At 49.0% G+C, this 70,525-nt stretch overlaps 4 protein-coding genes across 6 annotated transcripts in view; 3 read left to right on the top strand and 1 right to left on the bottom strand.

Moving 5' to 3' along the window:
- Positions 1-26,513: 26,513 nt before the first annotated feature.
- LOC100279765 (uncharacterized) lies at positions 26,514-51,346 on the bottom strand. Of its 3 annotated transcripts, none has more exons than XM_020551500.2 (10): positions 51,114-51,346; positions 50,938-51,000; positions 47,882-48,604; positions 47,697-47,804; positions 46,793-46,933; positions 46,543-46,716; positions 46,253-46,457; positions 45,929-46,155; positions 45,733-45,812; positions 26,514-26,943 (listed from the first exon to the last, which is right to left on the bottom strand). In XM_020551500.2, the coding sequence occupies exons 3-10, from the start codon at positions 48,272-48,274 to the stop codon at positions 26,772-26,774; spliced, it is 1,500 nt and encodes a 499-aa protein (XP_020407089.1). In that variant the 5' UTR covers positions 48,275-48,604; positions 50,938-51,000; positions 51,114-51,346; the 3' UTR covers positions 26,514-26,771. The 3 variants fall into 3 exon arrangements, with proteins under 3 accessions (XP_020407089.1, XP_020407090.1, NP_001304769.1); NM_001317840.1 differs by having other exon boundaries at positions 26,516-26,943; positions 47,882-48,301; positions 51,114-51,290; XM_020551501.2 differs by having other exon boundaries at positions 47,882-51,000.
- A 178-nt stretch (positions 51,347-51,524) lies between these two features.
- Positions 51,525-59,903, top strand: LOC100274273 (50S ribosomal protein L24-like). The gene is made up of 5 exons (NM_001148637.1): positions 51,525-51,766; positions 51,865-51,960; positions 52,724-52,827; positions 52,907-53,043; positions 59,617-59,903. The coding sequence occupies exons 1-5, from the start codon at positions 51,707-51,709 to the stop codon at positions 59,697-59,699; spliced, it is 480 nt and encodes a 159-aa protein (NP_001142109.1). The 5' UTR covers positions 51,525-51,706; the 3' UTR covers positions 59,700-59,903.
- Positions 59,904-65,060: 5,157 nt separating this feature from the next.
- Positions 65,061-66,738, top strand: LOC100381976 (Pentatricopeptide repeat-containing protein). The gene is made up of 6 exons (NM_001174747.1): positions 65,061-65,320; positions 65,425-65,475; positions 65,607-65,717; positions 65,822-65,971; positions 66,046-66,121; positions 66,234-66,738. The coding sequence occupies exons 1-6, from the start codon at positions 65,210-65,212 to the stop codon at positions 66,473-66,475; spliced, it is 741 nt and encodes a 246-aa protein (NP_001168218.1). The 5' UTR covers positions 65,061-65,209; the 3' UTR covers positions 66,476-66,738.
- Positions 66,739-69,314: 2,576 nt separating this feature from the next.
- The window catches only part of LOC103654325 (pentatricopeptide repeat-containing protein At1g52620), a 3,736-nt gene continuing 2,525 nt past the window's right edge, over positions 69,315-70,525 (top strand). The window contains exon 1 of the mRNA XM_035967483.1: positions 69,315-70,525. This exon is cut by the window's right edge and continues 1,549 nt beyond it. Coding sequence (XP_035823376.1) covers positions 69,441-70,525 — 1,085 coding nt within the window. The 5' untranslated portion in view covers positions 69,315-69,440.

Here is a 70,525-nt window from a genome sequence, read left to right as displayed (position 1 = left end):
TCTTGGCTTCCCTCTTGAAGCCAAGCCCATCCTTAATTGAGGGGTGTCTACCAATCGTGTAGGCATCCCTAGCAAATTTCAGTTTATCAAAATCACTTTTGCTAGCCTTAAGTTGGGCATTAAGACTAGCCATTTCATCATTTAATTTTGTAATAGAAGCTATGTGTTCACTACAAGCATCAATATCAAAATCTTTACATCTATTGCAAATAACAACATTTTCTACACAAGTTGTTGATTTACTAGCTATTTCTAACTTAGCATTCAAATTATCATTAATGCTCCTTAAGCTAGAAATTGTCTCATGGCAAGAAGATAATTCACAAGAAAGCATTTCATTTCTCTTAACTTCTATGGCATGAGATTTTTGTGCTTCTACAAATTTGTCATGTTCTTCATACAACAAGTCCTCTTGTTTTTCTAAAAGCCTATTCTTATCATTCAAGGCATCAATCAATTCATTAATTTTATCTACCTTGGTTCTATGTAGGCCCTTAAATAAACATGAATAATCTATTTCATTCTCATCACTAGATCCGTCCTCACTTGAAGAAGCATAAGTAGAGTTTCGAGTACATACCTTCTTCTCCCTTGCCATAAGGCATGTGTGACGCTCGTTGGGGAAGAGGGATGACTTGTTGAAGGCGGTGGCGGCGAGTCCTTCATTGTCGGAGTCGGACGAGGAGCAATCCGAATCCCACTCCTTGCCAAGATGTGCCTCGCCCTTTGCCTTCTTATAGTTCTTCTTCTTCTCCCTCTTGTTCCCTTGATCCTGATCACTATCATTGTCGGGACAGTTAGCAATAAAATGACCAATCTTACCGCATTTGAAGCATGAGCGCTTCCCCTTGGCTTTGGTCTTGCTTGGCTGTCCCTTGCGACCCTTAAGCGTCGTCTTGAAGCGCTTGATGATGAGGGCCATTTCTTCATCGTTTAGCCCTGTCGCCTCAACTTGCGCTACCTTGCTAGGTAACGCCTCCTTGCTCCTTGTTGCCTTGAGAGCAATGGGTTGAGGCTCATGGATTGGACCGTTTAACGCGTCGTCCACGTACCTCGCCTCCTTGATCATCATTCGCCCGCTTACAAATTTTCCAAGGACTTCTTCGGGCGACATTTTGGTGTACCTGGGATTCTCACGAATATTATTCACCAAATGAGGATCAAGAACGGTAAAGGACCTTAGCATCAGTCGGACGACGTCGTGGTCCGTCCATCGTGTGCTTCCGTAGCTCCTTATTTTGTTGATAAGGGTCTTGAGCCGGTTGTATGTTTGGGTTGGCTCCTCGCCCCTTATCATCGCGAATCGTCCAAGCTCGCCCTCCACCAACTCCATCTTAGTGAGCAAGGTGACGTCGTTCTCCTCATGAGAAATCTTGAGGGTGTCCCAGATCTGCTTGGCATTGTCCAAGCCGCTCACTTTATGGTACTCGTCCCTGCACAAGGAGGCTAACAACACAGTAGTGGCTTGTGCATTTCTATGAATTTGTTCATTAATAAAAATAGGGCTATCCGAGCTATCGAACTTCATTCCACTTTCCACAATCTCCCATATGCTCGGATGAAGAGAGAACAGGTGACTACGCATTTTGTGGCTCCAAAATCCGTAGTCCTCTCCATCAAAGTGAGGAGGTTTGCCAAGTGGAATGGAGAGCAAATGAGTATTTGTACTTTGCGGAATACGAGAGTAGTCAAAAGAAAAGTTTGAATTGACCGGTTTCCTTCTTTCGTAGTCGTTGTGGTCGTCGTCCTTGTGGGAAGAAGTAGACTCATCGCCGTCGTCGTAGTAGACGATCTCCTTGATGCGCCTCGTCTTCTTCTTCTTCCCATCTTTCCGTCTATGGCCCGAGCCCGAGTCGGTAGGCTTGTCATCCTTCGGCTCGTTGACGAAAGACTCCTTCTCTTTGTCGTTGATCACGATTCCCTTCCCCTTAGGATCCATCTCTTCGGGCGATTAGTCCCTTTGTGAAGAGAATGGCTCTGATACCAATTGAGAGCATCTAGAGGGGGGGGGGGGTGAATAGGTGATCCTGTAAAACTTGAAAACTTAAGCCACAAAAACTTGATTAAGCGTTAGCACAGTAAATGCCAAGTGGCTAGAGAGGAGTCTCAACAAAAATAACCACAAGAAATCAATCACAGAGATGGCACGGTGGTTATCCCGTGGTTCGACCAAGACCAACGCTTGCCTACTCCACGTTGTGGCGTCCCAACGGACGAGGGTTGCAATCAACCCCTCTCAAGCGGTCCAAAGACCCACTTGAATACCACAGTGTTTTGCTTGCTTTTCTCAATCCCGTTTGCGAGGAATCTCCACAACTTGGAGCCTCTCGCCCTTACACTTGAAGTTCACAAAGAAGCACGGAGCAAGGAAGGGATTAGCAACGCACACAAGACACAAAAATCAGAGTGACACCACGCACACAAGTCGCAACAAGAGCTCGCAACACAACCCAATGAGTTTACAACTCCATTAGAGCTCTATATGCTATCACAAAGAAACAAATGCGCGGAATCGATGTCTTGGTGCTTAGGAATGTTGTAGGAATGCTTGGTATGCTCCTCCATGCGCCTAGGGGTCCCTTTTATAGCCCCAAGGCAGCTAGGAGCCATTGAGAGCAATCTAGGAAGGCTAATCTTGTCTTCTGTCGACTGGCGCACCGGACAGTCCGGTGCACACCGGACACTGTCCGGTGCCCGATTTCCTTCCAAAAATGGCGCAGTCGACCGTTGGCAGCCTGAGAGCCGTTGGCGCACCGGACATGTCCGGTGCACACCGGACAGTCCGGTGCCCCCTTCTAGCCGTTGGCTCGGCCACGTGTCCCGCGCAGATTGCGCGGCCGACCGTTGGCCTGGCCGACCGTTGGCCCGGCCAACCGTTGGCTCACCGGACAGTCTGGTGCACACCGGACAGTCCGGTGAATTATAGCCGTACGTCGCTGGTGAATTCCCGAGAGCGGCCACTTCGCTCGAGCCAGCCTGGCGCACCGGACACTGTCCGGTGCACCACCAGACAGTCTGGTGCCCCCAGACTCAGCAGAGTCTTGGCTGCTCGAGCCAAGACATTTCCAATTGGATTTTTCCTGTTTCCAGCACTTAGACACAATACATTAGTCCATAAAACAATGTACTAAGTCTGAGAAACATACCTTTATCCTTGATTTGTACTTTGTCCACCTTTTTACACTTAGGCACTTGTGTTGGACACTAAATCACCAAAATACTTAGAAATGGCCCAAGGGCATATTTCCCTTTCAGGTGGCCGCGACTGAACGAGACCTCGGGTATCAGTCACCCGAGGGGGTCCTGAAGGATGTCATCACCGGAGACTCTAACTCCGGTGGCGACATCTAGTCGAGCCACCGGGGGGACCCCGTACTCCCCGGTCTGCGGGGCCAAAGCCTGCCTTCCCCCGGAAACCCTTATGGACTCACCACAGGTCTAGTCTTTTGATAAGTCAGTGCAGAAATGGCTACAGCGTAAGGACGTGGACTCTATCAGCAAACGCAGATGGGAACCCTGGGTCGGGACCTAGCCCTATGGCGAGTACTGAACCAAGGAGGGTTCCGTAAACGGTCCCCCAGTCGGGAGGAACCCTTCAAGGTGACGGAAATGTGCTAACCCGGGGGTAACCACCTTGCTATAGCTGGAGCACCACTTCCTAACCTCTGGAGCATCTCTGTAAGTTCTATCCATAGGAGCAAGCCTGAGGTGTTGAGTTTTTCTCCCTTTTGTAACTAGGTTGCGCATACGTGTACGCCAGTCCGGTGAGGTCTGCCCTCATAAACTCGGCATGTTGGCCTGCACCCATGCATGTCGAGTTATAAAGGGAAGATTTACCCCCTCAGATGTGCTCCTATGACAGTCTTATCCTCCTACCTCCATGGTTTTATCCTGCAGTTCCTGGATATTATTTTTATCTAACCCACCCATACAGTTCCTATCTGTCCTGGCATGAAGACATCTGAATTGAGTAGTCAGGCCTGCAGTTTAGGACCCCTCTATGAAAGCAGGGGGTCCGGTAGCCTGGGAACCGGTTCTAAAGAACAGGAGCTCGTTCCATGGGGTGGTCCGGAGCAGTGTGGCCGCTTAGCCTGGTTCCGTACCCAAAAGCCTGCACACTCCACCACTCTATGATGGGCACCCTAGTATTTGGAGATATAGTCCTGTGGGTCCGACAACCTAGGGTCCGGCTCTAGAGAATGGACACTTGTCTCCTGGGGTGGTCCGGAGCCGTGTAGCCGCTCAGCCTGGTCCCGTACCGTGAGCCTGCACGCTCCACCACTCTGCGATGGGTGCCCTAGTACCTAGAACCACCATCCAGAGGGTCCGGACACACAACTTAGTTTCCCAGACTAAAACCTGCAGGTCCCGAGCATGTATCAAAGGATGGCTAATGACAGACGATGAGACCTATGGGTGTACTACTAACGCTCCCTAGCTAAAGATGTGTCCAGGTCCGGGTCCCAGTGGAGGCTGCCTCCTGGGGGCCGTTCCCAGCTCTGTTAGGTATGCTGGCATCTAGTCTCGACACGTTGAGCCTACATCCCACGGGGGCCAGGTACCAAAGAGGACTCGGTAATACCACACACAACAGGGACAAGTGGTACACAGATAAGTGCTAATACTACTTGATAAATAGTACTCAAAAGTATCTTACAAAAATCAAATTTATTACATCCGCCTCCAAGCGGAGTCCTAGCTCCATCTCTACTCTACAGGTATGGACTACTCTGCACCAGCAGGGTTGCGTTGGAAGCTAGCTCCGAGCGGCTTGCCAGCAGCGGCGACCACCTCTGCACCAGCGGTGGCGACCACCTCAGCATGTGCGCCATGGCGAGGATGCCCTCGCCCCCGTCCTCGTACGGGGGTGAGGACAAGACCATCCAAGCACGCAACCGCCACCTCCACGACGTACGACGTTGGAGCAGCATGGCCTGCGGTGGCCGGCGGCGCAAGGGGCGCTGCGGATGCGGCGGACCTGCGCACGGCGTGACCATTGCCCGTACGGAGGTTGGACAGCCACGCTCTACTTGACGGCGGGAGGCAGCGTTGGAGGCGGCGCTGAAGCCATCAAAGCCAAAGAGATGGAGTCGCAGCACGACTCGCTTCCCACCCCAAAGAGTTGGGGGCGCAGCCGTGGCTCAGCCCGCTGTCCACCTTCACGAGGCTGGTGATCATCCTTCCCCTCGAATGCTGGAGGAAGAAGCGGGAAGGAACGTCGCCTCCACGGACATCCCGCGGAGGTAGGCGATGATGGCCGCCTGAAGGATAAAGTAGGGCGCAACGTGTAGAGGCTGGAGGCCAAGCCCCTCCAACAGCAGCACGAAGAAAGACGGGATCGGCAGCGCCAATCCACTAGGGATTTGGAGATGAAGAACACAAACTCTCCGGCGGCGAGTCGCCGTGAGGAGAAACACCGACACGGATCCTTCTGGCAAACGCTAGCACACTCCATCCGAGCGGGTTGCGCACCAAGTTGAGTGCCACCTCGGACTGGAGGCGCTCGGGTGGGTCTAGCAAGGCCATGGCAGCTACGATGACATAAGAGCACGGAGAACTCGAGGGCAAAAGGGCGCTGATGAGAATGGCTACCACGCTTGGGGGAGCCCCTTTTTAAAGAATGATTCCCCCACTGACGCCCCGAAGCGCCGCAGAAGACCTCGCCCGACGTGCGCCAAGGTGACCCAGTCTCTAGCATGGGGGCCCAGGCCCACGAGTCATACTCTTCGAGCGTCGGCCTCCGTGTGCGGAGAAGGCGAACCGTCGAGTGAGGAGCACGCCACCGCCCGAGGTAAATGCGCCTCTTCGTCTCCGCCGAAAGCAGCGGACCAGTCCGCCGCGTGAGGAGCACGCCACCACCCACGGTAAATGCGCCTCTTCGTCTCCGCCGAAGGCAGCGGACCAGTCTGCCGCGTGAAGAGCATGCTACCGCCTACGGTAGTGCGCCTCTTCATCTCCACCGAAAGCAGCGGACCAGTCTCTAGCATGGGGGCCCGGGGCCACGAGTCATCCTCCATGGGTGCTGGCTCCTTGGTGCAGAGAAGCCGAGCCACCGCTCGCGCCAGTACCACGCCTCCTCGGGGCCGCCGCAGAAGACGAAGAAGTTAAAACCAATGGAGCGGTATCGAGGCACCCCGCGCATGGCCCAGCAAAGCCATTAAGTGCGGAGGTCACGGGCCAGTCAGCCGTGGGGACAGGCGTGGCAGTTAGCGTGTTCACAGGCGGGCTAGCAGTAATTTCGTCAGCAAGCGCATAGAAGCAGCGCACCAATCGACAATCCAGCTTTGGCCCCACCTACAGGCTCGTATCCTCCCCTAATGCGGGCCCGGGGGCCACTGTCAGTACCCTGGAAAAGGGGTACCCGTTACTACAGTATGTAGGTGCGATGTCCATACAACTATCTTTAGTCGCGTGGCGAACAAACACCTGACCCCACCACGAGGACGGCTCCAGGGTCGTCACGTGGCCAGGAAAGACGATATACCCCAAGGTGGCTATAGTGGGTCCAGACCCCCACGGGAAAGAGTCGGACCCCTGGATGCACAGACCGGACTTCCTGGCGGGGTTCAAAACCTCCACAAGTACAAATCAGACCCCTGGGACGAGTCCCGGACCCCTCAGGAGGGGCCCGGGCCACTCTCAGAAGGGTCCTAAGATGCCAAGGAGAAGAATACCTAGACCCTAATCAAGGCCAGGCAGGGGTCCGGTGCTGACACGTGTCTGGACCAGGCCACGAGCGCTCCCACTCCCCGCTCAGGCGGAGGCCCGATGCTGCCACGCGGCATATCGCCTGTGACGTAAGCCAGCGGGCAGAGCCTGACGTAAGGCCTCTGGGCCGCGCGGTCTCTGCATTTATTGCGGAGAAGACGCGCCGCCTATTGTTGGGGACTTGTTCTCAAATGCTAGGAATTAAGAACAAGGCAACATAAAAAGTGTTAAGTGTTAAAGTCCTTCGTCCTTCGAAGCATTATGTCCCTTCGGGAAATAATGAGTTTCGGACGAAGGTCATAAGAGACATACCTTCGTAAACATAACAAGTAATGACGAAGGATTCATATAAAGCATGAAATATAATATAAGCATCATCATAGAATCATTTCTATTTTATTAACATGGAAAAATAGAAATGATTTCAAATTACAAATGTACCTTCGGTCCTGAGAGAAGATAAAAAGTACAAGCGTGACGCAAAAGCAAATGCCAAGTCAGCCTGAACAGTACGGGAGTACTGTTCATCTATTTATAGACGCGGGACGCAGCCCACGTAAAATTACATTTATGTCCATTACATTTGTCAATGACTTATGGAAACCTGACAAGGTCCACGTAGTCTTTTCATCTTTAAGTCGGTTCCCCTCTCTGCTATCGCGACGAAGCTTCCCTGCGCACAGCTTCGGCTGTGCACCATTCTTCGTGGAGCTTGGTAATCAGCCCGTCCTTCGTCTGGTTCAGGCTTCGTCCTGACCGCACTTCATGTTCGTAATTCTGAGTCCGAAGGTACCTGTTCACATAATCCACTTGGAAAACATTGTCAAATCATGTTTTTGAGGACCTTCGGAGGACGAAGGCCCCCAACAGTAGCCCCTCGCAATATTAATTTGTTTGAAATAATAAATTCAGATTGCGATATGAACGAAGGCTTTATGCCGAAGGTCCGAAAAAACACCTTCCCTTTGCTAGAATAGCAACATTCAATGACAAGTGGGGTCTTTCAACTTTCAACGCATCAAGCGTATAAATACGGCCATACCGCAAACTTATTTTGCACGCTTTCTGGCCAACCACTCTTGCTCACTCATTTTTTAGCTCTTGTGCACTGTGATCTGCTAAGCTTTTAGCTTTGAAGCTTCGGCTTTGAAAACAGTTTTTTAGTGTTTCCGAAGATGTCTGAAGCTGCTAAGAAGGCTGCTGCTGAAATGAAGCTGAGTCTTGATGAAGAGAAGAACTTAGGGTTTCTTATAGCAATGTCGAAGACCAACACAGAAAAGATCACCAGGGAAATTCTGGAAGGGCTGTCTGAAGATACTGGTGACAGTGAAAGTTATGATGTGGACAGCGGTGGCGAAGACTCCGAAGATCGCCCCTGGCGACCAAGCCATTCAGTTTATGGTAAATCAACTATCAAAGAGAATCATCTTGTTAATATGAGAGGAAGGTATTTCCGGGATCTGTCCATTGTGAGGGCGGACGAAGGGGAAAAGACTTGTCCACACCCTGAAGAAAATGAAGTTGTGGTGTACCGAAGCTTTTTGAAAGCCGGATTGCGATTCCCCTTGAGCAGCTTCGTCGTGGAGGTGTTGAAAATCTTCGAAGTCTATCTTCATCAACTTACTCCAGAGGCTATTATAAGGCTAAATATCTTCGTGTGGGCCACGAGAAGCCAAGGTCTGAAGCCTGACGCAAGAAGCTTCTGTAATGTTCATGAATTATTATATGAAACAAAACCTTGGGGCAAAGAACAGTACCATAACAACTTTGGCTGCTACAGCTTCGTCTCTCGGTCCGGGGCAAGCTGTCCCGTACCAACCTTTCGGAAGAGATGGCCCGGGGATTGGATGACAGAATGGTTTTATGTGAAGAATGACTTATCAGCACGAGAAGACATCAAAGGTATAATTATGCGTCCTATTTGGCAAAGCTTCGGCCTACGGAGGCCGAAGGTTGAAATGAACGAAGCCGCCGAAGAGTGCCAAAGAGCCTTCGGCGTTGTCTGCTCTTTTATAGGAACAAGGGACTTAGTACAAGAGCATATTGCCTTCAGGGTGTGGCCGCTTGCGGAGAAATGGGAAATGCCACAAGAAATCGTTAAAAAGGCCGACGAAGGTGGACTCGTCAGGTTTAAGTACACTTTTAAATTTGAAGATAAATTTATTGAGCCAGACGATGAGTGGTTGAAAAGCATTGACAATTTAAGTGATGAGCTGCTTGGGACATACTCGAAGGCCGAAGATACTGCAATGTCAGCAGCCTTCGGAGGCCGAAAAAAGAAAAGGCTGAATCGGGTATTTGATGCCATCGGGTTTGTCTACCCTGACTATTGCTACCCCATTCGAAGGCAGAAGAGAAAAAATACAACCTCTGCAAAAGAAGAAACTGCAGCTGCTCCTAGCGAGCCAGAACCGAAAAGGAAGAAGATAAAGGTTCTTACTTATCGACCGCGTTATATTGAACCAGCTTCGGTGCCTGAGTTTACCGGAGAGACTTCTTCGGCCACCGAAGCTGAAAAACCAGCCGAGCCAACTTTGCTGCCAGAAGTCACAGAAACAGCCGAAATACCAACGAAGACAAAATTGGAGCAATCAAAAATTTTGTTATCAGAAACGAAAGAGAAGGCCGAAGCGCCATTCACAGAAAAAATGGAAGAGGTAAAGGAAGCAACCGAGGACTCCAAAACATCAGAAGTTTTGAGTCCTGTGGCAAACATTGAAACAGTAAGTAATCAAAAAGTGCCAGCAGTGACTCCGAAAAGAAGGAGAATGGCTAATGTGCTAGATGTGCTGGAAACGATCAAATCTTCAAGCACCCCTCCGAAGAAGGCTGCCGTCACTCCTGAAACAACAGTCGAAGCTTCGGGTTCTAAAGCTCCAGAGCAAGATACTGAAGCCGAAGCTGGGCCCTCAGAGCCCTCAAAGGCAAAGACCTTGGAAAGTGAGGCAGAAAAAATAACAAAGCCAACTTTTGCTGAAGGAACTGGTGTTGTTACCCCCGAAGCATCCAAAATTCGTGATTATATTTTTCGTCATGCTTCGGGGAAAAAATTAACAGAAAAAGAAGAACAAGAGGCCCAACACTATGCCCAAAAGTTGAAATATCCAAAGGGGGCGTTGATATTTAATGGCAGTGGAGAAGAAGATTTCTTGTATTGCCTCCCCGACAGCAAGGAAATTTCTGTCTGTCGGGAGATGAGCAGAAGCTTCGGATTTCCAACTTTAGAAGACGGACTTTCGGTGCTGTCAAAGAACGATCTGGCTGACAGCCTAGCTTACAACAGTTTAAAGGTGCGACAAATGGAATTCTTATATTTTTGTTGAATTCAAAATTTTTCGTTTGTTTAAAACTATTAACACAGACATATTCCTGTCTGCAGGGCCTGATACTCAGCAATGCCCTCAGAGCACAGAAAGATGCTGAGGACGAAGGATGTACTATGGCCCTGAGCAACCTTCGTTCCGAAGTAATTGAACTGAGGAACGAAGGTCTCGAAAAAGACAAAATATTGCATTCCTTAATAAATAAAATAAAAGAAGACGAAGCTATTTTCAAAGGTCAGGCCGAAGCTCAGAAGTGTGAAATTGAAAACCTTCGTAAACAATTAGCCAGAGCTAAAGAGGAATGCATACTTGAAGAAACAAGGCGAGAACTCAGCGACCAATGGGCAAATCATTTAGAAGAAACTGTTAAAGAGCTTCGGTCAGCCAAGAAGAAATGCTTCGACAAATCTATAGAGTGTGTCAAGAAAATAAAAACTAGCTTCGCCAGCGTTGGCGCATTTTCGCAAGAAGAAAACTTTATAAGAGGTAACCCCGAAGGTCCCCTGGAATGGATCAATCATGAGGCGGAGGCCTTCGAGGAAATCCTGAGTAGCCGCGGTGACATCTGCGCTTTTTCTGGTGCCAGAGGGATTGCCACTATTTTGGAGGGGAAAGGATGTGAACATGTAAAGATTTTATCGCAGTCCGAAGCCACCTTGTCCACTGAAGATATAAAAGATCCTTCAGCCGAAGCTAGCGCGGTTGGGGGAAAATTTTTCACCGACATCTGGGACAACGGTGGTAGAAAAATGGCCCAAGAAATCATTCAGAAAAGCGAGAAAGGGATTCATGAGGCTAGAAAAGTAGCCGAGGCTGCTGAGAAAAACGCAGAGCCCGAAGGGCAAATAGGTACTAGCGAATAGTTTTCATTGCATTATAACTTTTAATTTTATAGTTCGTTCGCGATCTGTAATAATGATGTAATAGTATCCCGTCCTCACTCAGATCCTACTAAAGCATCTTCGGGCCCTCAGCCTAAAGATGACGACGAAATTAAAAAGATGGCCGAAGCTATCATGGATCAGGTTGTCGATCGACTGCTGAACGAAGCTGCAGAGATAGTACTTAGAGAAGACTAAGTGCTATTGCAAAAAACATTTGATATATGATTTGTGTAATATTCTGTAATCCTGTATGTAATATACTTGTTTTATGATTCAATTCTTTACGATGCATGAAACTTTAAACACGTACCATTTTTGAGTCTTCGACGAAAAAACACCTTCCCTTCTTTTCATGCTTCGTGAAGAAGAATTTATCATTTATCACGACAATATCCATAGTGTTCTGATAAGAAATATCCAAGCTTCGTAAAAATAATCTCCGAAGCTATACCTCGAAAATCAATATTGTTTCTCCCTGTAACTTGGCATGATTTGCCCTTTTTCAAAGCATTTTCCGAAGATCGATAACATGCCCCCTTCTTGTGCCACATGCAGCATGATGTATGATGATTATGCTATGCAAAATGATGTGATGATGTTATGTTATGCAAAATGATATTTTGTGCCGAAGATACGCACATTCCTGCAATGGGGCACAATCTTTTGTATCAATACTGACTTTTTCATTATAAGCCTCCCTTAGGAGCTTCTTCGCCTTTTACTTCAGCGGAATCAGCGTTTATTTTTCGCTGTAAGTTCTGCATCCCCTTAGGAACGTCTTTGGAACTTCTTCGCCTTTTACTTAGGCGGTATAAGCTCTGCATTCCCTTAGGAACGTCTTTGGAGCTTCTTCGCCTTTTACTTAGGCGGTATCAGCGTTGACTTTTCGCTGTATGCTCTGCATTCCTTTTGGAACGACTTTGGAGCAGAAAACTTACACTGCGCTCCCTTCGGAACGACTTTTTATGACTTCGTCAGACTTACTCTGCGTTCCTTAGAACGACTTTTTGTTGCTTCGAAGGATTTTCGATAGTCCGAAGGTCCTTTTTATTATCACAAACCTGTGAAGAAAACATATTTTTCTTGTAGGAATCAACGAAACTAATTACATGAAACCTAAACAATGTCCTTTATTACAAAAAATAAAACTGAATGAAAAAGATTGCTATTAAGGTAGGATATTTATCAATAGATGTGTTTTGACTCTGGCACGGTGCTGTTGACCGTGCGAGCTTCGGACTGTTCTCTGAAGTCCCTTTGATGTGGAGCATATTGGCTCCCTTCTGGCTGCTGGCCTTGTTGCAACGGAGGTGGAGGCGGGGGCTGTTGCCAGGAAGCTGAAGGCTGACTTGCCGAAGCAGCAGAGAGTGCAGGATGGTTGCCCACATATTCTGGGATGTAGGGCGAATGATACGAAGCAGTGTGCATGACCTGCTTCGGCTGAGCCTGTTGCGCGGCAGCTTCGGCTATCTCTTTTTGCTTCTGAATGGTAACATGACACATCCTGGTAGTATGACCTTTGTTTTCACCACAGAATAAGCAAAATATTCTTCTGGGTTGATCCCCGAATCTTCCGCCGAAGCCCCTGGCGCCTCTGCCTCTTGGAGCTGGTGGTCGGAAGGAGCTTTGCTGTTGCCCCGAAGCCTGTGAGGAGCACTGCGGTCTGTTCTGCTGACTCCCCTTATCATCATTCTGAGTGGAGTTGTGGATGGACCTGACATGCCTCGGATAGGATCTTCCTCCGAAGCCCCTGGTCATTTCGGAAAATCTGAAGGCCTCCTCCCTTCTTTGGCGAAAGTCATTGTCAGCACGAATGTACTCGTCCATCTTTTGGAGCAGCTTCTCCAGGGTCTGAGGAGGCTTCCTAGCAAAGTATTGAGCAGCAGGTCCAGGACGAAGCCCCTTGATCATGGCTTCGGTGACAATTTCATTGGGCACCGTTGGTGCCTGCGCCCTCAAACGCAAGAACCTTCTGACATACGCCTGAAGGTATTCTTCATGATCCTGAGTGCACTGGAACAAGGCTTGAGCAGTGACCGGCTTTGTCTGAAATCCTTGAAAGCTGGTCAATAACATATCCTTCAGCTTCTGCCATGAAGTGATCGTTCCTGGCCGAAGGGAGGAATACCAGGTCTGAGCAACACTCCTGACGGCCATAACGAAAGACTTTGCCATTACTGCAGCATTGCCACCATACGAAGACACTGTTGCTTCGTAACTCATCAAGAACTGCTTCGGGTCCGAATGGCCATCGAACATGGGAAGCTGGGGTGGCTTATAGGACGAAGGCCAAGGTGTAGCCTGCAGCTCAGCGGACAGAGGAGAAGCATCGTCGAAAACAAAATTTCCATGATGAAAATTATCATACCAGTCATCTTCATTGAAGAAGCCCTCCTGATGAAGGTCTTTTTGTTGAGGCCTTCGGTTCTGCTCATCGTGGGTAAGATGACGGACTTCTTCAGAAGCTTCGTCTATCTGCCTCTGCAGCTCAGCTAGCCTGGCCATCTTCTCCTTCTTCCTCTGCACCTGTTGATGTAGCATCTCCATGTCCCTGATCTCTTGGTCTAGTTCATCCTCCTGAATCGTCGGGCTGACAGCCTTCCTCTTCTGGTTTCGGGCCTCCCGGAGAGAGACGGTCTCCTGGTTGGGGTCCAGCGGTTGCAGTGCTGCAGCCCCAGTCGCTGAAGCTTTCTTCGGTGCCATAGCGAGGGTCTATAGCTTCCGAAGGTGTTCAAAAAACTCGAAGTGGAAGTGAGTTCACCGGAGGTGGGCGCCAATGTTGGGGACTTGTTCTCAAATGCTAGGAATTAAGAACAAGGCAACATAAAAAGTGTTAAGTGTTAAAGTCCTTCGTCCTTCGAAGCATTATGTCCCTTCGGGAAATAATGAGTTTCGGACGAAGGTCATAAGAGACATACCTTCGTAAACATAACAAGTAATGACGAAGGATTCATATAAAGCATGAAATATAATATAAGCATCATCATAGAATCATTTCTATTTTATTAACATGGAAAAATAGAAATGATTTCAAATTACAAATGTACCTTCGGTCCTGAGAGAAGATAAAAAGTACAAGCGTGACGCAAAAGCAAATGCCAAGTCAGCCTGAACAGTACGGGAGTACTGTTCATCTATTTATAGACGCGGGACGCAGCCCACGTAAAATTACATTTATGTCCATTACATTTGTCAATGACTTATGGAAACCTGACAAGGTCCACGTAGTCTTTTCATCTTTAAGTCGGTTCCCCTCTCTGCTATCGCGACGAAGCTTCCCTGCGCACAGCTTCGGCTGTGCACCATTCTTCGTGGAGCTTGGTAATCAGCCCGTCCTTCGTCTGGTTCAGGCTTCGTCCTGACCGCACTTCATGTTCGTAATTCTGAGTCCGAAGGTACCTGTTCACATAATCCACTTGGAAAACATTGTCAAATCATGTTTTTGAGGACCTTCGGAGGACGAAGGCCCCCAACACCTATCTATCCCGCTGACAGACGATGTGCCCCCTCAGCATTTAATGTGTCCTGTCCACTCCGCTGGCAGGCGGCGTCCAGGCCATCCTGCAGGCGACGTGCCTGTCCAATCCATTGTCAAACAGTACGGCCGTGCTGCGAGGTGGACTGTGTCCGTCATCACTTATACGTTGCCAGGGAAGCTTCCCCTGCATGCCAATGCTACGCGGATCACGGATGTCAGGGCGCAAGAAGATTGCTCCAGCAACGAACATTAGTTGCTTGAGTATTACACCTGTTATGTTCCTGGGCCAACATGTCGGGGCTTAGTACCCTTGTACATGCCCCCCTTAGCTATAAAAGGGGAGGCATGCACCGGAGCAAGCTCAGGCTGATCTACGCCCACAACAAGCACACTTAGACCTAGCTCAGGCTTCCAAGTTCATACAAGCTCATCACATTACACAGTGGAGTAGGGTGTTACACTCCGGCGGCCCGAACCACTCTAAACTCTTATGTGTTCTTGCGTTCTTCTCATTTTCCAACTAACAAGCAAAACACTTAGGCCCCTCCTCATCTTAGGATTTAGGGCGGGTCATTCCGCGACCCGGCCAGAGATTTCCTCTCCGACAGATGGGAACACCCTCTATAAGGAAATGGTAAGGCTTCATCTTTCACAGTAACATTCTATTAACATCTCAATGATATATATATATATATATATTTCTTTTATTTGATGTCTTGTGTCATTTATTTGTAGGTAATTCAAAACCCAAATGCAATTCATGATTGCGAGGACGGCTGTGGCACATGATGACATAAGTGGTGATGGCATTACCGCTAATCGAGGGATTAAGTTGTGTTAAAGTTGTAAATTTCAGCTTTCGCATATTCAACCCCCTCTAGGCGACTATCATCGTCGTGACACACATACATTGTTCTAGTATTTTTTTAGAAGACTAGCACACGATCCCTGCCTCTGAATCTCTTTTCTAATACTATAATTGAGGCCTGAATTGAATATCGTTTGACATGTTCAGGACCTAATGACCATATCATTTCACAAATCAAGGATGTTGTGAGTGATGGTCTAAGATCTGTTAAATACACATGTGAGGACGAAGCAGTTGTGTTGGTATGATATGTAAAATTATCTATTGTGGAAGGTACCAGGAATTAGGAAGAAGATCTTGTGTGTCGTTTGGCGACCTGTTGTTCATCGCTACCGTTTCACGGCGGTATCAACTATTCATGAAGTGGGTGTTCCTAGATGTGTGTATGCTTATACTTACAACATGAGCAACTATACGTCACGATCGAATAGTTTATGTGTCGCCGCGACGCACGGACATTTTTTTCTAGTATTTTGAGAAGACTAGAATAGGTAGTCTGATAGGTGGTGGTGGTGGTGGCCTGTGGTCTCCTTTTCTTCCAGCGGCAAGGCATCAGCGCGAGCTCTGCCAACGCCTACTCTAATCTGCTGGGCAGTGGGCACAACCTTAAGCCATCCCAGCCCGTTAAGGTTTCCAGGCTCATTAATCTAGCACGACACACACACACAAAAGCACGACAAAGTCAGGTCCATGGCCCCTAATTGGCACGGTGTCGGTGACTCGGTGTGGTGTGTGCAGCCTGACCCGCGTCCGCATGTATATCCATGGCAGCGTGTTGAGCACCATATTGAGCGGCCGGACGGTCCGGCCCTGAGGCCGGACGGTCCGCGCATGCGCAGAGTAGTTTAGGGTTCCGAGTTTTGTGCTATGTTTGTTGGCTAGATTTGCGGAATTAACCCGGAATCCAGTCGTGTAAAGGGTCCAGCCCCCTCCTCTATATAAAGAGAGGTCTACGGCCGATTTGTAATAATCAATCGAATCAATACAACTTCTATTTCGCATTTTATCCTAGGAGTAGTTCTAGTCTAGTTTAGGTTTAGCCTCTCGATCTCCAATTTCTCGCTTCTCTTCGACTCTATGCCGATTAGAAGAGTCTAGGTCGGCCTGCCGAGCCTAGACATCACCTAGGATCTCTCCTCCCCGACGGGGTCCCTCCCGGGAGCGAGATCTAGGCCGCCGCCGGCGTCTTCCGCCGTCTCTGCGTACGCGCGGACCGTCCGGCCCCAGGGCGCGGACCGTCCGGCCGTCGGGCAGAGGACTCAGCCCCTGCGCCAGGTCGCGGACCGTCCGGCCCTAGGCCGCAGACCGTCCGCGCCTGACCAGAGAGCACCGCCACGGTTCTTTTGAGTGTTTGGCGCTCCGAAAAGGCGTCAACATACTTTTTGGCGACTCCGCTGGGGACATACATATCTAAGCTCATCAAATCGGCCCTCAATGGCCGGTTCAAGGGATAGCTCTGATATTTCTCCAAGCAACATCAAAGAGCCGACTTGGGAAACCTTGCCGGCTGACGAGCAGCTCCAGTTCGAGGAGCACAAGGAGCGGATGATCCAGGAGGCGAAAGCAAAGTTCTTGGCCAACTTCAAAGTGGACAGGAACAACAAGGTCGTCCGACATCGGGCGACGGATCCGGCTTCGCTCCAACCCACGCCAGATATCCCTAATATTCAATCGGCCATTAACGAAGGACGATTGAAATTTCAGGAAATGCAGGTGGATACAGAGCCCTTTCCGATGAACATGATTGACTTCGAGGGCAAGAAAGTCCTGGTTCGGCCAAATACAGCCGATAAAAGCAAAGGCAAGGAAACAATCATCGGCAATGCTAAAAAGGCCGATGGGGATGGTAAAGTTTCTTGCAGGAAAGTGGTGGCCGAGAAGACTCCCGATGGAGGGGAGACCCTGAAGGTGACCATCACAGCCTCTAGCACTGGGGGGCAAGCGCAGACAGGGAGACAGTTGCGGGAACCCGTGCTGCGCGTCACGGACAGTCCGTCGTCCCGACGCGGACGGTCCGACGCTTCTCCGGACGGTCCGGAGGACTCTGGCGGACGGTCCGGCCATGCTCAGGACTCGCAGCGACCACGTACCTTCAAACCACGACGACCAGAGATAGGTACGTGGAAAACAAATACATTTAAAGCAGCTGGTCGACTGATCAAGCCTGGCCCGACTTTCGATCAATTGTTGTCTAAATATGTGAAAAAGAAGACCGGCCCCAGTGACCGGCCACCGAAGCGACCCCGCTCACCCATTCATGAGCAACGTCAGGTCAGGCCGATTGGACCACCTCACCAATCGTAAGAAATGAAAGGTCCTATTGTACAATTGAGACCTAACATGCCGACATGGACCCCTCCACCTCCTTATCCATCTATGCCATATCCATACACATACTTACCTCCACCATATGTCCCAAATCAAATGTGGGGCATGCCACCATATCCATTTGGAATGCCACAGTACCCCGCCTGGGGGGCACCCCAAACATCCGTTTTTGATAGGTTGGCGCCACCAGTGCAAGACCGATTGAGCGCTGCTGAATCCGGTCACCAGGCATAGGCCCAACAAGATTGCCGGACTACTCGGCCTCCTAGGCCGACCAATCCGGCAGGGGGGCATATGCCTGCAGCAACTCAAAAAACAAAAAAGGACATCATCAAAATAGGCACTGCAGATGTTGTCATACAAGAAGATAATAAAGGGCCGATGATTTTCGGCGAATCGGCCAACACAACCAAAAAGGATACGGCTACCATCAAAATAGCCGATCCAAAATACTCCATGCCTCGATGGTGCCCAGCGGGATTGACACGATCCCAAAAGAGAAAATTACAGCGCCTAAGAGCAAAGGAGAGCCAGGAGAAGGAGGCGGAAAAGACATTTAATGACACACATCCATTATACCCGCCACCGCAAAAGAAATGGAGACCGAAGGTCGTTGAGAAAAAACAAACGGCCACAGAAATAGAAAGTCAATCTGCACCAGGCGCGGACCGTCCGGCCCCTGCGCGCGGACCGTCCACTGTTCACCAGGAAGTCTCTGGACAACCTGCACCAGGCGCGGACCGTCCGGCCCCCGCACGCGGACCGTCCGCCGTTCACCAGGAAGCCTCCAACGACACGACGACATCAATGGAAGAGGACGACCTGCTGGGAGAAGACCTGGTCGACTACGAGGCTTCTCCAGAACGCCCAGGTATGGATGTAAATATTATTACATTTTCTGCCGATTGTACTATTATCGGCGATGATGAACCTGTTGTTGCCCAGTTTGATTTTGGTCCTAAAGAAGCCGCCTTTACTAAACCAAAAGAATCGGTAAATCATTTAAGCCGCTCTTCGTGCGCGGCCATATTGATGGGATACCAATTGCTAAGATGTTGGTAGATGGAGGGGCGGCTGTAAATCTAATGCCTTATTCATTATACAGAAAATTAGGTAAACAAGATGACGAACTTGTCAAGACCAACATGACCCTCAGCGGTGTTGGAACTGATAGTTCGATCAAAGCCAGGGGAGTCACGTCCGTTGAATTAACCATCGGGACTAAGACCCTTGCTGCTGCATTCTTCGTCACTGATGTAGAAGGAAATTACAGTTTAATCCTAGGCAGAGATTGGATTCACGCCAATCAATGTATACCTTCTACATTACATCAAATGCTGATACAATGGGTAGGCGATGACATAGAACAAGTACATGCTGATGTATCGGCCTGCATCGCTGTGGCCGATGCCCCTGTACTCTGGACTTATGAGACTGCTACATGTCTCACAGGAGTAGACTTTTCTGATTATCAATTCATAAGTATAGATAAGAAAGGTTTCATTCCTGTAATGCTAGAGCTGATGGAGAATCGGCTAAATCCTAAATAAAGTTAAATGATGAATACACACAAAGTTCATGAGTCTTTGGTCACGGACAGTTCGGCCGCCAAGGTCGGATGGTCTGGTCTTTCACGAAAGAGTTCGGACTTTAAGACCGAACATCTACCACAGCGAAAAGACAGTATTACGGATGATCCGGTCCCCGAGACCGGAAAGTCCGCCATCACACAAAGATCATCTGATTCCTCTATGGGGGACATGATAGAGGAATTCAGAGATCTTGATAAACTAGGACAGGGGTTTACATCGGTCGATCCTTTGGAGGAGATTGACATAGGAGATGGTAAAACTCCAAGGCCGACTTTTGTAAACAAGACCCTGGAGACCGATTTTAGAAATGAGATGATCGGTCTATTGAAGGAATATTCATATTGCTTTGCTTGGAATTATACTGAGATGTGAAAGGGAATTAGGCTTACACCTAGTTCCTAAATAATTTTGGTGGTTGAATTGCCCAACACAAATATTGGACTAACTAGTTTGCTCTAGTGTATAAGTTATACAGGTGCAAAAGGTTCACACTTAGCCAATAAAAAGACCAAATATTGGGTTCAAATAAAGGAGCAAGGGTCAACCGAAGGCACCTCTGGTCTGGCGCACCGGACTGTCCGGTGTGCCACTGGACATGTCCGGTGCACCAGAGGACTCCAACTCCGAACTGCTCACCTTCGGGAATTTTCAGAGGCGACTCCGCTATAATTCACCGGATTGTCCGGTGTACACCGGACATGTCCGGTGCTCCAAGGAAGAACGGCCTCCGGAACTCGCCAGCCTCGGGAATTCACTTCGGCCACTCCGCTATAATTCACCGGACTGTCCGGTGTACACCGTACTGTCCGGTGTAACAGCGGGGCAACGGCTATTTCGGCGCCAACGGCTACCTGCGACGCATTAAATGCGCGCGCTACGCGCGCAGAGGTCAGGCTCGCCCATGCTGGCGCACCGGACAATCTACAGTGCATGTCCGGTGCGCCACCGGACATCCAGGTGGGCCCAGAAGACAGAGCTCCAACGGTCGAACCCAACGGCTTTTGGTGACGTGGCTGTCGCACCGGACATGTCCAGTGTGCACCGGACTGTCCGGTGCGCCATCGAACAGACAGCCTCACCAAACGGCTAGTTTGGTGGTTGGGGCTATAAATACCCCCAACCACCCACCATTCATTATATCCAAGTTTTTCCACTTCCCAACTACTCACAAGAGCTCTAGCATTCAATTCTAGACACACCAAAGAGATCAAATCCTCTCCAAATTCCACACAACGCCCTAGTGATTAGAGAGAGTGATTTGCTTGTGTTCTTTCGAGCTTTTGCGCTTGGATTGCTTTCTTCTTTCTTGTTTCTTTCTTGCGATCAAACTCACTTGTATTTGAGGCAAGAGACACCAATCTTGTGGTGGTCCTTGTGGGAACTTTGTGTTCCAAGTGATTGAGAAGAGAAAGCTCACTCGGTCCGAGGGACCGTTTGAGAGACGGTAAGGGTTGAAAGAGACCCGACCTTTGTGGCCTCCTCAACGGGGAGTAGGTTTGAGAAAACCGAACCTCGGTAAAACAAATCCGCGTGTCTCACTTCATTATTCGCTTGCGATTTGTTTTGCACCCTCTCTCGCGGACTCCATTATATTTCTAACGCTAACCCGGCTTGTAGTTGTGATTATCTTTGAGAATTTCAGTTTCGCCCTATTCACCCCCCTCTAGGCGACTTTCAAGATGCCTGGATTAAGCCGAGAGATCGTAGAGCATCGGCTGCCTATTAAATCTGGTTTCAGACCTTTCAAGCAAAGAGCTAGAACATTTCGTCTGGATCTTCTCCCACGCATCAAGGACGAAATCCACCGGCTGCTAGAAGCTGATTTTATCAGACCTTGCAGATACGCAGAGTGGGTCTCCAATATTGTGCCGGTGGAGAAGAAGGAGACATGTAAACTTAGAGTATGCATTGATTTTCGCAATTTAAATAGAGCAACTCCTAAAGACGAATATCCCATGCCCATAGCCGACACATTAATCAATAATGCATCAGGAAATAGAATTATTAGCTTCCTTGATGGTAATGCCGGATATAATCAGATTTTCATGGCCGAAGAAGATGCGTCTAAAACGGCCTTTATATGTCCAGACTTCATTGGTTTATTTGAGTGGGTTGTCATGACATTTGGTCTGAAAAATGCTGGTGCTACTTATCAGAGGGCTATGAATTTGATCTTCCATGAATTGTTAGGAAACACTGTGGAAGTTTACATTGATGATATTGTAGTCAAATCGGCTGAGTTTAGTTCTCATATAGCTGATTTGCGCAAGGCCTTTGATAAAATGTGTCAGTATGGTTTGAAAATGAACCCACGTAAATGTGCTTTTGGAGTGTCGGCTGGTAAGTTTTTAGGATTTGTCATACATGAACATGGTATAGAGATAGACCCTGACCGAATCAAGTCTATTCGGAATGTGGGGCCTCCGACTTGTAAAGTCGAGGTACAGAGGTTCCTCGGCAAGGTGAATTATTTACGATGGTTTATTTCTAACCTAGCCGGGAAGATTGATGTGTTTACCCCTATTCTTCGGCTTAAGAATGATGTCGAATTCGCTTGGGGGGCAGAACAGCAAGAAGCATTTGATCTCATCAAAAAATACTTATCTTCGGCTCCCGTATTAAAAGCACCACAAACAGGAGTGCCATTTCGATTATACATTGCAGCTGAGGATAAGGTCATTAGGGCTGTTCTAACACAAGAAACTGAGGGGAAGGAGCATGTGGTGGCATATCTAAGCCGAAGGTTGGTGGATGCTGAAACAAGGTACACTTTTATTGAAAAGTTATGCTTATGCTTGTTTTACGCATGCACCAAATGTAGATGTTATTTGTTGTCTAGTCATTGCACTGTTTCTGGTCAAGCCGATGTGATCAAATACATGTTGCATAACCCAATTATGAGTGGTAGAATTGGTAAGTGGGCTTATGCACTAATAGAATATGACTTGGCCTATGAACCATTGAAATCTATGAAAGGCCAAGTCGTAGCGGATTTCATTGTAGAACATCGGGTTAATGATATTCATGAGCTAGACATGTCATACCTCACTATTACTCTTTGGACTTTATATTTTGATGGATCGGTTTGCAATGAAGGGCAAGGAATTGGCATTGTACTTGTTTCACCAAGTAATGTCTCCTTTGACTTCTCTAGCCGATTGAAAACTTATTGCACTAATAATCAAGCTGAATATGAGGCCCTCCTATTCGGTTTAGAACTTTTAAATGGTATGGGAGTAAAACATGTGATGGTATTTGGTGATTCTCAGCTGGTTGTCCAACAAGTGTTAGAAGAATATCAATGTTTTGATGGTACTCTAAATAGTTACCTTGAGAAATGTTGGAGCATAATCCATTCTTTTGACAAATTCAGTATTCGGCATATCTCTAGAGTTGAGAATCATAGAGCTAATGATTTGGCACAAGATGCATCAGGTTATCGGATAAAGAGAGGGAAGTTTCACAAAACTGAAAATCTGATAACCAGTGCAAAGCCAAATTCCCAGGTCGCGGACCGTCCGCGTGATGACGCCGGACCGTCCGGGGTTACCAGAAATGTTCTTTTCATTAATTCGGCTGACAATGAAGTCGATGCAAGTGATTGGAGGACACCTATACTTAATTATTTACGAAATCCCAATATCAGGACAGATAAGAACATTCGGCGAACAGCTTTCAAGTATGTTTTGATGAGTGATGAACTTTACCGCCGAACAGTCAATGACATCCTGCTTAAGTGCTTGGGCTCAGATGACGCTATATTAGCCATGGCCGAAGTACATGAGGGAATTTGTGGTACTCATCAATCAGCTCCAAAGATGAAGTGATTGTTGCGAAGGTCTGGTTTTTATTGGCCTAGTATGATAGCTGATTGTTTCAAGTACTACAAGGGTTGCCAAGTGTGTCAAAAATTCGGCGACCTACAGTTGGTCCCTGCAGCCGAATTACATCCTATCATCAAGCCTTGGCCGTTCAGAGGATGGGGATTATACTTTATTGGAGAAATTCATCCTTCATCATCAAAGGGGCATCGGTTTGTGTTAGTTGCCACTGACTACTTCACCAAATGGACTGAAGCCGTTGCTCTAAAGAACATGACACACAAAGAGGTAATTGAGTTTATAACTGAGCATATCATTCATAGATTCGGCATTCCTCAGACCTTAACTACAGATCAAGGTACTTCTTTTATGTCAAAGGAGGTACATGAATTTGCTGAATTATACAAAATTAAGCTGCTTAATTCATCTCCATATTATGCTCAGGCCAATGGTCAGGCCGAGTCTAGCAATAGGACATTGATTAATTTGATAAAAAAGAAAATATCTGATAATCCTAAACATTGGCATAAGATTTTGTCTGAGGCTTTATGGGCTCATAGAATCTCTAAACATAGGGCTACTAAAGTATCTCCTTTTGAGCTTGTCTATGGGCAGGAAGCAGTGTTGCCTGTGGAAATAAGTTTGAATGCTATCAGGTTCGCCAGACAAAATGATCTAACTGTTACCAATTATTATGATTCAATGATGGATAATATTGATGAGGTGACTGACAAAAGGATGATAGCTTTGGGAGCAATAGAAAAGGACAAAATCATGGTAGCCAGGGCCTACAACAAGAAGGTCAAAGCAAAATCATTTCAAGTAGGGGACCTGGTGTGGAAGACCATTCTGCCTCTAAGGAATAAAGACCGGAAGTTCGGGAAATGGTCACCAAGCTGGGAAGGCCCTTATAAAGTAAAACAGGTGATGTCTGACAACGCCTATTTGCTACAAACATTACAAGGCAAAGACTTGCCTAAGGCTTTGAATGGGCGTTTCCTCAAACAGTACCATCCTAGTATGTGGCAGGATGCCTAAGAGAACCGATGTAATCACATCGAGTTAGTTGCTTTTGGTTTGCTCAGCTCCACCAAAAGGCAGGGGGCATATGTTGAGCACCATATTGAGCGGTCGGACGGTCCGGCCCTGAGGCCGGACGGTCCGCGCATGCGCAGAGTAGTTTAGGGTTCCGAGTTTTGTGCTATGTTTGTTGGCTAGATTTGCGGAATTAACCCGGAATCCAGTCGTGTAAAGGGTCCAGCCCCCCTCCTCTATATAAAGAGATGTCTACGACCGATTTGTAATAATCAATCGAATCAATACAACTTCTATTTCGCATTTTATCCTAGGAGTAGTTCTAGTCTAGTTTAGGTTTAGCCTCTCGATCTCCAATTTCTCGCTTCTCTTCGACTCTACGCCGATTAGAAGAGTCTAGGTCGGCCTGCCGAGCCTAGACATCACCTAGGATCTCTCCTCCCCGACGGGGTCCCTCTCGGGAGCGAGATCCAGGCCGCCGCCGGCGTCTTCCGCCGTCTCTGCGTACGCGCGGACCGTCCAACCCCAGGGCACGGACCGTCCGGCCGTCGGGCAGAGGACTCAGCCCCTGCGCCAGGTCGCGGACCGTCCGGCCCCAGGCCGCGGACCGTCCGCGCCTGACCAGAGAGCACCGCCACGGTTCTTTTGAGTGTTTGGCGCTCCGAAAAGGCGTCAACACAAGGGTTAAGTGGCGATCCACTATCAGAGGCAAGCGAAGCTTGAGAGAGCAGCCAAATTGAGAGGGAACTTGCAAGTTCCAGCACACAAAGCACGTAAAAGACAGAAGGCATGGACTATGAGACGCAGTAGCCGTCGCGGAGCAAGCACCGAGGCACCACCAACTGTCAATTTTGGACGCACGCACCTCCAATGCCAACACCATGACGCCAGCAGGCCGCCTCTTCTCTCTACATAAGCCTGCCTGAGTGACCACGAGCGTTACGTCCAGAAATCTCCAAGCCTGCTTGCGCCGCAGCAAGATGAACAAGCCGTCATCTGCCGCCAAGGCGCTCGCCGCAGTCCTGCTGCTCGCGGCCTGCGTCGCCGCGACCGCCCAGTACGGCGGAAGCAGCAGCAGCAGCAGCAGCGCGCCGGGGACGGGCCCGGCTGACGGCGCCGGCTACCTCCTGGGCGTGTCCGCGGCCGCGGCCGCGCTCGCCGTCGCGGCGTTCGTTTGGACCTGACAACGACTGCATGCGCCGTGCGTTTTCGTGCTGTCTGTGTGTGCCGTGTGCGCGCGCTCTGTAGTCCAATCTTGAACTGATAAGGTTGAATGGGGTTCGTGGTGAGTCGGTGGTTGTTTCGTGAGTGAATTCGTGGTTACGGAATAAAAGCCAATGGCTGAATGTTCTATAATTTCCTGTGTAAAACCGTGTTTTTCGCTCGACAACAACTTATCTTAACCTTATAAAAATATTAAAACCATTTATTATAAACAGTACAAAACCGTCTTTTGCACAGCCATATATACGGTCTACTGTGAACAGCCTTAGACTGTCTCTAACAGCTCTCTTATCTCATCCCATATCACACTTCCTATTTTTAACTCTATAGACAGTATTGTGTATACAGTACACAACAATGTTTTACACAACCATATATACATGATCGGCTGGAGACAGCCTTAGCATGTTAGTATACCTTGGTCACCAAGTAACGCACATCTAGATTGTTTGCTTTCGTAAAAGTATTGGTTTATATATTTTTTTAAATGCCTGTACAAATCGATCAAATTTTATTTTATGAAGGCATGAGATAGACATGTGTACTTTAATTTGAGGATATATTACCTACCTATTAACCCACCGTTGGATAGGCATCAAAGAAACTAGAAGACTTGCTTCCACGTAGAGTCTCATCGCATGATAGGATATATTACCACCTATTAACCTGTCGTTGGATAGGCATCAAAGAAACTAGAAGACGTGCACACAGCACATAGTCTCATCGCATAATAGTTGGGCACCCTTTGTAAGATGTTGCATGATGCGAAATGAGGCTTCCTTAGTCCAAAGCAGGTAGAAAGTTAGAGAAAATGAGAAAGAATGTATTTTATGGCAAGGTTAGCAAACTAGAAGGTAACCTCAGGCTACTAGAGCTGAAAACTACACATGCCATGTCTGATAAAGGTGCTTTAGACTGGTTATGTGCTCGAGAAATTGCTACCAAACTCTAATGAGTTACCAGAGATAACATACCAGACCAAGCAAATAACCTGCCTAATTGGTCTTGAAATCCAAATATCTATGCTTATATAAATGATCACATATTGTACCATGAAAAAGAAAAGGAATAATAACACTTAAATGTGCCTAAAGTGTAAAGCCCCTGCGCAAACACATGGTTATGTGTCCGTTGTATTAGTGTCATAAGTGATTGCAAAAAAAAAAAGATAATGAGCTTTAGCTCAGTGTTTGAACTAACCATGACATGAGTTGATGTTATGCTAGTTTCTTTTTAACTAAAACAAGACAAATAAAAAAGAACGGAAGAAATATATTTATTTTAATAACCTAAGACGGTCAACGGCAGGATGGAGATGGTTACAAATGTATAGAGTATATTACCACTACATTTGCCCCTTCCGGTACTATCGTTCTTTTTAGGGCAGGCCTGCTACGAAGCACACAGGAAAAACAAATAATTCAAAGTACAGTTTCCAGCATGGTACTGCGATAAATATGCTAATTGCTGGGTTCTAACTTCTAATTGCAAATCAGCGGCATTGCAAACATCAATACGGACGGTGCCAGCCCCTGCGGCTACTGTTGCTGTTACTGCCACGGTCATCTCCCCTCTGTCGCTTTCCGCCGGAGCTGGATCCGCCACCGCCGCCGAATCGACGACCGCCTTGCTGAGGCAGAGGCGAAGTCACATGCAGAGGCTGCTGCCCTGCAGTCTGTGGTCTGCAAAACACCAATGAAAGTATGAGTTGACAAGGAAGCATCACTGCAACAATTCAGAGGACTGCCCTTCGGGTCTAAGATATATAAGAAACAAAAAAAAAACTAAGGCGCTGCACGGACTACCTTTATAGGATCTGATATATAAGACAAAACTAAACTAAGGTGCTGTACGGATAACCATCTGAATTTCACCACTATTGTGACCATAAAAATTCCAGAAAATAACTACCTGCTAAAATAGAGAAACACTTTCCATATAAATACTCCTGGTCTCGTCATATTGAGAAACCCGAAAGAAATCCATTAGAACGTAACAGGAGTGTGGATAACATAGAGAAGTACACAAGGTACAAGGTAGCAAACAAGACTACAAGCAAGCTGTGTGGCAAAAGGTACAGCATAGGAGACTCTTTACCAACGTTTAAGTATGAAGGATAGGACATATATAGGATAGTTAGGAACTGTGAGAGCAAGACAAGGGATTTTCACCTAGTTAAGTGAATTAAGGAAGAAACATAGCACCAGTTGTTGAAATCAGACATAGATGGTGAAAGTATTTTGACAAATTGTTCAACGAGAAAAATGGGGACACAACCTCAGTTGGATCTTTTTTTATAACACCAATAGACGTTTTGTGCGTAGGATCCAAGAATATGAGGTTAAAGACACACTGAAAAGGATGAAAGAGGGTAATACAATGGGCTCTGATGATATCCAAATTGACACATAGAGATACCTTAGGGATATAGCTATACTATAGCCAACCAATATGGCTAGCCAAATTGTTCAACCATACCTTTCAGTCGAACACGATGCTTGACGAGTGAAGAAGTATATTGCTACCGACCTATGAGCCATACTATAAAGCTACGAAAGAGTTAGCGAGCATCATCTGAGAGGAATAACGAATCTTTATGAACTAATTTGGTTTCATGTCTGGAAGGTTAATGATGGAAGTCATTTTTCCAATAAGACAAGTGATGTAATAGTATAGGGAGAAGAAGAACGACCTACACACGGTTTTCATTGACTTGGAGAAGGCTTATGACAAAATATTAAGGGATGTTATGTGGTAGGCTTTGAACAAACATAAAGTTCTAAAAAGTATGTTGGACTCATTAAGGATATGTACAATAATGTTGAGACTAGTGTTATAGTAAGTGATGGAGACATGGATGACTTCCCAGTTAGAATATGACTACATAAGGGTCACCTTTGAGCTCTTACCTTTTTGCCTTGGTGATGGATGAGATCACAAGAGACATATAAGGGGATATCCCTTGGCGCATGCTGTCGGAGAGCAAATCTCCGGCCGGGTGGCAGAGTGCACCCGCCCTAAATCCTAAGATGAGGAGGGGCCTAAGCGTTTTGCTTGTTAGTCGGAAAAGTGGTAAGAACACAATAACACACAAGGATTTAGAGTGGTTCGGGCCGCCGGAGCGTAACACCCCCTACTCCACTGTGTGATGTATTGCTCGAGAGCTTGTATGAACTTGTGAGACTACGGTTGGGTCTGAAAGGTTGAGCCTTTTCTATAACGTCGCATGCCTCCCCTTTTATAGTTGAAGGGGGCATGCACAAAGGTACTGGGCCCCGACATGTGGGCCCAGGGACATAAAGAATATAGCGCTTGGAGCCATAAATGTTTGTTGCTGGGGCAATCTTCTTGTGCCCTGACACCCGAGATCTCCGTATCCTCGGCGTGCAGGGGAAACTTCTTGTAGAAGGGATGATGAGTAATGTGCGCCGCTCGGCACGGGCGCACTGTTCCCCAACAGACTGGTCAGGCGCGCCGTCTGCTGGGTGACCCTGACGCTGTCTGCCGGCGGATTGGACAGGACGCATTAAATGCTGAGAGGGCGCGTCGCCCGTCAGCGTGGTGGCAGACGGCGCGTCCTCTCCGCAATAAATGCAAAGACTGCACAGCCGTATGGGCCTTGCGTCAGGCTCGGCCCGTTGGCTTATGTCACGAGCCACAAGCCACGCGGCTGCGGCGGGTCTCCGCCTGAGCGGGGAGCGTAGAGCAAGGCCTGGACACGTGTCGGCACCGGACCCTTGCCTGTGTCGGGGTCCTCTCCGTCCCGGGACCTTGCTAAGGCCCGTACCTCACTCGGGGGGGGACCCGACATGCCTTCTTGGGAGCTCCGGACCTGTACGTATAGGGGTCCGGTGTCCCTCTGTGGAGGTCCGGACCCATCGATACACCCCGGGATGTATTATCTTTCCTTGCCACGTGGTGCCCTTAGACCTGCCCATGTGGTGGGGTCTGGTGCCATTCTCCGTGTGGCCCGGAAGTGCTGTGCGGGTGCAGCGTCTTCATGCTGTAGAAGAGGGTACCCCCGATTCAGGGTACCGACAGTGGCCCCCGAGCCCGCCTCAGGGGAGGATACGAGCCTGCAGGTGGGGCCAGAGTTTGATTTGTGGTTGGCCTGCTGCTCATGTGCGCCCGTTGGCGCAATTACCGCCGGCCCGCCTATGGTCATGCCGACTGCCACGCCTATTCCCATGGCTGACTGGCCCGTGACCATCGTACTTAATGTCACTGTTGGGCCACGCGCGGGGTGCCTCGAGTCGCTGCACTGGTTCTGAAAAGCTTATCCTTTCAAACTTCCGCGACGGCCCCGAGAAGACGTGGCATTGGCGCAAGCGGCGGTGCGATTTTTCCACACTCAGTGGTCGGCGCGCCGGTTGCATGACATGTGGGTCTGGGCCCTCGTGCTGGACCGCCGGTTGCAGCGAAGCTGAGGGGGCGCACAGCCGCGGGGCGGTTGTACGCTTCTTGCGTGGCGGTTCGCCTTTTCGACCGCTGGTTACGACGAAGATGAAGGGGCGCTTAACCGCGGGGCAGTTGCATGCCCCTTGTGCGGCGGTTCGCCTTCCTGACCGTCGGTTGCCCCGAAGATGGAGGGGTGCATAACTGTGGGGCAGTTGCACGCTCCTTCTTCGGGTCAGTCTGTGTGACATGTGGGGCCTGGCCCCCGTGTCATAAGGTGGGAACCCTGGTGCACGTCGGGGAAGACTTCGCCCGTGACGCTTCGGGGGCGCGAGTGGGGAGATCTGCCTTTAAAAAGGGGTCGATCTCCCGGGTAGTAGCCATGTCTCGCTCCTCTAGCGACCATCGCGCCCTTCCGCCTTCCGGGCCTCCAGATGGGGTGCGCCGGTGTTCTCTGGAGGGATCCGCGTCAGGGTCGTCTCCTCCGGCGATCTTATCGCCAAGAGCTTGCGCTCGCGGTGGTGGCGCCGATCTTGTCTCCTTGTTGTTGTTAGAGGAGTGCAACCCTATGGGGGTTGGCATTCTTCCGTCATCGTTCGGCTTCAAGGATTTTCATCACGCAGCCCGGTCGCAACCTCCGACCGGTGGTCATCCACAAGGATGACTACCAGCCTTGTGGTGGAGAGAAGCGAGCCGGGCTGCGGCCTCCCCCCTGCCCTCAGCTTCAAGGATGTTCGTCATCCGCGCTGGGGAGGAGGGCGAGCCGAGTCGGGGCTCCGCCTTTCGCGCGGGCTGGCGGCCCGCTTCTTCCTCCAGCATTCGGGGAAGAAGGGCGTTCGCCAGCCTTGCGAAGGAGGCGAACTTCGGCTACGCGGGGTCGGCCGTCTGAGGTCAGCTACCGCGTGTCTGGCTCCTCGGCCTGGGTGGCTTTGGTGCTGCCTCCTGCCGCTTGGACGGGGCGTGGCTGTCCGTCCACCGCATGGGCGACGGTCGCGCCGTGCGCAGGTCGGCCACACCCACGGCTTCTCCTGCGTCGCCAGCCGCACCGGAGGGTCGTACAAGACGTCGTACGCCGTGGGGCGGCGGCGGCGGCGTTCTTGGATGGTCTTGTCCTCACTCCCGCAGTGAGGACGGGAGCGAGGACCTCTTCGCGCGCGCTGGGGCGGCCGCCGTTCGCCGGTACGGCACTGGTGCGCAGGTGGCCGCTGTCGTCGGTGCTGAGGTGGTCGCCGCCGCTGGTGAGGCTCCCCACTGCAGAGGTGGTTGCCTCCGCTGGCGAGACCGTCAGTGCCACCTACCGCCGAACCTCTGGCTCATTGGCTTTAATGGCCTCGTTGTCGCCCCCCGTAGGAAGACGGGGGCGAGGACCCTTTCGCAGCGGTGTACATGCTGAGATGATCGCCGCTGCTTGGCGAGTCATCGATGCAGAGGTGGCCGCCGCCGTCGGTGCTGATGTGGTCGCCTCCGCCGGCGATCCGCTCGAAGCTAGCTATCCCGCGGCCCTTAATGGTGTGGAGGTAGTTCATACCTGCAGAGTAGAAATGGAACTAGGGCTCCACTTGAAAACAGATGTAATACTTTCGCTTTTTGTAAGGTACTCAAGAGTACTATTTGTTAAGCAGTATTAGCACTTATCTATTTTCAACTTGTTCCTGCTGTGTGCGATATTGTTGACTCCTCCTCGGTACCTGGCCCCCCGCCTGGGATGCAGGCTTGATGTGTTGAGGTTGGATACCAGCGTTTCTGAAAAGGTTGTCAACAATCCTCGGGAGGCAAACTCGCCGGGATCTGGATCTGTACACAACTTTTAGCTAGGAAGCATTAGTAGTACACCTCATAGGGTTCTCCGTCTGACATTAGTCGTCCTTTGATACATGCTCGGGACTCGCAGGTTTTAGTCCGGGTGGCCAAGTTGCGTGTCCGAACCCCCTTGGGTCGCGGTTCTAGATACTAGGACACTTGTCGCAGGGCGGCGGAGCGTGCAGGCCCACGGTACGGGACCAGGCTAAGCGACTGCACGGGCTCCGGACCACCCCAGGAGACTAATGTCCATTCTCTAGCTCCGGTCCCGAGGTTGTCGGACCCGCAGGACTTATAACTCCAGATACTAAGTTCCCGTCACGGGGTGGCGGAGAATGCAGGCCCACGGTACGGGACCAGGCTGAGCGGCTACACGGGCTCCGGACCACCCCATGGAACGGGGTCCCGTTCTCTAGAGCCGGCCCCCAGGCTGTCGGACCTCCCTACTTTCGTATCAGGGGCCCTAAACTGCAAGCCTGGCTGCTCAATTCGGATGTCGTCATGTCAGACAGATGAAAACCGTACGGGTGGGTTAGCTAAAAAGTACTATCTGAAAGACTGCAAGGTAGGACCATGGAGCAGCAAGATGGAACTATCACAAGAGCACAACTGAGGGGGTAGTTTCTCTTTATAACTCGTCGTGCATGTGTGCAGACCAATAGGCCGGGTTTACGGGGACAGACCCCACCGGGTTGTCGTACGCATATGCGTTATTTAGTTACAAAAAGCAGATTCGACCCCTCAGACTTGCTTTATGGATAGAACTTACAGAGATGTTTCGGCATCGGGGTAAGGCACTCCTCTGGTCATAGCTAGATGGCTGCCCCTAGGTCGGTGTATTCCCGTTACCTTGAAGGATCCTTCCCAGCTGGGGGAGAGTTACGGAGCCCTTCTTGGTTTGGTACTTGCCGTAGGGCTAGGTCCCGACCCTGGGTCCCCACCTGCATTTGACACAGGAGCCCTTGTCTTTGGTTGTGGTCACTTCTGCGTGTACCTGTTGGCTGCCTGGATCTGCGGGGGATCCATAAGGGTTTCCGGAGGAAGGCATGCTTTAGCTCCGTAGACTGGGGAGCACGGGGTCCCCCTGGGGTCCGCCTAGTTGTCTTCACCGGAGTAGGAGCCTCCGGCGAAAACATCCTTCAGGTCCCCTTCGGGCGACTGATACCCGAGATCCCGCTCAGCCGCGGCCACCTCGCCATCGTCCACCTTTTCTTTGCCAGGTCAGCGGCGAGGTGGGGAGCCGTCTTTGAAAAACTGCTCGCGCCGCTCACTGACGCGTTTCGCGAGGTCAATGATCTCACGACACTCCGCGGCGCTGTGGCGACCGTTGGGGTGCACTGGGCATGAGCCGCTGTTACCCCTCTGCGGCCGTGGGCGTTTGTTGCGGTCGCCCTGGCCCCCGGTCGCGGCTGCGACCACTAGAGCGGTGGACCGCGACTTCTGGTAGTCGCGGTCCTTCTTCTTTCCGTCCTGGGGGACGGCGCCCGAGCCACCCGACTAGGCAGCTCCGGTTTGTGGGGCCGAGTGCCATGCACGGCCCTCGGCGGCTCTGGCGCATTTATCGGCCAGGGCGAAGAGTGTGGGGACAGTTTCCACGTCATGTGTAGCCAATTTCTCCAGCATCTTCTCATCACGTACTCCATGTCGGAAGGTTGTGATGATGGAAGCATCAAAAATACGAGGTATAGTACCTCGCACCTTGGTGAAGCGGGAGATGAACTTCCGGAGAGTCTCCCCGGGCTCCTGCCTCACCGCATGGAGGTGGGCCTCCACACCGTGCTGCTGGTAAGCACTGGCGAAGTTCGCAACGAACCGTGCGCAGAGCTCTTCCCAGGAGTAGACTAACCCCGGGGTGAGGTTCATGAGCCAGGTCCGGGCAGGTCCAGACAAGGCCACATGAAAGTATGTGGCCATCACAGCGGTGTTTCCACCTGCTACCGTGATGGCGGTAACGTACACCTGCAGGAACTCTGACGGGTTCGATGTTCCGTCGTATTTTTCCAGCAGGTGCGGCCGGAACTTGGGCGGCCATGACGCCGCGCGGAGATGATCCGCGAGGGCGGCGCAACCCACACCGGCCAAGGGGACACCCGTTTGGGACCGGGTGCCCATTGGTGTTTGCGGTGCAACCGCAGCGAAGTCTTGGTCGAGGTTGCGACCATCTATGTTTTGGCGGTGCTCGCGCGCCCTTTTCAAAGAGACCCAGGCATCTTCTCCCGCACGCCTGCAGTTGAGTTCTGCCCGGAGGTCGTTGGTCTATGCGCCCCTTACTGAAGGCGAGCGCACAGATGCTGACGCCTCGTGTTGACGCCGGGATGACCGCGTCCTCGACCTAGACGGGGTAGAATGTGCCATACCGAATAGTCGGTCGACGTCGTCCCGCCACTGCTTCATGGCCCCTGGTGAGGCCGTGGAGCTTGGAGGGTGTCGCAACAACTCCCTGGCTGCTGACAATGCTCCCGAAGTCGCCCTCGATGGAGTCTGGGATGTCTGCGCAGTCGTGTGCTACCGAGCGGCGTGCACAGCAGCAGTGCCTGGCACGGGGTGGTTGGGAACTTGTGGCGTGGAGGAAGCATCCTACCAGGATGTATTATCTTTCCTTGCCACGTGGTGCCCTCAGACCTGCCCATGTGGTGGGGTCTGGTGCCATTCTCCGTGTGGCTCGGAAGTGCTGTGCGGGTGCAGCGTCTTCATGCTGTAGAAGAGGGTACCCCCGATTCAGGGTACCGACACATGCTTTTTCGAACCATATAGTGCTAGTTGATGAAAGTCGAATGAGAGCAAATAGAAAACTAAAGTTAGGGCGGAAGACTCTAGAGTCCAAAGGTTTTAGGCTTAGTAGAACTAAAACTGAATATATGAGATATGATTTTAACACTACTACACATGAGAAAGATGTTAGTTTGGAAGGTCAAGTAGTGCCCACGAGGAATACCTTTTAATATTTAGGATCAATGCTACATAGAGACAGGGATATTGATGAAAATGTTAGCTACATAATCAAATAAGGGTGGATGAAGTGACGCAAGCATCTGGCATTCTATATGACAAGAGTACCACATAAGTTAAAAGGCAAGTTTCATAGAACTTCGATTAGACCAGTTATGTTGTATGGTGCAGAATGTTGTCCTACAAAAAAGATGACATGTTCAACAGATAAGTGTTGCAGACGACAGGGATATTTGCGAATGTTGCGTTGGATTTCTGGTAGTACAATAAGGGATTGTGTAACACCCTGAAATTGGGGTATAAAATTTCTTTTCTAATATCCACCAAATTCAGGTGTTACTCTCTCAGTTCTTTGCTTTCCTTTCTCTTTTCCCAAAAAATGGGGAATTATTTTGTTTTATATTAGCGTAAACCTAGTGGAATGAGCCCTAGAGGCACTTTGGTTGTTGCATTTATGCCGTTGCATGGTGTTTCTAAGTGCAAAATGTGTTTGAAACATGTTAACATATCTTATAGAAGCGCTCGGTAAATTTTCATATTTTTCGAAATATTTTTCTATTTTCCGGAAACCAAAATCTATTTATTTGAGGAACTTAAAAATGTTTTTAGAAATTCTAACTATGTTTTTTTAGTTCATTAGGTGCCAAAACATTTATAGGAAATTTTCTGGAATTTTTGAAAGCATATATAATATTTTGAGCACAAAATATGGATTTCTAAGCTTTTTCTGAATTTTAAAAATAGTAAAATCCGAATTTTAACCGAATTTTCATCTCATCCAAACCCTATATATATATACATGTCCGGCTTCATCTCGTCGAGCCCGTTCCAGAACACGAAACGTTTTCTCCAAATCCAATCCCTAGCTCCCGGTATTGCTCGCCGAAGTTTGGGGCGGTTCCAACTCCGACGACAACTCCGGCGAGCAATTACTTCCAATCCGTGCATCGTCTGCGGAATCCGAGGGTACCGCTGCGTTCGTCTCGTCGAGGGCTTCGTCGCAGCGCGTTCGGTTCGTCGATTGGATCCCCGAATCTCCGGCAATCGACGGATTTCCTCTCGGCTCCGGCAAGGGTCTTCTTCCCCGGTGAGAACCTCCATTGTTGTACCTAGGGTTTCTTCGTTTCTTTGTGTTCCCGTCCGCGCAGGGCCTCCCTCACTCTCCCCTCACCTTCCCCGGCTGCGGCGCCCCTTCCCGGCTGCGGCGGCAGTGGCCGCCGGCGGCGCCCGCGTTCCTGTGCCCGTGCGCCCCTCTCCGGCGGCGGTGGCCGCGCCCCTCGTGCCCCGTGCGGCCGCGCCCGCCCCCGGCCAGCCCGAACCGACCTCCCCTGCGCAGCCCCCTCCTCTCTCTTCCATGGATGGGAGGAAGAAGATGAGAGGAAGAAGACGATGGCAGTCTCGTAAATTTAGTCCGCACGAATTACAGTATGGTTTAAAACATTCATAACTTTTGCGTTTTAAAACCGATTCGATCCATTCAAGTTGCGTTAGATTCGTATTAAACTTATCTTAATTTAGAAATATTTATCCCATTTTTTGCACATTTTATTTAATTTAGTTAAACGTTTGCTTAACCAGTGGCTACTAGAACGACATTTCAATTTAAAAACCTAATTTAGGAATTCGATTTGCGCATTTATAATTAGTCACCAATATGATTAACCTTAACTGAAATGTTATTTATTAATAATTATTTAGTTTAATCACGTTTATTTATTAGTTTCGCTTGTCGGTCCGCACGTGCCCTAAACCCTAAACCCTAAACCTTTTGGGTTACTATGGTTAGATTCATGCTATTGCTTTACTCTAATCAATTAACATGATGTGAACACTTATGATACGATGTTGTCATTATGATTATGATGTTGGACTGGTGATACTTTAGGGGGCTCGAGCGGTTTCTCGAGTGCCTCTCCGTAAGTACTTGTTCGTTAGATGACCGCCCGGGAAAACAGTGCAACCATGAGGGTGGAGTGGGACGCCCTTAGCTGAGTAATTAGAGGAACTGGGGTGTAGTTCGCTTCGCCGTCGTGCCGTTAATGGGGCTCGGTGTATGCGGCTCGCTCTGCCAAGGTTGGTTCGCCCCTTGGGGAGGAGTGCAGTGCATTTAGGAAACCTAACGGGCGGCTACAGCCCTAGGAAATCTTTGTAAAGGCTACGTAGTGAGACCCTGCCTATTCACCTTGGTAGTGTTTATAGGTTTGATCGGCCCGAGGCAAGAGGGAATCACGGCTTGTGGGTAAAGTGCGCAATCTCTGCCGAGTGTTATGAAACTGATATATCAGCCGTGCTCGCGATTATGAGCGGCCAAGGGAGCTCCATTGATTAGAGATACTGGATCAGAGATGTTTGGATTACAGGTGGTGACAAGGACGATGTTTATGACTATGGTAATGGTAAGTGGTATTCTTTCCGTTTGGAAAGGGTACTTTGGGTTAATAACTTGGGTTAACGCTAAAACCTGGCTTTCTACTAGTAATAATAATCTGACCAACTAAAAGCAACTGCTTGAATTAACTCCACATAAAGCTAGTCCACTACAGCCAAACGGGACATTTGCTGAGTACGTTGATGTGTACTCACCCTTGCTTTCACAAAACACCAGGTTGCCTTTGGTGCAATCTATGCTCAAATAAAGAAGAAGGAGAACGGTGTCGAGGCGGATCTCCAGGAGTTCCAGGACATCGACGAGTTCAAGGATTAGGCTAGCGACCTCCCCCAGTCAGTTGCTTGTGGTGGGTTGTTTACGTTGGCTACGTTTCGATTCTGTGTACTTTGATTTATATTATGTAAATGGCTCTAGTCTGTAATATTATTCCTTACTCTTTATTGTAATTCGAAGCATTGTGTTATGATGAGTAATTTATGTAATCGCTGTGTACGTGAATTACTGATCCTGACACGTACATGGTTCGCATTCGGTTTGCCTTCTAAAACCGGGTGTGACATAAGTGGTATCAAAGCAGTGCTGACTGTAGGACCGCTGACCTAGAGTAGCATTGGCCGTTTTAAGGACTTATTGATTATTACTTCATCTCATCCTTGATTCTGCTTCAAAATATTAGTCACCTCGACTAATTCTATGTTGTGCTCCTATATGCTCCCTTGCCAAAAAGTATTTTATTCTAGTATGGTCTATACTTCTCTCAATCTATTAGATCTGATCTCATCTTGTGCTTGCGACATCTTTGTAGATGCCCCCTACCATAGCCTTTAGTCTTTTGGGACTCTTTCCTCATCCATTATTAAATTGCTACTATTTGACCATCTCTATTCCATTTTGTTATTGACATGCTCATATCCTTGCATTTTTAATACCCTTATCCCTTAATCTAAAGCACTTACCCTTGTACCTCTACTACCTATTTAAACATTTCAGTTTATATGTCCATGATCTTACTGTCTTTTGAGACCCTTTCCTATTCTATTGATAAGTCGTTATCTTTTTGGCAATTTGTACTTTCTTGGTCTTGGTATGCTCGTACCATTGGAATCTTGCATACTCTTATTTTTATATATGCTTACCTTTATGTCCCAATATCTGTTTGAAATATTTCAGTTAACATGCCCTTGACCACCCTTGTTTCCTAATGATCCATGAGTGATCATTTTATTTTGCACACCTGTAGTAATCTCGTTGTTTCCTTGTAACTCCACTCGGTAATGAATCTTTACTTCAACCCTTCTGTTGGAACCTTACCGATCTTACCCTTGATTGTTTTCTCCACTTTGTCGTTTCACGAGTCTTGTCTTAACTATATCATTTGTTATGCTTTTTAATTATTATCATATGCACCCTTGACACCTCTATATCCTACATTGATGTTTGTCTCATACCTGCCCTTTAAAATCGCCCCTCTTCCGTCTCATACCTTCTTTCTCTTGGTCGTATCCTCTTCTTTGGCTCGCGAGTTTGTAACCTCATCCTTTGTTGTGCTTTTGCTTCTTATTGCCTTTACCCTTCTCATCTCTCAATCCTACCTTGGTGATTACGCTATGTTCGTTATCTAAAACCTCCAATCTCCCACCTTAGTTCAAGCGTGGTCTCTTACTTATCTCACCCGTGGTTATATCCTATACTTTACCTCTTGCAAGACTTATCTTATTTCTATTCTTGATTGTTCCTAGATTCCTGGTTTTTTATGCACATTTACCTCTTCCATTATATCCTTGCCTATTATCACCTTTGACCCTTGACCTCTCTCCATATTTACCATGATGTTTACCTATTTCTTAGCCTCACTTATTCCATTTCAATCCGAGAGTGTTATTTTCCCTATCCTGCTCTTGTTCGTTTCCTTTCCCTTTGTCGCTTTGCAAGTCTTGTCTTACCTTAACTTCATCCTTTGTTGAGCTTTTGTTTGATATCATCCTTACCTTTGTAATATGTAGATCTTGCATTGATACTTATCTTAGGTCTGCTTGTTGAAATCCCCTCTTTTCTATCTCAATTCGAGAGCTATGTTTTACTTATCTCACCCTTGACTATATCCTCTTCTTTACCGCGTGTAGGCCTAGACTTAACTCCATTCGTTATTGTATTTGTACCACTTGCTCTTCTATGCCTTTATCTTTTCTCTTACATCCTTGTCTGTTATCGCCTTTGGCCCTTGCGATATTTATGTCTTCTACCTAAATGCTTACCTTAAACTTATCCTTTAAATCCTCCCCTTTCTTTTAACCCAGTTTGAGAGTTGCGAGTTACCTACCTCTCCCTTGATTTCTTTTCACTTCTTGTCGCCTTACAAGTTTTGTTTCAATTCCATCCTTTGCTATGTGTTTTATTTGCTATCACCACCTCCTTGTCATCCATCGATCTTGCCTTGATACTCATCTTTATTCTGGCTCTTTAAAATCTCCTCTCTTCCACCTCAATTGGAGAGTGGTTGTTTACCTATCTGGCCCTTGGACATACCTCCTTTTTCATCTGCAGGTCTTGTCTTAACTCCATCCTTTGTGGTACTTATATCCTTGGTTATTATGCGCATTTACCTCCTCTCCTACATCCTTGTCCGTTATCACCTTTAAACCCTCGTGATATCTACGCCCTTTCCCTCATGCTTACCTTGAACCTACCCTTTAAAGCCACCTCTTTTTCATCGCTGTTTGAGGATAATGCCTCACCTACTTCACCATTGATTGCTTCCCATTCTTTGATACCTCGCAAGTTTTGTCTAAAATACATCCATGGTTGTGTTTGTCTGTTATCACCTTAACCCTTGTCATCCCTTGATCTTTACCATGATGCTTATCTTGCACCTGCATTTTAAAGCCTCCTCTCCCATTTCATTTCAAGAGTGATGTCTTGTCTATCCCGCTCTTGTTCATTCCCTTTTTCCACTGTCGCGTTGCAAGTCTTGTCCTAACTCTATCTTTTGGTGTGTTTTGCCTTTCACCTCCCTTACCTTTGTAATCTCTAGATCTTTCCATGATGTTATCTTATGCCTACCTTTTGAAATATCATCTTTTCCATCTCGATTTGAGAATGGTGTTTTACCTATCCTAACCTTGGTTGCATTCTCTCCCTTGTCGGTTACAATCATTGCTTTAGCTCCATCCTTTATTATGCTCATTCCCCTACCCTCCATGTCTTATTATTCCCCTTGCCTTTTGCTGGCCTTAGAGGAAAGACCACCATTTAATTAAAAGGAACGTATAGCAACGAGATGTTTGTTGATGTGTGCTCATGATGTTTGTCCTTCTGCTATGACTGATTTGCTTCTTTGGAATGAGTGTTGATGTGTTGTGGCCCTTGGACCGCAATGGAATATGTTTACTAGGTGAGTGCCATAGAGTTAAGTAGTTGGGTTCTCCCCCTGCTCTCTCTAATCCGTCTATACTTACCTTTTCTCGTTATTCTTTCCTCTTGCACCTGTCCTTTTGGCAACCTCCAACTCCTCCAAATCAGTCAAGATCAGAGTCGGCAACATCTTCATCAAGTGTGTATCAATGCTCTTGTTAAGGGGGTTAGCCGCTAACCCTGATGAAGACAATGCGATCAATATCAACCAACAAGATCAGAGTGGTGCAGCGAAAGCGTGTGTGGGTCCTAACACACAGGTCCAGGAGATCCTCAAGAATTGCATCAATCGGTCTCAAGCATCTGATGGTCAAAGCAACCAATCCACAAGTCAAGCCGGCGGAGTCATAATTGAGTTATAAGAAACTATAAAAGACTAACGAACCAATCTCATTTTCTTGCTAGCCTCTTCTTGAATCTCGAGGACGAGATTCTGTTAAGGGGGTTAGATTTGTAACACCCTGAATTTGGGGGTATAAAATTTCTTTTCTAATATCCACCAAATTCAGGTGTTACTCTCTCAGTTCTTCGCTTTCCTTTCTCTTTTCCCTAAAAATGTGGAATTATTTTGTTTTATATTAGCGTAAACCTAGTGGAATGAGCCCTAGAGGCACTTTGGTTGTTGCATTTATGCCGTTGCATGGTGTTTCTAAGTGCAAAATGTGTTTGAAACATGTTAACATATCTTATAGAAGCGCTCGGTAAATTTTCATATTTTTCGGAATATTTTTCTATTTTCCGAAAACCAAAATCTATTTATTTGAGGAACATAAAAATGTTTTTAGAAATTCTAACTATGTTTTTTTAGTTCATTAGGTGCCAAAACATTTATAGGAAATTTTCTGGAATTTTTGAAAGCATTTATAATATTTTGAGCACAAAATATGGATTTCTAGGCTTTTTCTGAATTTTAAAAATAGTAAAATCCGAATTTTAACCGAATTTTCATCTCATCCAAACCCTAGATATATATACATGTCCGGCTTCATCTCGTCGAGCCCGTTCTAGAACACGAAACGTTTTCTCCAAATCCAATCCCTAGCTCCCGGTATTGCTCGCCGAAGTTCGAGGCGGTTCCAACTCTGGCGACAACTCCGGCGAGCAATTACTTCCAATCCGTGCATCGTCTGCGGAATCCGAGGGTACCGCTGCGTTCGTCTCGTCGAGGGCTTCGTCGCAGCGCGTTCGGTTCGTCGATTGGATCCCCGAATCTCCGGCAATCGACGGATTTCCTCTCGGCTCCGGCGAGGGTCTTCTTCCCTGGTGAGAACCTCCATTGTTGTACCTAGGGTTTCTTCGTTTCTTTGTGTTCCCGTCCACGCAGGGCCACCCTCACTCTCCCCTCACCTTCCCCGGCGGCGGCGCCCCTCCCCGGCGGCGCCCGCGTTCTCGTGCTCCCGCGCCCGTGCGCCCCTCTCCGGCGGCGGTGGTCGCGCCCCTCGTGCCCCGTGCGGCCGCGCCCGCCCCCGGCCAGCTCGACCCGACCTCCCCTGCGCAACCCCCTCCTCTCTCTTCCATGGATGGGAGGAAGAAGATGAGAAGAAGACGATGGCAGTCTCGTAAATTTAGTCCGCGCGAATTACAGTATGGTTTAAAACATTCATAACTTTTGCGTTTTAAATCCGATTCGATCAATTCAAGTTGCGTTAGATTCGTATTAAAATTATCTTAATTTAGAAATATTTATCCCATTTTTTACACATTTTATTTAATTTAGTTAAACATTTGTTTAACCAGTGGCTACTAGAACGACATTTCAATTTAAAAACCTAATTTAGGAATTCGATTTGCGCATTTATAATTAGTCACCAATATGATTAACCTTAACTGAAATGTTATTTATTAATAATTATTTAGTTTAATCACGTTGTTTATTTATTAGTTTCGCATGTCGGTCCGCGCGTGCCGCGGTGCTGTTTCGCGCACATCGTCGCGTGTCGTTCGCGAGTGTCGCGCGTGTTGTTCGCACGCGTTGTCGTGTGCCGTTCGCGTGTGTCGCACGCCTTGCCGCATGCCGTTCGCGCGTATCGCGTGTTGTCCGCGCGCTAAGTCGTTTGTGTCCGCGCGTTGCGCACATCGTGTTTGCACGTCGTGCGTCGTTAATTCGCCTCGCTTAGAATCGCTCATATTCATTAAGATACTTGCTTAACTGTCAACTATTAAAATAGTAAGTTAGTCAAAACTAAGTAGCAGTATTAATTTACATTTGATTAATATCAATTAATATAATTATGTTGAATTGGATGTTCTAATTAGTACTTGTTTAACGTAAACGCGCTAACCCCTCGACCGTAGCTTCAACTATCGTGGTTCTTTTCCTCGCGTAACAGTAGAGGTGCTCTCTATTTTATATTGCTCGCTTTTATAACATTTTATCTTGTATGGTGTAATGTTCTTATGCATATGTATATGTTTGTTTGCTTGTGCCTGTTCGTCTTCGCGTCGCATTGCGATTAGATCGTGGTTCGTTTCTGAGCTTCGAGGAATTGAAGATCAAGCTTCGACGACCAAATGACCCAGTTCTTCGAGTTCCACGAGATCGAAGACCCTGAGCATCTGTTTGGTGAAGGCAAGTGTCCTCTGACCCATTATGTCCCATTTACTTTATAATTCACTGTCCCGCATACTATGAACAACATAAGGATTGACTAGCTTTCTATTTACCTTGTCCTTGATTACCTTTTGGGTTACTATGGTTAGATTCATGCTATTGCTTTACTCTAATCAATTAACATGATGTGAACACTTATGATACGATGTTGTCATTATGATTATGATGTTGGACTGGTGATACTTTAGGGGGCTCGAGCGGTTTCTCGAATGCCTCTCCGTAAGGACCTGTGCGTTAGATGACCGCCCGGGAAAACAGTGCAACCATGAGGGTGGAGTGGGACGCCCTTAGCTGAGTAATTCGAGGAACTGGGGTGTAGTTCGCTTCGCCGTCGTGCCGTTAATGGGGCTCGGTGTATGCGGCTCGCTCTGCCAAGGTTGGTTCGCCCCTTGGGGAGGAGTGCGGTGCATTTAGGAAACCTAACGGGCGGCTACAGCCCCAGGAAATCTTTGTAAAGGCTACGTAGTGAGACCCTGCCTATTCACCTTGGTAGTGTTTAAGGGTTTGATCGGCCCGAGGCAAGAGGGAATCACGGCTTGTGGGTAAAGTGCGCAATCTCTGCCGAGTGTTATGAAACTGATATATCAGCCGTGCTCGCGGTTATGAGCGGCCAAGGGAGCTCCATTGATTAGAGATACTGGATCAGAGATGTTTGGATTACAGGTGGTGACAAGGACGATGTTTATGACTATGGTAATGGTAAGTGGTATTCTTTCCGTTTGGAAAGGGTACTTTGGGTTAATAACTTGGGTTAACGCTAAAACCTGGCTTTCTACTAGTAATAATAACCTGACCAACTAAAAGCAACTGCTTGACTTAACTCCACATAAAGCTAGTCCACTACAGCCAAACAGGACATTTGCTGAGTACGTTGATGTGTACTGACCCTTGCTTTCACAAAACACCAGGTTGCCTTTGGTGAAATCTATGCTCAAATAAAGAAGGAGAACGGTGTCGAGGCGGATCTCCAGGAGTTCCAGGACATCGACGAGTTCAAGGATTAGGCTAGCGACCTCCCCCAGTCAGCTGCCTGTGGTGGGTTGTTTACGTTGGCTACGTTTCGATTCTGTGTACTTTGATTTATATTATGTAAATGGCTCTAGTCTGTAATATTATTCCTTACTCTTTATTGTAATTCGAAGCATTGTGCTATGATGAGTCATTTATGTAATCGCTGTGTACGTGAATTACTGATCCTGGCACGTACATGGTTCGCATTCGGTTTGCCTTCTAAAACCGGGTGTGACAGATTGAGTCTAGAGCGATGATATACATGATAGGCTAGGGGTAGCACCAATTGAAGAAAAATTGCCCAACACTGTTTGAGATAGTTTGGACATGTCCAACGAATACCTCCTGATGCAACAGTATGTAGTGGGATCCTAAAGCGCGATAGCAACAGGAAAACAACTATGAAAAGACCGAAATTGATAGTGGAAGAGAGTAAGAGACACTAAAAAGAGACTGTAAAAGGATAAGAATATACCTAAATAAGTAGCCTTGAATAGAAGTGCATGAAAAATAGCTATCTATGTGTCTAAACATAGACTTGCGGTTTTTGTTGGGTTTCAACTCTAATCTACCTCAACTTGCTTGGAACTAAGGTTGTCTCCGGCAGTGTCCTCTATATTCGTCCTATATATCCCTCATTTATAGTTTCCTCTGAAAGATTTCATCCTATACATCTCATTCATCTTAGCAGGCAGTAGCGTGCTTTAAATCTCGTCCTCTATACATAAATACCTATATTAAAGGTATTTTTTGGTACATACAAATTTGTCATACACCATAGGTGTTAAGGCGTCGTCTAGGCGGTAAGGCGTCCCAGCGGCGTAAGGCATCCTGGTCGCCTTACTCCAGTACCTAAGGCGAGTGGGAGAGGTTGGCGGTGGCTCTAGCAACGGCACAACGGCTGCTCTAGCAGCGGAGCAGTGGTTCCTCATGGCATGGCGGTGACTCCTCTACCAGCGGCGCGCGGCGACTCCAGCGGTTCCAGCACAACGGCGGCGCCGACACAGGAGAGAAAGAACCAGCGGGGAGAGAAACGCCAGCGGGGAGAGAGGAAGAAGCAGCTGGGAGCGGCGGCTGGGAGGAGGGAGTTGTGCAGCTGTGAGGAGACATAGGGAGAGGATTAGGAGAGAGGGAGAGGAAGTGGGCTTAACCTAGATTTAATGGGCTAGTGGGCTTTTGGGCTGATTTATAGACTAGGAGCTAGTTTTTTCTTTTCTTTATCTTTTTCTCTTCTTCATTAATGTTTTTATCCTAAATAAAATATCAATATTTTTCTAATTTTAACTATATTTAAGGCGTAGCCTTGCCTTACGCCTTATCATTTAAAAGGTAAAAAGGGGGTCAGTCGCCTTACCTCACTTTACCACTTTAACAACTATGTCATACACTCATACCCTTAAATGTTTAATACATATTTTAGTTTTGCTTAATTTGTTGTTTAAAATATTAAAAAGGATAGAGGAGAGGAGAGAGAATCTCTATATATAGAGGACCGAACAACATACTCTGAAGTCTGAACAACATACTCTATATTTAGAGTATCGTTTAGAGGACATTGCTGGAGGGATAGAGGAGGGGAATCTCCCTTGAATATAGGGTACATACTTGTTTAGGGTGTATTGTTGATGGCTTTGTTGTTGTTGAATGAAATGACACCAAACAGATCTCCAACGTGGTTTGAGAAAAAAATAAGAATAACTGGATGTGATGGCACATTGATCCAACTACTTTGTAAAATAATTATGAACAAGATGCCACTGTCACTTTCCAATTTCAGTGTACTGACGTCATCAAGTAACTTCGCAAGAGAACAATGGAATCCAACGCAGTAGGCGTTCGACTTACACGAATCCAGTAGAATGTATGTTGAATGAGCTTTCTAGTAAAACATATCAAAATACTTACACGTATACAAGACGGCCGTCTGGTAGGACCATTGGGATCATTGTTGAACCTGGAGAAGCACCTGGAGCATACAACATTGGCTGCACATGTGCAATTGATGCCAAAAATGCACAACAGTTAGAAGGACATCACCTATTGTAAATGTTTCTCCCCCTGCATTGGCCAGTGCCAGTGCATATCAGAACATGTCATGTACCTGTGCGGCATGAGCAGAAAGCACGCCATAAGCACCTGCCAGTCCGTTTCCAGGGGAATTGTAAGCACCTGCCAGTCCTTTTCCAAGTGGATTATAAGCTCCCGCTAGTCCATATCCAAGTGGGGCATAACTTGGGGGTAATGGACGTCCTTTTGCAGTAGGAGATGATCCAGTATCATCCTTCTTATCAGCAGGAGGTTTCGCAGGTGAACAATCCAGCAGCTGACCTGTTAGTGGCAAAAAAAAAGAAAAAAAAACTTTTAGACATAAAGACTGTTAGAAAAATTGACTAGCTACATAAAGATGTTAGAGAAGGAAACTCACCATCAAGTTCATATCTCTCAGTGTTCTTCAGAGCCTTCATAACCATGGACCGTTCCTTAAAATGAACAAAACCGTACCGATTTTCATGCCCAGATTTTGCAGGTGGAATAACAACTTTTGTGATTTCTCCAACATGCTCAAACAGCTTTTTCAGCTGCTCTTGAGTAACAGTCTTGGGGAGGTTTTTGACATATAGAGATTTAACCTATAGACAAATATACATCCTTATAAAATAACATAATAAAAGAAACATAAGAGGTAACGTTGCATCATGTAGTGCTCAAAGGAACCTGTGAAGTAGATGTAGCTTCACTAGCATTCTTATGATCTGCCCAGCTGACAGTAGGAGCATTTGTATCTAGTTTGAATTCTGGAGTAGACATCTTCTGCTTAGCATACTCTGCACATGCCTGGTTGTAGTATTCAATAAAGCCATAACCCTTATTGCGACCTGAGCCTGGTGCCTAAATATATTTGAGAGTAAAAAAACTTTAATGATGCACACTGAAGTTGTTGAGCAATCCAAGTATCTATTCATACCTTCATGAGATCAACTTTTAAAACTCCAGGACCAACTTCTTCCACTGCGGTTTTGAAATCATCAGGTGTCCAATCATGGGGTACATTCCCAATAAAAAGCCTATTCTTAGCCTGAGAGGATGAAACTTTTATCTTTTTTCCCTGTAATAAGAACCATAATAACAGGGTTTAGTTAGTATGAAAGTACAAGATATACGAGTTAATCAGGTGTAACAAAGAATCAGGAAGTACTAGCATGTATTCATGTTCTTGGGTTGCAAGACTACTGGATAATATGAACGACAACACTGAAGGTGTTTAGGGGTTAGCTAAAACAGACTCGCAAATATTTTAGATAGATCCCTTGATAACCGAAAACATAATCTTCCACCACCCACAGTTCAGGTTTCTGGAAGCATATCTGAACACACTGGTTTGCAATAGTCACAAGGTTTTGTATATCAAATTTGGCAGTGGAACTGCTGCAATTTATTTTTAAAATAGCAAGAGGATGTAAGTACTAAGTACAAAGTATATAGCCTCGTACTTTGCTACTTCTCAAACTGGTCCCAAGGCCCTATGTTTTAAATTCAATTAAATTCAACAGTGGAAGTGCTGCAAATCTTTTTAGAAATTAGCAAGAGGATCTGAGTGCAATCATATATAATTGAACTTCGCTACATCTAAAATTGATCCTCCACAGACCTAAACATAAAATATATAAAAACACAATTTTCAACTCAGATTCCTTTTTCTATCTTGGGAAGTTTGTTGTATCAAAAACACAATTTTCAACTCAGTTTGTTGTATCAAAAACTTTTTCTATCTTTTTTGTAAAAAATAATATAAACAAACGCAATAAACCACTGGTATGGAATAACATGAAGATCAACTCTAGACTTAAAGTGAAATTGTGTAAACAAACCTTTAGGTCTTTATTGCTCAACTTTTGGATGGCCTTTAAAGCCATCTCTTTAGTTCTGAAATTAATAAAAGCATATGTCTTGTTATCCCCCTTTCCTCGCATTCGCACCTGCAGGAAAAAAGGACTCTGAATTGCAAAATCTAAGAAATACAAAAGCTAAACCAGAGAAAGTAGGCAGTACTCACTTCTGCAACTTCTCCAACAGATTCAAATAGTTGTTTGAGATCTTCAGAAGATACATCAGAGGAAAGCCCCCCAACATAAACTTCAGCTCCATGAGGAGGAAGAGCAAGAAGCTCAGCATGCTTTTCTTTTTCATTCCCATCCTTGGGATCATCATCCACTATTTTACTGTCATGATTAGCATCAACTTCACGCACACCTTCAATTTCATCCTCCTCCTCCTCCTCCTCCTCCTCCTCTACCTCTACCTCTTCATACTCAACCTCCTCCTCAATTTCTTCATACTCAACTTCTTCCTCTTCATCTACCTCATCAGGATGATCAAACTCCATTTGGTCTTGTTTGACCAATTCAACTGATTTGGTCGAAGCAGCATTTCCTGTTCTCCTTGGCATCTTCCAAAGCTCAAAGTTCCAAGGAAACTTTGGAAAGAGCACATGAACCAATAATATTGGGGGAGCCAAGTGATAATGTATGGATAGAAAGAAAAACAACAGAAACAGCTAGAACAAAAGGTATGTAATAATCTCAAAGTGGATTCAGCCATGGGTATCCACATGGAAAATGGAACCTCGAAGCAAGTGACTGTTAAAGGACAAGTACAGAGACAGAAGAATGCCAGATAGACAGCACGGAAGGTTTTCAAGAATATGATAGCACCATCAACAAGAGTATGCAGAAGAGGACAATCAAAGAAGATGCTATCTGAAGTACAATTGAGCGAGCTGGTGCAATTTCAAGGTTTCAAAATTCCATTAATTGAATGGAAGGGAAGGATAAGGGACAGAGAAAAATGAAAATTAGAAAATGATTGTACGTAATGTGTGAATCTTAAAATAAAACTTGAACCCAAGCTAAGTAGTTGAGAGTAAAAATTACTAAACATGGAAAAAATGGTCACTCCATGGAGACATAATACAACAGGAAAAAAACTCCAAACTGTGCAAGTTTGAGCCTAACATAAAAAAACGTTAACTTGTTACCAAAAACTTATTTTCTTAAAATTTTATTCCATGCATTCTGAAATAAGTAATTAAAATTTAAATATATTAGTCATCAAATCATATTATGAACAGAAATCCTCAATTACCATGACAGCATATAGAGAGTCTAAACTATTGTTGCTCTTGCTCCTCAGATAGAGCTGAAGTTTAATGTGTGATTGTATCTAAACTGTCTTGTCCATATACGCTAAAATCAATCTTATCTTTGCATAGAAGATAGGAATGATAAAATTTATGGTATCCACCAGAAGAATACAATGGCATTGGCATTGTACCATAAATGTTAAGGCGATAAGGCGAGGTAAGGCGCCTGACCCATTTTTCACCTTTTAAGCGATAAGGCGTAAGGCACACCTTAAATAAATTTAAAAATAGAATAAATATTGATATTTGAGAAAGTACTGAGGACAAACATATTAATAAAGAAGAGGAAAAGATTAAAAAAAAGACTAGCCCAGCTAGACTAGTTAGCCTACAAATCAGCCCAAGTAGCCCAATAAAATTAGGTCAAGCCTACTTCCTCTCTCCATCTCTCCTAGCCAGCCAGCCCTCACCCAGCCGCCTCCATCTCACATAGGCCTCTCCCAGCTCTCTCCCTCTCCCCCCATGGGTCTCCCAGCCGCCTCCTTCTCCCCCTCTCTCAGCTGGCACTTCCCTCTCTATCTCTCTCTGCTGGCGCTTCTCTCTCTCTCTCTCCTGCCGGCGCCGCCGCCGGGCGCTACAGGAGCCACCGCCGGGCCGCCCCGCTGCATGAGCCAGCCGCCGGCAGCCTTTCCAACTCGTCTTACGTGTGGAGTAAGGCGACCAGGACACCTTACGGCTGCAGCACGCCTTAGCGCTTAGGCGTCACCTAAGCGACGCCTTAAGGACGCTTTAACAACTATGCATTGTACAGATATCAAACTGGACCAAATCTAGTTTTGATGGAAAAAAAACAGGATGATTTTTTTGTAGTGGCACAAAGGGGGCAAACCCAGTGCCGGAGGCTCCCACATTAGGACTAGTTCGTTTATTCCCAACCCATGTGGATTGGATGGGATTGGAAACAATTGAGAAAGATTTTGACTTGCTTGGGATTTAATCCACTCCAATCCATATGGATTGGGTGCAAAACGAACAGGCCCTTAGTGGGTCTAGAGAAGGGATAAACTGGGGCAAGCCTTTCCCATGCAAATGCGGAGAGGTTGCTTCAAACCCGCGACCTGGTAACTCAGTGAGACAGCTCTCACCAGTGCACCGGGCCAGAAAAATAATATTGGGCAATGAAAGATGGAGAGCTGGTCTGATATACTTTTTTTAATTACATAGTTTAAAGACCACCTCCTATTTATGTACAGTAGAGACCTGCATGACTAAGAGTATTTATTGTGGTCCCCTTGGCAGCTTGGACCCTTTGGAGATAGACAAACAAAAATAATTCAGGCAATTGGTTTTGGGTTCAATGGGGAAAAGTGAATTAATCAACTTTAGGGTTTCGCAATCGAGTAATTAATAGTAATTACTAAAAACCCACTGCCAGCCATAACTGTTCCTGCTCCGACACATCCTTGTCACGCAAGAATAAGGATATGAAGGAACCCGGAAGGAACAGCAATGGAAGCTTTGACCAGGGATTTGATGGCGTAACCAGGATTTGAATCTAGGGTTTTTTGTGTGGCCAGGACTAGGGGAAAGGAAGAGTGATGGAAGCTTCGACCAGGGACTTGATGGCAATCAGAATTTTAATTTTAATGTAGGGTAGTCTTACCCAATTCTACCGTATGCAATTCAGTATAGTCCATGATCACGACTGAGTATACATACGAGCACAATATTTGGCAATTTGGAATAACCGAAATTCAAGATTCGGTATTAAAGCTCTCGATATTTATTGATCAAAAGCACGATATGTTTCCACTATTGATTGATTCTTCACACCTCAACTCCGTGCCAATAGTAGCATAACATGGGCACTGTATCTGAGCAAACATAGCAGACTAGCTTCTCTAGTAGATGTTTATTTACAAGAATTTAAGAATTGAGAAAGAACCGGGGGTGGTGTAATTGGTGCTCACCAGCTACGACTTGTGCGTGGCTGCAATCCTGCAGATTGAAGAAGAGCTGTGCACGCTGCGATCCTGCGGATTCAAGAAATGCAGCGTGTCAGGTCCGAGGTTGCCGGTGCGGCTCGAGGCGCCGCGGCCGGAGCGACGAATCCACCGGCAGCGGCGGATCCGGGCCTGGTCAAAACCTGCTAGGGTGCGGCAGCGGCCGGACGGACGGCGATTTGGTGGGGGGGTTGACTTGGACCGTTGAAGCAAGGGATATCGAGCGCACGCGGGAGCGGATCCGTCGGGCGTCCCGAGCGGTGGCGCGCCGGAGCCGAGACACGCTGCAGCTTTGCCGCGAGCGAGGACGGCAAGCGAACAAGTCAGAGGGAGCGGAGAGAGAGGCACGCGACGCGTCGAGCGCACATGACTATTGGAGTTGGGGGCAGCTTCTTGTGGGCCTTTTTCTAAATCTAGGATAGTCCTGGCCCATCATTTACTTGTTTCGGTGCGAATTTTTCCAAATCGGAAATATAGCGGCATAGGATTTACGAAACAGCGGCCCAGGTATTAAAGCCTCTTCCCGGCCCACTTGTTAGCCCTCTTCGCTACCCCAGCCCAGTCACGTCCTTCGCAGTTTGCCGTCGGCCACACCGCATCGAGCGCCGCCGCCACTCGCCCTCCCCTGCCATCTCTCGCCGGCCGCCGCCTCCCGCCCACCGGCCACCGCAGCGTGTTATATTTCAGCCCCTCTTGATCGGCCACCCGAAACCCGCAGGAGAGAGGCTAAGGAACGATGGGGTGGAAGGCGGCAGAGAAGCTCATCAGGCACTGGAAGGTCCTGCGTGGTGACAACGTAATCTCTCCCGGTCTCCACTCCATTCTCTCTCGGTTACTATTTTTGTTAGTCCTACGTTCTTCTCACTGCAAGATATCCCCTCCCCATTTTGTCAGGTGATGATCATAAGAGGCAAAGACAAGGGGGAGTCCGGGCTCATCAAGCGGGTCATTCGGTCGCAGAATCGCGTCATCGTCGAGGGCAAGAACTTGGTAATATGCTGTTTTTTGTTCGTTCCGTTTGTTTAGTCCGACTGTCCGAGTGTGGAATCGATGCAGAAGGTAGCCGTTTTTGGTTACATACGACTGGTTGTATGCCTGTATGGATTTAATCAAACCTACCAATCTGTAATAGTGTGATCTAGGTATTCATTGAAATTATCAGACCATTACAATTGAAAGGTGGTGCATTATAAATTGATGTGAACTTTTCGGAGTTCAGACTAGTGTTGCAGCTGCAATCATGGTTTTAATATTGTTTTGTAAGTGATTAGATGATGCCCAGCCTTTATCCTGTTGCACTGCTTCGAGTCTGATCGTACGAGTCTGTCTTGTGAATATGTATAGTTTATTTGATTGCACAAGACAGTAAAAGTGTAATTTCTTCTTGTACATACTGCAATGTCCTTTTTCATGCTTTGCTGATTCTCTTTGTGGCATGTGCTTACCATATAAGCAGTTACATATTGACATAACACCATCTAAGTTTCTAGCTGAATTAACACATTCAATAACCCAATTTATTTCTGATGTGGAACTCTGCTGAGATGAATACCCCAAAGAAGAATGTAGAAACTGTACTTTTTAAAATATTTCGAAGATCATTATATGTTTATTAAACATATGTTGAAATTTTGCTTGTTTGTTCTGAGTACTGTCAACTGCACCCAGCAACTGTCATTTTCATCGTATCTGTCTTGTCATGCCCTCATGCTCATCAGGAATTCCATAAACATTTGAACTACTGCCATTTTAGGTCAAGAAACACATTAAGCAAGGGGAAGGGCACACAGGTGGTATTTTCTCGGTCGAAGCCCCACTTCATGTCTCAAATGTCCAGGTGGTTGATCCAGTCACTGGGTACGAATACGACACTTGACAATGTTTGCTTTTTATTTACTTCCCCATCTATTAAATCATTCCCCACTGCTTACTGCAGGAAACCATGTAAGATTGGATACAAGTATCTGGAAGATGGGACCAAAGTCAGGTACGCTAGAGGAATGTACGCATCGGGCGTTGTGATACCCCGGCCAGAAATTCTGAAGGAGAGAAGGAAACCGAGGCCCACGTCACGTAAGTCACACAAAAAAAACTTGTTTACACTCATCATATGGTGATCAATGACTGATCTTATATGCTTATTATATGGTGTTTTTTCATGGCGCATTAATTTTGTGAAGCAATCCAAATTCTTTATGCTGCCTTACTCCATACTGATACCAACTGATCATATGTAGTTTTTTTCCTCATGCTCTTTGATGGAATAAGTCTTGAGCATCTAGAGGACAGCAGTCGCTTTTGACTGTCCTCTGTAGTCCTTTAGCATCTAGAGGACAGCTTGACTGTCCTTTGTAGTCTCTTTAGCATCTAGAGGACAGCAGTCGCTTTTTGACTGTCCTCTGTAGTCGCTTTAGCATCTAGAGGACAACAGTCGCTTTTGACTGTCCTCTGTAGTCTCTTTAGCATCTAGAGGACAATCCTGTTGTGTAGTGTGTGAGAAGGGTGTGGTAGTGCAGCCTCTAGGGCTATAAATATGGGTCTCCAACCCTTAGATGGGTATGGCATTGTGTAGTGTTTGAGGAAATAAACAGAAAATTGCCCCAACTCATAGTGTCATCCTCTTGATGAGAGTTAGAGTCCCTCTACTTACAATTGGTATCAGAGCCAAACTATCCTGCAGCCTAAACATCTCGTGCTCATCTCCTTCCCGCGTCTCTCCCCACACTCAGTTGGCAGCAAGAGCTCCAACTGTTCCTTCCTCCCCTGCTCAGACGAGCAGCCTTTCGTCTGAGACAGTCTCTTCCACACGCAGCAACCCCTCACTAGCCCACCATGTCCCTACGCTCGGCCACTTCGAGTGCGCGGCGCCAGCAGGAGGCCGAGGTCGCCGCGGCACAAGAATGCGAGCGAGCAGCAGCAGCGGCTGCAGCGACAGCGGCGAGGGCAGCACGGTTGGCGGCGGCGGAACTGGCAGCGGCGAGAGCGGAAGTAGAAGCAGCGGAGGCGGCGGATGCTGCACGTGCGGCGGCAACAGAGCTCGAGGTTCTGCGCGGCAGTAGAGCTGGCAGCTCTGCTTCTGTCGACGACAACACCGACGAAGAGCTCAGGCTGGCGAGGGAAGCAGCGCGAGAGCAGGTGGCACAGTGGGCAGCCGCGCATCCCCATGGGGGCGCGCGTGGCGGCAGCCCGGATAGGCGTCGACGCGCCGACGGCGCTCCAGGCGGGGGCGCACGCGGCGGCAGCCCAGACGGGCGTAGACGCGCCGGCGGTGCTCCCGGCGGCGGCGACCGAGTCGACGGAGATCGCGGCCTCTACAGGCGGCGCGGTTCTCCCTCCCCGGATCGGTACCATGGTCGCCGCATGGCTCAGGCCATTGTCAGGGACATCGGTCCCGGCGGTGGGTGGTCTACCCTCACCAAGACCAACTACGTCGAGTGGGCCGCGGTGATGAGGGTACGGCTCCAGGTTCGCCACATGTGGGAAGCAGTTCGTTACGACGACGTCGACTACCACGAGGATCGGCGGGCGCTGGATGCCCTCATTGCTGCAGTCCCGCCCGAGATGCAGTTTTCGCTTTCCCAGAAGCGGACTGCCAAGGAGGCCTGGGACGCCATCGCTGCGACCCGCATCGGCAGCGATCGTGCCCGCAAGACCACACTGCAGGCACTTCGCAAGGAGTGGGAGAACCTGGCCTTCAAGCCAGGTGAGGATGTTGATGACTTTGCTCTCCGCCTCAACACTCTGTTGCAGAAGATGGTGCAGTTCGGCGACGACACCTACGATGAGGAGAGAGCTGTTGAGAAGCTCTTCCGTTGCATCCCCGAGAAGTACAGGCAGATTGCTCGCTCGATCGAGTCTCTGCTAGACCTCTCCACGATGACGATCGAAGAGGCGATTGGTCGCCTCAAGGTGGTCGACGGCGACGAACCACAGGCTCTCTCTGGGCCTATCACTATCGGCGGGAAGCTACATCTCACTCGGGAGCAGTGGGAGGCCTGCCAGGGTGACAAGAAGAAGGGGGAGTCCTCCTCGACACGAGGCCGCAAACGCGGCAAGCCGCGCAAGGCGCGTGGAGGCGCCCAGGCCGGGGCGCGAGGACATGCTGAGGGTGGTGCACGTGGAGGTGCCCAAGGCGGCGCCGTCGGCAACAAGAAGCCGGCACGAGACGACGGCTGCCACAACTGCGGCAAGCTTGGCCACTGGGCCAGGGATTGTCGGCAGCCACGACGTGGCCAGGCCAACGTCGCACAGGCGGAGGCGGAGGAGGAGGCCCTGCTCCTGGCACATGCAAGCATCGAGCCATCTCCAACGCCACCGGCCGCAGCGGCACTCCTCCACCTTGATGAGTCGAAAGCACGCGCTTTCCTCGGCGACGGCTCCAACAAGGACATGATCGAAGGATGGTGCCTCGACACCGGCGCCACTCATCACATGACCGGCCGACGGGAGTTCTTCACCGAGCTTGACTCTAGCGTCCGAGGCTCCGTCAAGTTTGGGGACGCCTCCGGTGTAGAGATCAAGGGCGCCGGCTCAGTCGTCTTCACCGCCACGTCTGGTGAGCACAGGCTGCTCACCGGAGTCTACTACATCCCCGCGTTGAGAAACTCTATCATCAGCTTGGGACAGCTGGATGAGAACGGTTCGCGCGTGGAGGTCGAGCACGGAGTCATGAGGATCTGGGATCCCTCTCGTCGCCTTCTTGCCAAGGTACGCAGGAGTGCAAATCGGCTTTACATCCTCAATGTGAAGGTGGCACAACCTTGCTGCCTTGCTGCTTGTCGAGACGACGGGGCATGGCAGTGGCACGAGCGCTTCGGGCACCTTAACTTCGAAGCCCTGAAGCGGCTCAGCGCCAAGGAGATGGTACGAGGCCTGCCGTGCCTTGACCATGTGGAGCAATTCTGCGATGTCTGCGTGTTGACAAAGCAGAGACGGCTCCCCTTCCCCCAGCAGTCGAGCTTCCGAGCCAAGGAGAGGCTCGAGCTCGTGCATGGGGACTTGTGTGGCCCGGTGACACCAGCCACACCAGGAGGACGACGCTACTTCTTGCTGCTCGTCGACGATCTCTCTCGCTACATGTTGGTGATGATCCTTGGCAGCAAGGGAGAGGCTGCGAACGCCATCAGGCGTGTGCAGGTCGCTGCAGAGGCGGAGTGCGGCCGCAAGCTGCGCGTGCTGCGCACCGACAACGGCGGCGAATTCACGGCGGCTGAGTTCGCGTCGTACTGCGCGGATGAGGGCGTTCAGCGCCACTACTCCACGCCGTACAGCCCGCAGCAGAACGGCGTCGTCGAGCGGCACAACCAGACGGTTGTGGGGATGGCTCGGGCTCTCCTCAAGCAGAGAGGAATGCCAGCTGTCTTCTGGAGAGAGGCGGTGGTGACAGCGGTTTACATCCTCAACCGCTCGCCCACCAAGGCTCTCAACGGGATGATACCGTACGAGGCTTGGCATGGGCGCAAGCCGGCGGTCTCTCACCTACGGGTCTTCGGTTGCCTCGCGTTCATCAAGGAGCTTAGCCACATCAGCAAGCTCGACGATAGGAGCACCCCGGGGGTGTTCATTGGCTACGCGGAGGGCTCGAAGGCCTACCGCATCCTTGACCCAAGAACACAGCGTGTGCGCACGGCGCGCGACGTAGTGTTCGACGAAGGGCGAGGATGGGCGTGGGACAAGGCGGTGGACGACGGCACGACTCCGACGTACGACTTCACCATCGAGTACGTCCACTTTGAGGGAGCTGGGGGAGTAGGCAACTCTTCTCCGAGCAGGTCTATCCCAGCCCCCAAGTCTCCACCGACTCCAGCGCCACACTCTCCAGCTCCTGCTACAATGAGCTCTTCACCACCACGCACTCCAGCCACGACTCCGGCTACAGCGAGCTCTTCGCCACCACGTACTCCAGCACCGACGGTACCCTCTCCGGGAACGTCCTCTCCGACACCAGCTCGTGTCGAGCACGACCCAGTGGAGCTCGTGACCCCTCTGTCCCGCGACGAGGAGCGCGTCGACGCGTGCTACGACGGTGAGCCGTTGCGGTATCGAAGGGTGGAGGGCCTTCTCCTCGACCCGTCGGTGCCAGGCCCTGCATCTCGCATTCTGGCAGGAGAGTTGCATCTTGCATGCGACGATGGTGAGCCTCGGTCTTTCGCGGAGGCTGAGAAACATGCGGCTTGGCGTGCTGCGATGCAGTCGGAGATGGACGCGGTTGAGACGAACCGCACTTGGGAGCTCGCTAATCTCCCTCATGGTCATCGCGCGATCACCCTTAAGTGGGTGTTCAAACTGAAGAGGGATGAAGCTGGCGCCATCGTCAAGCATAAGGCTCGCTTGGTGGCACGCGGTTTCTTGCAGCAGGAGGGGATCGACTTCGACGATGCCTTCGCCCCTGTAGCACGGATGGAATCCGTGCGACTCCTCCTCGCGCTGGCAGCCCTGGAAGGCTGGCATGTTCATCACATGGATCGTCAAGCATAAGGTCTACGTACACCAGCCGCTAGGTTTTGCGATCCCTGGCAAGGAAGGCAAGGTGTTGCGCCTGCGCAAGGCCCTCTACGGCTTGCGACAGGCACCAAGGGCGTGGAATGCCAAGCTGGATTCCACACTCAAGAGGATGGGCTTCATGCCAAGCCCGCACGAGGCGGCCATCTATCGGCGGGGCAATGGAGAAAATGCTCTGCTGGTGGGTGTCTACGTCGACGACTTGGTGATCACCGGCGCCAAGGATGCAAAGGTGGCAGCGTTCAAGGAAGAGATGAAGGCTACCTTCCAAATGAGTGACCTGGGGCATCTCTCCTTCTACCTGGGGATTGAGGTGCACCAGGGAGACTTCGGGATCACACTTCGCCAGACCGCCTACGCCAAGCGCATTGTTGAGCTGGCTGGGCTCACCGACTGCAACCCAGCTCTCACTCCGATGGAGGAGAGGCTGAAGCTGAGTCGCGACAGCACGACGGAGGAGGTGGATGCTACACAGTATCGGCGTCTTGTGGGGAGCCTTCGCTACCTCGTCCACACACGGCCTGACTTGGCATACTCCGTCGGCTACGTTAGTCGGTTCTTGCAGCGACCGACGACGGAGCATGAGCAGGCTGTGAAGAGGATCATCCGCTATGTTGCGGGGACTCTCGACCACGGTCTCTACTACCCGAGGTGCCCTGGGGAGGCACACCTTGTCGGGTACAGCGACAGCGACCACGCCGGTGACATCGACACTAGCAAGAGCACAAGCGGGATCCTCTTCTTCCTCGGCAAGTGCCTCATTAGCTGGCAGTCGGTCAAGCAGCAGGTGGTGGCCATGTCCAGCTGCGAGGCCGAGTACATAGCGGCGTCCACTGCTTCGACTCAGGCGCTCTGGCTGGCTCGACTGCTCGGTGATCTCCTCGGGAGAGACACTGGAGCGGTGGAACTCAGGGTGGACAGCCAGTCCGCTCTGGCATTGGCCAAGAACCCTGTGTTCCATGAACGGAGCAAGCACATCCGGCTGAGATACCACTTCATCCGAGACTGCTTGGCAGAAGGGAGCATCAAGGCGCGTTACATCAACACCAAGGATCAGCTTGCAGACCTGCTCACCAAGCCCCTTGGGAAGATCAAGTTTGTTGAGCTTTGCTCCAGGTCCGGGATGGCCCAACTTTCTCACAAGACGACGCCCAAGACTTAGGGGGAGAATGATGGAATAAGTCTTGAGCATCTAGAGGACAGCAGTCGCTTTTGACTGTCCTCTGTAGTCCTTTAGCATCTAGAGGACAGCTTGAATGTCCTTTGTAGTCTCTTTAGCATCTAGAGGACAGCAGTCGCTTTTTGACTGTCCTCTGTAGTCGCTTTAGCATCTAGAGGACAACAGTCACTTTTGACTGTCCTCTGTAGTTTCTTTAGCATCTAGAGGACAATCCTGTTGTGTAGTGTGTGAGAAGGGTGTGGTAGTGCAGCCTCTAGGGCTATAAATATGGGTCTCCAACCCTTAGATGGGTATGGCATTGTGTAGTGTTTGAGGAAATAAACAGAAAATTGCCCCAACTCATAGTGTCATCCTCTTGATGAGAGTTAGAGTCCCTCTACTTACACTCTTCGTTCTATCCTGTCCCAAAAAATTTACCCACGGCAACGGTTGCTTTATGCATGTTAGATAGCTGAGCCTTCGGCCGACGTGTCGCCCGTGGCTATGCTGTCTTTGAGATGCTATAAATGTTGTGCATGTAGGGGTGACAATGGACTCTAAATTTTACACTACAAGATTTAAGGAGCGGAACGGATTAGGATCGGGCTCTATTTCTATTCATTTTTAACTAGAATTTATTTAGGGTCCTAACATTTTGTGAAGAAGCATTTTGATCGCGATCCATTATCATCCCTATGTGCATGTTACCTCGCCCGAGGGGGGTGTGAATGAATAGAGCATGGAGCAAAAAAAAAAGACACATCCTTTTTCCTGTTTTGAATGCCGTATTAAATCCGGAGCTGGTAGAGGTTGCATAAGCATATGAAAATGTGTAGGACAAATCATAGCAACGAGGTCTCAACGTGTACTTTTTCTTTGGCCACTTGTCTAGGGTTTCAGATACGTTCTCTGCCTGTAGACTACTACTAACACTGCCGATTTAGTGATGAGAAGAAGCTATTCTGACCGTTTCCTTCCTCACGCAGCTGGCCCGAAGGACACACCAATCGAGCTGGCGCAGGAGAAGACCTACGATGAAAAGGCTGGGATCGGTATGCCCGATCTATAGCTGCGGAGAGTTCACTGTAATGTGACCAGGACCTGACGCCCTGTGCTGTGCTGTGCTGTGCTTCCCGCGTAATAACGGTGTACTAGTTACCTTCTTCTGCAGAAAATGCTTTCTAGGAATGAGAGCGGAAATATTTGTACCATTTATTTAAGGTCCTGTTTGGAAACAACCCAACAGTTTTTAAGACACCAGTTTTTATCTTTTAGCTTTGAGAGACCAACTTCTTGTTTTTATGAAAGTGGGAATCAAATTTCTATAAACTGAGCCATAAACTGGTGATATCTTTAGAACCACCTCAATTTTTATAAACCGGATTGTTAAGAACTGGATGCTTCCATCCAAACAGACGCTAAGGCGCAATATCCTTAACTATTGCTCGAGACTTCTGAACTTTGAAAATCACAGTTTCAGTCCTGAAAACAAAAAAGAAAAGGTTTACTTTTGGGTTCAGTTTCATCCGATGATTATCAGAGCGACTATTTCAATCGTCAGACTTTGCATTTTGGGTTCAATCTCATCATTTAACGTTCACATCCCCACCATGTCGACCTAGCAGCCGCTCTTGTGAAACCAATCCCTCCAACCGCAGCCCTTGCCTTCAAAGATGGTATCTTCATGCCCTCTCGGCCTCTCCTCATTGCAATGCTGAGCAAGTCTGTTGCGATACGCAAGAAAGTGCAACGGCATTCACCATAGCATCCTCCATTGTTGGACAGGCAGTTGGGTGTGTATATGTATGCTGCTAATTGCATGTATGGGTCCAGTTTTGTGAATTGAAACTCTTCCCTGGTCCCTGAGAAGTGAGGTGATACCTGCTGTGTTAATTCTGGTGTATGTATTAGCCTCATGTAGCCGCTCGTTAATTTGCATTGCGCAGAAATTTTCACTCCTCGTCACTGATTTTAATTTTCTAGTTTTTTTTTTTTTTTTGCTCCTCAATAATTCTTGGTTCACATGTCATATCTAGAACGTGTTACTGGTGCCGTGACCTGAGCTCCGTTACTAACCTTGTGCCGGCTTGCAGACGCGAAGATACCGGCCCTTGGGAGGCCAAAGGCTCCTGAAATGCTGGCAGTCATGTGCTCTAGCAGCACTGCAGCGGCATGTCCAAGCACGAGCAGAGTTTCTTCACCACAAGAACAAAAAAAATGGTTCTATTCTACACTGATAATGAATGCTTTCTTCTCGCTACACCAGCCCGCCGCACAAAGCCAGACAATGCGTCGTGGAGAAACCAATTTTTAGTAGCAAACAAGTGGAGCCTTTTGGTACACGGAAAGAACGAACCAATCCAGCGAGATCTGGGGACCAAGAACAAGATCCAGCGAGCTGCAGTCGAGTGCGATCGTTTCAACAACTCCGATGCCGAATCAGAACGCAAGCTTCATGCCGCCGCACCAATCCACCCTCCTACGGTACAGACAAGGCCAGTCAACTCCCGGACACGCCATCGCCACCGTCCCCCATCAGCGACGCGTCAGCACTCGACGGCGGCGCACGCGGCCCGCCGGAACCCGGGCGGCAGGTCGGGCGCGCGGCTCCACCTGCCGCCGCCGATGTCGTACACCAGCACCAGCCCTTCCACAGCGCCGCCCGCGGCAGCGTGGCCCCTCACGGCGGCCACGTTGACCACCGCCGCCACCCGGTCGGCGCCCACGCCGGCCATCGCCACGCGCACCGCCACGCCCAGCCCCACGGCGCCGCGGGGCACGGGCGGCGCCTCGAGCGCCACCCACCCGCCTCCGCCTCTGCCGCCTCCGCCGTGCCACCGCCAGAAGGAGAGGTCCACCGCGTGGCTGGCAACCACGTAGAGGTGGCCGTCCCCGGCGCCGCACGCGCCCACGACGCAGCCGCCGCCGGGCACCGCCCGCGGCCGCGCCCACGCCCGGGCGCCCGACCCCACGTGCAGCGCGTCCACCGACCCGGCGCACGCGTGCGCCTCCAGCGCCGCCGTCCCCGCCGCCCCTCCTCCGGACACGGCCACCCCTCCGGCGACGTAGAACACGCCGCCGGCGCCCGCGCCCGCGCAGCCGTACCTCCGGCGCGGGGCCTCCGCGACGACGCGCCACGCGTCGGCCGCCGGGTCGTACTCCTCGACCGCGGCGGTGCGCGCCGAGCCGCCCGACACGTAGATCCGCGCGCCCACGGCGGCCGCCGCGAACTTGCTCCGCGGGAACAGCGTCGCCGCGCACGCCCGCGCCGCGCCCGTCAGCGGGTCCACCCGCAGCGTGGCGCCGCGGCCGACCAGGTACACGTGCCGCCCCACCGCCACGGCGCGCGCGTGCGCGAACGCGGCGCCGCCGCAGCGCGGGGGCAGGGGCAGCGCGGAGACCTCGAGCGAGGACGCGGAGGCGGAGGCGGAGGCGGAGGCGTGGAGGTGGAGGAGCAGCGCGCGGGCGGAGGAGGAGGAGACGGCGAGGAGGCATGGGCGGAGGCGGCCGCTCGCGCGGCGGAGCTGGAGGAATGCCTGGGACGCGAGGAGCGAGGCGAAGCGGCGGCAGACGGCGGGGAGCGGCGGGAGCGAGGCGCGGGGCACGCGGGCGAGGATCTCCAGCAGGAGCTCGTCGGGGAGCCCCGCGATGGGGGGTTCGGGCTCGGGATCCTCGGCGTCGGGGACTGAGAAGGGGACTGGGACGGGGACCGGGACGGCGGTGTGGCGGGCGGGGTCGGCGGGGATGCACGACCTCGCGAACCACGAGAGACCGCGCGGGTGGCAGCTCTCCGCGGCCATGGCTGACCGCAGCTAGTAAGTAGATCGGGAGAGAGCGAACCTCGCGCTCAGTCACTGCATCCCGTCAGTGCTAGCTAAGCTGCTGCCGTTGTGCCTCATTGGCCCTTTTGGGGAGCCAGTGGGCACGGGCGAGCGTCCGGTCTGGACGGAGTGTGGGCTTGCTCTGTTTTGCGTGCAGTTTTTTTTTCTTTTTGGATTTGATTGGTTCACTTGATTCGCTGGTGGGCATGGAGGAGGGAAGGAGCGGGAGGTGGGGGACGAGCCGTTGCTCCCTGGGCCCGTGCTGGCAGCCCCACACGGGCTAGAGGGGCTGCATCTTAACAAATCAAGGCTATGTTTGGATTGGAACCATAGGGGTGTTTGGTTTGAACAGTGAATCCATTATAAATGAGATAGATGAGATGGTGCATCATGAGTCTATTCCACAAATTCGGTAAAATTAACTTGTTTCTGATATTATTACTAATTATTAGAATGCGGGGAATAAAATGATGATATATCAACTCATTTCATTCCGCAAACCAAACAAAAAAGTGAGGAGCGAAAAGATGATCAACTACCTCGTTCCCCAAACCAAGCACGTTAATAGTAATTCATTAGTCACAAGATAATACCATAATATTTGAGTATACCATGGTATTTTAGACTAGAAGGTGTTTAGAACTATATCTAAAACCTTTGACCATGGTGTTTTTGGATAAAAAAATTTTTGGTCTAGACCAAAGTTTTTTATTTGCACACAGAGGTGGTCTTCTTTTCTCCTACACTACGACTAAAATAATATGTCTTCAGGTGTTAAATTGGAATGATGTAAAATATATCATAAGTATGTCATGGCATATAATAAATTGTGGTTTTGAGAAGCAGAGTTCCTAAACAGACCAGGTAGCTATATATACGCATAAGCAAATATATTGTAAAGTATAATTAAGTATAAAATACTACATCGGCTAACAAATGCATTGTATCGAACATTAGATCTGATATATTATAGCTATTCCTGTATGCCTCGTATGGCAACCATCTAAAAATATATTTATAATGGCTTGTTGTAGCTTTAATCATTCTACGACTGCGGCTTATACAATATTTTATCGCTTCATGAATCTGAACAGCTACAGCAGTTGTTGTTGCACGGCAGTCGAGCCATCATGTCACCAAATATGCAATTATTATTGGAACCGAAGATGGTACCCACAGCTTGCTCTCGGGCGCGATGGCCTTGGGTGTTTGTTTGTGATTCTACTGCAGATTGTCAGACATCTAGTTTTTCAATCAGTTTTTATGAAAATCACAATGGTGAAAACCATCCAAAAATAAAAGTAAACCTATGGTCAGCCGAGTCGTTGTGATAGTAGAAATTCATCGCTCTTAAGATCCTAATCCCTATAGACTTATTTATCTTCTACTGTAAGTAATTCCTATGATACTCAAATTCACTCTCCCCACAATCTAGTCTAGATCTTAAAGCTAGATAGAAAAGGCTGAAACAAGCCATTGACCAAGTCATCTCGATTGCCTATCGACTAACGAGGTGGTTCCGGTGCAGTCCTCCACTGGAGTGGACAAGAGCGCCAGTGCGTCAGGTGTGAACGCCTCCGCGCTAATAGTGGAGGAGCTAGTCGCTTGCTCCACAGCTAATGATGTGTGCTAACTAACACCATAATTGACCCATCGACCGGATACATGATCACGACAGCTTGCGCACGCATGTGCGGCGCGCCGTCACGTTGATACTCTTGCCGGCCGCTGCCAGATCGAGCAGAAACTGGAGGCTTAAGCATAGGTGTATATTTGAATCGGACTAATAGACAGGTCTTAAGCATGAAAAAAAGTACGTCTGAAATATTTTAGTACCAAGTCGGTCTGGCCTAATATATTATTAGATCCTGCATAGACCAAGGTCACAACCCATGTGCAAGTATAGACACGACCCCATATTTAAGACAGACACGAAATGACTCATATAGAGAGTAGAGACATGACAAGATCCATATATTATTTAAAACCGTACTTCATTTCACACTTTCAAAAGCTTGGATAAAGAACACAAAGTTGAAGATGATGTTAGTTAAATGTTTTTTACAACTTTGAATTGGAGGATGTAATATAACTTTACTTTGTTATGAACATTAGATAATGAAATGAACTTATAACGACTATATTAAGCTATTTTTCCTCTTGACAAATGAGTTTCGTTGACGAGGTAATCATTATACAACTCTAGTAACTTAGTAGGAATAGTAAGTTTTCTTTAGGTCAAATTTGTTTGTCTTATCTTCTATTGATTTTTTTTATTAAATCTGTTTTGAATTTCAGGTTCTGGTGTGAATTTTAGGCTGTCTAAAATGAGTTTGGCACATTTAAATAATTACGTGTCAGATCATGAGCCGAGAGCTAAACCCGTGGGTCAGTCTAGCACCGACTGAAGCTATTACAAATCATACCGATCCAAAATTCAAATGGGTTAGGGCTATTCGAGCGTGAGTGCAGGGATTGACAGGGTTGGTGTACCAGCAAGAAGAGTGCAAGACAAACGCCATCACGTGACGTAGTACAAGAGGACACACGGAATATATTCTAGTAGTATTCTACTGGTGATTAATCTTAATCCCCACCCACCCATCATCCACATCCTCCAGAGAAACCGGCGAGCGGGGCTTCCTGGAAGCTGCCGTTGACCCCCGACCCGGAGGCATAACTAGGGTGTAGGGGGGGCGGCCTGTAGTGTAGCGCCCCTCGACTCCCGAGCAGCAACCAACCAGCAACCGAGCCAGCCATGTCGCCCACCCCTGCACCGGCCGCCCGCGCCGGCGAGGAGCTGCCGTCCACTGAGGTGGTGGTGGTCCGGCACGGCGAGACCGCGTGGAACGCCTCCCGCGTCGTCCAGGTCCGTCCGCCCGTCGCGCGCTGCCGGCTGCCCTCCCTCCCTTCCTTCCTTCTGAGTCCTGCCTGCATGCTGATTCATCGTTTCCATGGCTGACCAATGAGCAGGGCCAAATGGACCCGGAGCTGAACGAGGCCGGCAGGCGGCAAGCCGTCGTGGTAACGTCTGTTCGCTCGGCTCAACCCCACCCACCCATTGCACCCACCATCTACCCTTATTTTCTTCTTCTCCCTGGCCCAAAACAAAACCTGACGACGAAGCTGCTTTAATTTTGTAACGAGTGACGAAGGTGGCCCGCCGGCTGTCGAGAGAAGCCAAGCCCGCCGCCGTGTACTCGTCTGATCTGCGGCGAGCCGCCGAGACCGCCGAGACCATCGCGAGGGCCTGTGGCGTATCAAACGTAAAGAGCGTTCTCTTCTTGCTGCTCCTGTGACTGTGGTCTTGTGCGTCGTATTACTGTGTGGTGTATCTGTCAAGCATCCGTCCCGTGCCCCGTGTTCTCAGGTGGTGCTGACGGAGGCGCTCCGCGAGAGGCACATGGGGTACCTGCAGGGCCTCAGGTGGGACGCCGCGGTGGACAAGAGCCCGGACTCCTTGCACATCGTCAAGGTCATCGAGGGCTCTGACCCCGACAGCAGAAACCAGGAGCTGCCCGTGAGTACACGCCCGTCCCGTCCAGAGAGCTCTGCTCTGTGCACTCTCGGTTTGATTATCTGAACTTTTTTCAGGGCGGTGGAGAGAGCCTGAACCAGCTGAACGAGCGTTGCGTCTGCTTCCTGAACAAGATCGCGCAAGAACACGCCGGTAATAATCAGCGAACCCTCTTATCTCATCTCACTGCTCCCTCCCTCCCTCCCTCCGAATCGAACACCACACCTGTGTCCACTGAACCACTTCACTACTACGCCGTCGGCAGGGGAGCGGGTGGTGGTGGTCTCCCACGGCGCAGCGATACTGGAGCTCTGCCGGCACACCGACCCGCCGGGCAGCTGCGTCCGCAGGCACGTCCCCAACACCTCGCTCAGCGTCTTCCGCGTCTCCGCCGCCACCGGGCAGTGGGCGCTCGAGAGGTGCGGGGACGTCGGCCATCTCAAGGGAGACGGAGACGGAGACAGCTTCCTGGAGGGCTCGTTCGGGGGCGACGGGGCCTCGGCGTAAACGTACGTACAGGCCGATCAGCCGAGAGCTCGCACCAGTCTTCCTTTGGATCGAACCATTCTTTGGTTCCGATGCTGTTTGGAGCTTGTATTCCATTGTTTTTCAAAAAGAGAACCAACCATTGGAGTTTGAAACGTTGATCAATTTGTGGTTTACAGCCTTTTGCTGTAGCGCCATGCATGGCGTTTGACAAAACTGCGGTATCTCTGAGAAAACTGTCTTCAAACAGCGTGATGCATAGCTCTATCAATCTGTCATTGCCTACTGTTTGCCCCTATGTTCTTAAGTCAAGACTCCAGAGCAACCGCTGCTCCCTTGCTCGCACGATTGAAGAATGAAAATTAAACATTGAGGGCAAGTGGATTTTATCTCTCCTGCCCCCTTTAGCATTCTTGCTCCCAAACAAGCCATAAAATTGGATGGGTCACACTAGTGATGACAACGGTACCATTCCATATCCGTACCCATCAAAAAAAAATCCTACCCGTTGGGTTACCCATATATGCTCGCGGGTATAAAATCTTACCCATACTCGTATCCGCGCGAGTATTTTTACCCGTCAGGTAACCCATACCCGTTAGGAAAGTCTTAAATTTCAATATACCAATCACTCAAAATATTAAATAAACATACAAAAATAACTTTAACTTCACATATAACAAATCATATAATTACATAACTTGATATCTAGACAAATGATAGCTAGAGAAGGGTTTTATTTTAACTAAGATGAGCTCTATTAGATGGTTATAGTGGTATTGATGTGGTTATATTTTACCCATGGGTAGACGGGCATAGGTAGTTCCAACCCGTGCCCGTCTACCCAACGGGTAGAGGTTTTTACCCATTAACATACCCGCGGGTAGAGAAATCATCATGTACCCGTCTTCATATCAGGTAAAATTCGTCGGGTATTCGGGTTTCAGGTACCCATTGCCATCTCTAGGTCACACCTCCGTCCTTCTAAGGGCTCATTCACACTGGTTGTCGGGTGCAGATAACGAGCGAACGACTTGTACATGTTCACACCCCTAGACTGTGTGGAAGTCTCTGTCTCCTTTTGTGATGGTAACCGGGGTCTGATCTCCGATTCTCTACTAGGAATCCTTCTATAGGAGAATGTAGATATAGAAGTTTCTTCACATGTAAACTAAAAAAAATTATTTCCTGACGAGAAAACGGGAATGGAATGATGAAGCATTCTCTATCCCCGCTCTCTACGGGGAACTGTTAAACTTATATGTGATGATATTTTTGTGTAACCGTTAATGGTATAAATATATAATTAGTTTGTCAAGAGATCACCTATTACCTAAATGTGCTTACTTTGATGTACATATAATAAATTCTTACATATGATAATGTATATAAATGACAATATTTTGAATTAATGATAAATGATGTATGTCATAAATATAATTTTACTGAACAAGGTCCTCATTAGAGAGTTATCTCCGCAGAGAACGGGAACGTAGAAGAAATATACCATCAAATGTTTATAGAGATCTCAACAGAAAAAAATCGCCTTGAGGCTGGGAACGGAGAGCTACTAACAGGGCGCGTATCCTCCAATGTCGACTACATGTGACGTTAGGTCACTGCGTACTGGCTCTAAGCCCGCGCGTCAGTGACTCACTCCAACGTCCGATGATTTCGACCTACTAAGGACTGATTTGGTGACTAGAGATCATGAGATGATCTATAGGAGAATCTTGTTGCTAATCAATTATGAATAACAAAGGGATTGAATCACCCATGTAGTCGTAGATCTACTCGTGATCCCTGGTCAACAAGCATAACAGACTGCAAAGGCGCCAGTTAAGGATGAAAACGGTCGGTAAACACTAAAACCATTATCGTTTTCATATTCTTTATCGGAAACAAGATCGAACACAGTAACTCCAGGAACAAAAACGATATTGCTATTTCAGAAACATCAGAAACGAAAGTTTGGTACGGAAAATACACCGATAACGGTCGAAATCTAAAATACGATCGGTAAACATATCAAACTTCACAATACAACAAAATTGACAAAAGATCACAAAAACCACACGTTCACAATTCATGATATAACAAGTTCACAAAGATCACAAATTTATAATATAAAAAGTTTACAAATATCATAAATTCACAATATAACAAGTTCATAAAGATCACAAGTCCATAGACTCAAAGTTCCCAATTCACAATCCACTCGATCTAGCTGACATGACATGTTTACTCATGAAATATTTTTTCTCGCATAAAGAGTTTTTTCACAGCCTCACAGGAAAACCCTAAAACCTAGTGTGTGGAAAAGACAGACTGTCGACTATCTATCATTATATATTCCTAATACATAACATTAACATGTGCATATAAAAAGGGTGGATTCGTTCGAGAGACCAAATCGTTAATCTCAATTGCCTTCCAACACAATCTATCTAAAAAAAATCTTAATGAATCCAAAAATAAGTATTTTTTGTCTAGAGACGTATAGACGATGCGAAAAATCACATGCTGGAATTTCCGAAAAATTTAAGACACAATTCCAAAAATTCCCGAGACACAATTCCGAAAAATTTCGAGACACAAATCTAGTAATTTTCGACAAAAATCTGTAACCGAAGTAAACAGTCGGTAAAACATCATGCCAATTCCGATAGAAAATTCCGAAAACCGATTCCGTTTTCGAAAATACCGTTACCGGTGAATTCGATCGAAAAATTTCGAAATCGGTTTTCGCGATACCATAAAATTTCGAAACCGTTTTAATCCCTAGCGCCAGGATGGATGGTTGGATCGGGCTCGAGGGCTTACAGCCTTGGCGCCCCAACGGCCGGGATGCAGCACAAACACGAAGCGTGGCGCTGGCTCCGCTGGCCATCGACTCGCGCCGCGGCCGTCTCCACCTCCTCCACCTCGCTCGTGCAGTCGCGCTCGCAGGCCGCGGCTGCCGCTGCCGCCGCCGCAGCAGCGGTTGATGTCAGCGAGGCTCCTGCCCCGCGTCACACCGCTCCCGCGCCGCCGCCACGGCCTGAGACCGAGCCCGGCCATCGCCCCCGCCCTCGCGGCCTCGCTCGCGCGCGTGCTCGCCGCGCGCTCTACCGACCCGTCCTGGTCCAGCTCCCTCGCGGCGCTCCTCCCTTCCCCGCTCCCCGACGCGCGCCTCGCCGCCGCCGTCTCCGCGCTCGGGGACCACAACCCTGACCTCGCGGCCGCGCTCCTCTCCTGGCACCGGGCCCACCACTGCCATGGCGGCGGCCCGACCCCGCTCGCCCACTCGGCGCTGCTCCGCCTCCTCGCCCGCGCCCGCCGCTTCGACGCCGCGGACGCCGCACTCCGCTGCATGTCCCTCGCGGGGGCCGCGCCCACGCGCGGGAGCCTCGGCGCGCTCGCCGCCGCCTACGCGGACGCCGGCATGGAAGAGAAAGCCGCCGAGGCGTGCGCGCGCGCCAGGGAACTGCACGGCGCGCTCCCCGACGCGCCGGACTGCAACTGCCTGCTCAGGCTCCTCGTGGAGCGCCGACGGTGGGAGCGCGCCCGGGGGCTGTACGGCGAGATGCTCGTCCGGGAGGGCGGCGCGGATGACTACAGCACCTGCGTCATGGTCCGCGGGCTGTGCTTGGAAGGGCGGGTGGAGGAGGGGAGGGGCCTCATTGAGGCCAGGTGGGGAGAAGGGTGCGTCCCGGGTGCCGTTTTCTACAATGTGCTCATCGACGGGTACTGCCGGCGTGGGGACATCGGGAGGGGGCTGCTGCTGTTGGGCGAGATGGAGACGAAGGGGATCATCCCAACCGTGGTTACGTATGGTGCTATCATTCACTGGCTTGGGAGGAAAGGCGATTTGACGAAGGTTGAGAGCTTACTTGGGGAGATGAGGGCGAGAGGGCTGTCCCCCAACGTGCAGATTTACAACACCGTGATCAATGCATTGTGCAAATGCCGGTCGGCGTCACAGGCATCAGATATGCTGAACCAAATGGTCAAAAGCAGGTTTAACCCAGATGTCGTCACGTTTAATACTATGATAGCAGGGTTTTGCCGGGAAGGGGATGTTCGAGAGGC

The sequence above is a fragment of the Zea mays genome, chromosome 4, assembly GCF_902167145.1.
Source record: "Zea mays cultivar B73 chromosome 4, Zm-B73-REFERENCE-NAM-5.0, whole genome shotgun sequence".
Taxonomy (NCBI): domain Eukaryota; kingdom Viridiplantae; phylum Streptophyta; class Magnoliopsida; order Poales; family Poaceae; genus Zea; species Zea mays.
This window is presented reverse-complemented; position numbering and strand designations above follow the sequence as displayed.

Coding starts and splice junctions, on each gene's coding strand:
- LOC100279765 (XM_020551501.2), bottom strand. CDS start 48,274: ATGCCAAGGAGAACAGGAAATGCTGCTTCGACCAAATCAGTTGAATTG. Junction 46,458..46,542: donor AAGCTACATCTACTTCACAG/GTTCCTTTGAGC, acceptor ATTTGTCTATAG/GTTAAATCTCTATATGTCAA. Junction 46,156..46,252: donor TGAGAGATATGAACTTGATG/GTGAGTTTCCTT, acceptor TGCCACTAACAG/GTCAGCTGCTGGATTGTTCA.
- LOC100381976 (NM_001174747.1), top strand. CDS start 65,210: ATGTCGCCCACCCCTGCACCGGCCGCCCGCGCCGGCGAGGAGCTGCCG. Junction 65,321..65,424: donor ACGCCTCCCGCGTCGTCCAG/GTCCGTCCGCCC, acceptor ACCAATGAGCAG/GGCCAAATGGACCCGGAGCT. Junction 66,122..66,233: donor GATCGCGCAAGAACACGCCG/GTAATAATCAGC, acceptor CGCCGTCGGCAG/GGGAGCGGGTGGTGGTGGTC.
- LOC100274273 (NM_001148637.1), top strand. CDS start 51,707: ATGGGGTGGAAGGCGGCAGAGAAGCTCATCAGGCACTGGAAGGTCCTG. Junction 51,767..51,864: donor AGGTCCTGCGTGGTGACAAC/GTAATCTCTCCC, acceptor CCATTTTGTCAG/GTGATGATCATAAGAGGCAA. Junction 51,961..52,723: donor TCGTCGAGGGCAAGAACTTG/GTAATATGCTGT, acceptor CTGCCATTTTAG/GTCAAGAAACACATTAAGCA.